A 72089-nucleotide genomic window follows, 5' to 3' on the forward strand; every position below is an offset into this window, starting at 1 on the left:
TATTGCCTTCACTTGCATATTGCATGCATGGACATTAAATGGATGTGGTTATCAGTTGTATATCTACATATTAGATACCAATGGTGTTGGCCCATTCAACATCTTGTTGATCTATGATATTTTGGTTTGGGTTGTAATTATTACAACTCTAGAACATATATTTTGACATTTCAAATTTAAGGCAGAAATATAAACAAACCATCCATTCTCCCTCCAGCATTGTGAGTCACATATCAAACACAACTTTATTAGATCTGGAAAAAAGTTCACCGTATAAACGCATACGAGAAACATGTGTTCCCAAAGCCTTTGATACTCATATCTAAGTATGAACTTCTTGACAAAGTTAAGGGAAAACTTTGACAGATTTGTTAATGTTTAGTTTATGAACAAAATATACACATTAAGGGCACACACACATCCACACATAAACCTCCAACAACAGCAAGTAGACATCCAGCAGTCAACCAGCCAAGTCAACTAAATAAATAAAAATTGGAAACATTCAAAAGCGGTATCAAATGACTGACATTGCAACTGGTAAATTTGTTTGTTTGTTGTTTTGAACTTTTGCCCTGTCTTTAAGTTTCTGACTTTGCGGAGAGTGAGTTTTCTATTTGCATGTGGGAGTTTGCGTATGTGTGTCTGTACTTGGCAATAATAACACAAATATCATAGAACAAATAAATAAAGAAACTACTTGAAGAAGGGATGAAGGAAGAACATAAAGCCAACACCGTTAAGAATAACAAATGTAAAAGTTTTCTTCTACTGAACAGTAGAAATGTAAAACTAATGTTAAAACTTTGTCGTCCTGTTTATATAGTCTGGGAATCCGAGTGTGTGTGTATTTGGAAAGGGGATAAACGCACTAAACACTCAACTATTACCCAGTTGAAGATGTTGATTTCCGTTAAAAGTTATATAAAGATGACTAGCAAATGCCCGCTACTTCGTATGCGGAAAGGAAACGAAGTATATATAAACAATATTTAATACGGAAATGGTGAATACTGGAGATTCTGTTGTACTAAGACCTATTTTATTACCAATATTTTTTCGATTGTAGTCAGAATAAAAAAAAATCTGCCGTATCGCATCCCTACACATCTACCATATTTTTATTACGAATTTCCAAAACTATTGCAAATTTCAGTGAAGAATTCTGGTCTTTCCTCAGAATTCTGATTTTGGGTTTCCCAGAAAAGCGAAACAAATATCCAGTTTTCTAGGACAATTCAAATTAAAAGCTCCTGCTTTATTGAGATCTTCTTAAGAACTAATTACAAAATTGAAAGTTTTAAACTAAGAAGGCGCTCCTAGCGCTATGTACGAAAATATGTAATGGTATTTGTATATGTATATTATAAAATGAGTGAGTGAAAATTGAGTATTGAAGGTAATGTACAAAGAGTAAGTAGATACAAAATAAACTGGTATTTGAGTGATGATTTGTGATAATGAAAAAAGAACAAAAAACATGAGTGAGAATGGAATGGGTCGCAAATATTAGTATTTATAATATAGATGGAATTTAAATGTTGGTGTTACTAATGTGATGAGTCAGGGGGACGTCTTTGTTGTTGAACGTGGCTTCAACATACTCCCGGCAACAAGATGATGATTAGGCAGGGAAGTGGTCGTGAGGCACCAATGGGCTGAGCGACTTCAAAAATGGTATGTTGCTGCGGGCACATGAGCCGCCGAATATAACGCCAAAAACGGAGTTTCGCATTAGTACGTTTGGGTTACGCTTAGATTTCTCCCATGGACCTCTGGCAATTTGCTCCTCAAGATCTTTGCCAATGACTCCGTCAACTTGGCCGTAGGAGAAGGGCTGACCGTGAGCTATTGGTCGTCCTGAAGCATGGATAGTGAACTGAGGACGATTTATGGGAGGTGCTATGTAGAACGGGGCGCTGTCTAGTAGCACGAATCGCTCCTTTAAGGTGCCTTCAGGCGTGTACACCTCAAATTTCCCGTATGACACCACACCACTCAGTGGTTTATGTGGAACTAATTCCTTTACGCTATCGTAGAGAACCCATGACTTCGGAACCTCTGGCCAAAACAATAACGTCACCAACTTTTTCTTGCCACTCGCTCCCAATGTACATTGTAATACTGGCTCTATCTCTGTAGGCATTGCATTTGGAGAAACGTAGTTTGGTGGCCTAGCTCCTTTGTAAGTGGTGAGCTGCTGGTAGAAGGGTACCACTTCGCAAACGACGTCGTCTGTCAGGGTGACATCCTCTTCGTGGCCACTGGGTTCGACCACGTTTTCAAGGCTGGAGTCATGGAGAGTTATGTCATGGTGGATCATGGAGTGATGTTTTGCTTTGCACCTTTCACATCGATGTGGAGATTGACATACTGACCGGTGGTGTCCATGGCCGAGGCAATTAACGCAGATGTCTTGTCCTTCTAGAGCTTGGCGGCGCTCTGAGAATAATTTTTTACGGAAAGTCAAGCAATATTTGAGCGGATGGTTCCGGCCACACAGGAAGCACCGTGGTTTCGGGTTGTTGGAAGCCATATTGTATCTGTGAATAAAAAGAAAGGAAAAGACAAACATATACAATGAGAAACTTGCATTTTTTGATTTGATCATTGGTTTAGTAGTTTTTGGACAATTCTTCGTCAGGCTTTAGATCTGGAACTGATTGAGGAGCAGTAGTGGGAAGAAGGCACACCTTAACGATTGGGCGAACAATGAGGCCGTTTTTCGTTTTTATCTCCACTACACGAACGTTATTATCTTTTCCGGTGAAAGCTTGAGTGATTCGTCCTAGACACCACTCAGTAGGGGGTAGTAAATCGTCTTTAACGATGACCAGATCACCTTCTTTCAAATTATTTTTGCAAGTTTTCCACTTGTATCTCCTTTGCAATTCAGTGACGTATTCTGCTTTCCATCTCTGACTAAATATGTGATGAAGTGTTTTTAATCGCTGCCATCTGTTAATGTATGAGAGAGACTTCATGGGTATGGTTGGGCAAGACTCAGGGGGAGCTGTTAGAGGCGCTCCTCGCAAAAAGTGACCAGGGGTCAGGGGGACCAATTCATTTGGATCTTCCGACACTGAGCACAATGGTCTTGAGTTGAGTACAGCTTCAATACGTATAAGGAGCGTCGTAAACTCTTCAAATGTAAAATTCCAGTTTACAGTGACTTTTTTTAAGTGAGACTTCATACTCTTCACGCCCGCCTCCCATAGGCCACCCATGTGGGGTGCATAAGGGGGAATGAAGGTCCAAGTAAATCCTTGCTCGCTGTATTTTTCGATGAGTTTTTCTCCAAGAGATTTTAAAAAGGCTGCATGTTCTTCAAGGAGTTTTCTGTGAGCACCGACGAAGTTACGCCCATTGTCCGAGAAGAGCGTCTTCGGCAAACCACGCCTTCCAACAAATCTAGAGAAAGTAGCCAGGAAGGCATCTGCGGAGAGGTCGGAGCAAGCCTCAAGATGGACGGCTCGAGTACAAAAACACACAAACACTGCGGCATATCCTTTCAGTAATTTTGCGTTTTTGAGGGGCGACGACTTAATGCTGAAAGGGCCGGCGAAGTCCACTCCCGTATAAGTGAAAGGGAGGGAAAATGTGACTCGTTCTCGCGGAAGAGCTCCCATGAGCTGATTCTGGAACTTCTGCTTGTAGATGGTACATTTCGTACATTCTCTTATGCACTTTCTTATGACATTTCGAAGCCTCGGAATGTAATACGCCTGTCTTATGGCTCTGAGCATAATGTTGTGTTCTGCATGAAGCAAAGTATCGTGAGTATATTGGATCAAAAGTTTTGTTAAACCGCATTTTGTGGGCAAAAGGACAGGATGTCGCTCATTATAACTCAATCCAGAGTTATTTAATCTTCCTCCAACTCGAATGAGTCCTTCTTCGTCTAAGAAGGGGCTCAAGCTCATTATTGCGCTCTTTTTGTTAAGTGGTTTCTTTTGGATTAGCTGTTCATAATCAAGAGGATAAAATGTCTTCTGAGCCGATACTATCATTCTTCGTTTAGCGTCTATAATTTCTGCCGTCGTAATTGGATCTTCGGTGGTAAGGCATTTCCCAGGGTGGAGTCGACATCGACGTCTTTGAAAAAGTCGAATAATTTGCACTAGTGCTCTGATAGTTCTATTGAAAGATGTAACCCGTTGGAAAATGTCTTTATCTTTAAAAAGAAGAGTGAAGGTTGATGTCTTTTTTGTTTCTATAGTTGGCGGATCAAAAGTTCTTGGTTTTGGCCATTCTTCTAATGGTTTTTGAAGCCAGGTTGGCCCATGCCACCATAGATCGTTTTGCTTGAGTTCGTATGGTGTGCAACCACGAGAACCAATATCTGCGGGATTTTCATCCGTACTTACATGACGCCAGTCTTCAATGTTACAGATTTCTTTAAGTGCCAAAATACGATTTGCTACAAATGTTTTAAGTGACTGTGGATCTTTTTGAAGCCATCCAAGCACGATCGACGAGTCAGTCCAATAAAACTTCTTATAATCGTATCGAATATCCAAGCAATTCATCAATTTCGCCAACATTACCGCTCCGCAAAGTTCTAACTTAGGAATTGTTAAACTCTTTAGTGGTGCTACTTTTGTTTTCGCTACCAGCAGGTGGCTGGTTGTTTCCCTCGTTGGGTGCTCAATTCTTATGTACACTACGGCACAGTATGCTTTCTCAGAGGCATCTGAGAATCCATGTGCTTGTATTGTAGCATCAGGAGAATAACCTATCCACCTCGGAATTTTTAGTTCACCTATGTTTGGCAAGTTTTCAAGGAATTTTCTCCAGAATACCATAATACTGGGACGAACTGCTTCATTCCAATCAACTTTTTCTTGCCAAAGACTTTGCATAAGTATCTTTGCGACTACTATGATGGGCCCTATCCATCCAAGTGGATCGTATAACCTCGCAATCACTGATAGAATATCTCTTTTAGTAGCCACCAGATTGTTATTCACCTCTTGAACCTTGTAGAAAAAAGTATCATTCTTCGCATTCCAGCGAATTCCTAAGGTTTTAGTAGTACTTGTCTCATCAAATTTCAAAAATTCTTCATCAAGAAGATCCTCCCGGGCCAAATTTTCTAAAAGGGCGCTGCAGTTGGATGCCATTTTCTTCAGGGGGAAGGCTGCTCCCCTTAAAGTTTCAATCAGTTGACTTTGTTTATTACGGGCTTCATCTAAACTATGCCCTCCTGACAACACATCATCGACATACGTTTCATATCTTAATATTTCTGACGACGAACTATCTCTCAATTTGCAATCTTCTCCAAGTTGAACTAAAGTCCTTAAGGCCAAAAAAGGCGCGCAGTTAATTCCAAAAGTAACTGTCTTCAATTGGTATGTTTTTATTGGTTGTTCGCTGCTCGGTCGATGAAATATTAGCTGGTATTTTCTGTCTTTTGGATGTACCAATATCTGCCGGTACATTTTTTGTATGTCACCGGTGAAGACAAATTCATAAAATCTCCAAGAGATTATAATTTGCATCAAATCTGCGATTAAAGTTGGTCCAGGCAGGAGAACATTATTCAAAGAAAAGCCACTTGTAGTTTTCTTTGACCCATTAAAAACAACTCTTACTTTAGTTGACCTGCTGTCTGGCCTTACGACCGCATGGTGCGGCAAGTAGAACGATGTCTGCTTATCGTCCAGCTTTTCACGATGTGACACAGGCTCCATATGATCCAAATCAATATATTCCTGTAGAACACGGTTATATTCAGCTTTCAGCTCCGGAGACTTCTCCAAAGTCTTCTCCATACGAAAGTATTGAGCACTGGCACTATTCTTTGATGATCCTAAATAAACATCATTTGGGTACTCTCGGCGAAACGGAAGGCGAACTACATACCGGCCATTATCTTCTCGATATGTAGTTTTCTTATAAAACTCTTCGCAGTATGAATCGTCATCATTTGTGTTAGGAATCCTTTCAAAATTTTCAACTTCCCAAAACATTTTCATTTGCTCATGGAGAGCCATATCTTCACTGTCATATACAGTGGTCTTAAACGCATTTACATTGTTAACAGGCATGGGGCCAGATAAATACCACCCAAATCTAGATTCTCTTGCTTCCAAGTCTTTAGAGATGTCATGTCGAACTCCTTCCATATTAATCTGCGGCAAATAATCACTTCCAATAATCATATCAATCGGTGACGGTTTATAAAAATAAGGATCAGCTAGTTTTAATTCCGAAACACCACTTAAATGATCAATATTAACCTTCTTTGCTGGTAGAAAATGCGATAACCTTGAAACTATTATTAAATTCATCTTCAGGGAGAAGTCCGAGTCCCTTGCTTTTACCACAACACTACTCATTCCATGTGAACTACCAACTATGGTTCCACCTAACCCACATATTTGCGTATCATGTCTTACTTTAGGAATATTGAGTTGTTGTTGTATCCTTTTTGACAAAAAACTTCGCTCGGAACCTCCATCCAATAAAGCTCGAACCAAAAACTTCTCACCAGCATGAAATACTTCGACAAGAGCAGTCGGCAGCACCGTCGTACTATTATTATGAGAAAAATAAAGTTGAACTGAATCATTCGCAGCGCTATTTCTTCCAGGAGGGGAGTTTGATGACCTTGGATCTTGATCTGAACTTCCATTGCCTTTCTTTTCGTTGTAATTATCATTGTTCCTTTCCAAATGAAGCATTGTGTGATGCTTTTGTTTGCACTTTGCACACGAATTTTGACTAGGACATTTTCCTTTGTAATGATTCGGCGATAGACAGTTCACACAATATTTATTTGCATACACGAACTTCATTCTTCTGTAGGACGACAATGATTTAAATTGGCTGCAATGCCTAAGAGCGTGATTCTGCTTACATTTTTTACACACAACTTTATCTTCGTTTGATTGGGAGTGAAATGTTTGAGATCTTGAAAAATGTTGAGTTTCTTTCTGATTCGGTTTCTTTAAATCTGTTAGTGTTTCCAAAATTTCAATCCTTTTGCTCAAAAACGTATTAAATTGTAACCAGGTTGGTAACTCCTTATGGTCACTAAGCGAATCCTCCCATGACCTCAGTGTATCCTCTGGTAATTTTGTTGAGCACAAATGAACGATTACTGGATCCCAATTGTCTGTATTAATTTTATAAGATTTAAAAATCGCTAAACTCTCATTAATACAGTTTTGGATTTGTCGAATTGACTTAGAAGTTTCGCAGGAGGCGACTTGAATTCCAAAAAGTTTCTTCATCTGCTGGTGAACAAGTATTCGAGTATTTTCAAACCTGTTTTTCAACGCTTCCCAAGCTAATTTGAAATTGGCGTCACATAATTCGAAACGCTGAACGATCTGCAAAGCTTCACCTCTCGTTTTACTCCTCAAATGGTAAAGTCTTTGAGCATCAGACAGTCCATGGTGGCTTATAATCACTGCTTGAAAAATATCCCTAAAGGCAGGCCAATTTGAATAACCTCCTTCAAAGGGTTGTATGTCACAAGGCGGAAGTTTAAGGTTTGACGCTCCCTGATGACCCATGGTGGATTCTACTCGAGTGCTCTCATGTATCTTTGGCTGCAATTTAGTTTGTGTTGCTTCAATAAGTTTCACTTTGCACTCTTGATATAGCTCCGAAGCTTCTTCAAACGTAACTGTCATTTCACCTGAGTCTACCGCTACATCACTATCACCATCTTCCGTCATACAATTCTCAAAACTTTCCACCAAATTATTCCAACGTCGCTCCAGCTCTTCATGCTGTACCTCCAACGCTGCTGCGCTATCAAATTTTTCAATATTCGCGTTAAATTTCTTGCAAAACGCTTGTAATTGAGTGTTATCAAACGCAAATTTACGTCGAATTGCTTTTTCCTTCTTTTTCGTCATGTTGACTTTCCAAAAAATTCACAAAATTTGTACTACCGCTTATATTTTTTTTATTTATAGTGCCTATCAAGTCGATATTGATCGTATTAATTCCTTTTTAAATTATTTTCAGGGAGAAACTCACCATCCCACTTTACTGTTAAAAACGAACAATCTGGCAACTATCTTTTCTATTTAATTTGTTTTCATTTTATGTGCTTCAATTCTCCTTATTTATTTATGTACATATGTACTTAGAAACCGCTATGCATTTACTGATAATTTCTCAAAAATTCCACAAAACAACTTTTTTCTTCTTCTTCCTTATGGCCTTGAACCTAATTTTGCCATTAAAAAATTTTTTTGTACAACAACAAATATATTTTTTTACAAGCGATGGTCAATGTTTTTTCGTTATTTTTACACGACGCGAATATTTGTTCGTTTTATTGTTTTCTTTTTATTTCAAAATAAAAAACTATCACGTTTTTTAAAACACCCTTTAATATTTTGCAGCAAAATGTTGACGTAGGTTATGTATGAAGATCAATGTTGTTGTTGTTATTTACCGCTTCCAAAACCAGCACTCTCCAACGATGAAAATCAGCAAAATATTTGCGAAGAATTTTGTCCAAAAAATATAAAAAAAAACGTAAAAAAACACCATAGACTCACCTAGAATCTTCCTTGTTTGCTATTTTCTTGTTGTTGTTGCGCCAATCAGGAGGATTGTTGGTTGCCGGCTTGTTGTTGTTGGGAACTGTTCGTGGGCACTTCAATTTTTTTTGTTATTTTTTAATAGTTTTTATACTTTTTTCACTTGTGCCGTATTTATTTTATTCCTTTTAATTTTATTTATTGTTTTTATTAGTTTCCTGCACGATTTAATTAGATTTTTCACTGTTTTTTAACAATTTTATTTACTCGTTAATGTCCGTCCGCACTGCTGTTTGACAATTTTTTTATGTTTTCTTTTCTCTCTTTCATCAGTGTTGGCACTCATGTATATCAGTGTTGGCACTTGCGATATCGATATGTCAGTGTTGGCACTTGTGATATCAACATGCCAGGGTTGGCAAATTGTCGACTATCGATAGTGGCGATATTCATTAATTTAAAATGATGAAAATTTAATATTTTTATTAATTTTTAAAGAAATTATGGCGAATTAAATTGTTTTTAATTATTTTAAACGGTTTTTTGCGATTTTTTCGTAGTTTTAATTAGTGGAGATTATTTTTTGGGGGTTTTTACATATTATTATTTTTCGATGTTTTCGATTAAATTTTAATTTGTCGATGGTACCAAATGATCAAAATCGGGACAATGCAAGTTTTCATTGTACATACCTGAATTTCCTCCTTTTTTCGTACCTCTTTAAATGGCTAACTCTCAGTTTTCTCTCGATGAAATATTCTCAGCAACCAGACTGACTCTTCTTCAGGATGAATTTTTTTTCCGTTTTGGGATGATTTTTTTTTCTTAGTGGTTGGAAAACAATGATGACTCGATGAATTCTTTTTGTTGTTGATGACAGGTTGTCGTCGTTTTTAGGCTTCTCCTTTGTAACAACGGCAGACCACAATATGTTGAGTTAGGGAAACTCCTTTTTCTGGATTGATGCCAGCAATTTTAAAACTTCTTTTTATTGGAATGACGATGAGATACGTCCACTGGATCACTCCAAAACCTAGTCTTTACTAGGAACGCTCGAAGGACCATGAAGAATTCTGGTCTTTCCTCAGAATTCTGATTTTGGGTTTCCCAGAAAAGCGAAACAAATATCCAGTTTTCTAGGACAATTCAAATTAAAAGCTCCTGCTTTATTGAGATCTTCTTAAGAACTAATTACAAAATTGAAAGTTTTAAACTAAGAAGGCGCTCCTAGCGCTATGTACGAAAATATGTAATGGTATTTGTATATGTATATTATAAAATGAGTGAGTGAAAATTGAGTATTGAAGGTAATGTACAAAGAGTAAGTAGATACAAAATAAACTGGTATTTGAGTGATGATTTGTGATAATGAAAAAAGAACAAAAAACATGAGTGAGAATGGAATGAGTCGCAAATATTAGTATTTATAATATAGATGGAATTTAAATGTTGGTGTTACTAATGTGATGAGTCAGGGGGACGTCTTTGTTGTTGAACGTGGCTTCAACATTCAGATTTGACTCCTGGTTTTACCTCTTCACTAACACAGCATTCCCTTCCAGTACGAATTTCCAAACACTTAACTTTATCTCACCCCTTCACAACAACAATCACGCACATTCACAATTCAAGGTTCTAGCTTTAGCGGTTTCGCCCAGAACCCGAATAGGTCCGTTAAATTTTCGGCGTTCAAAATGGCCATAAAAATCCACGTTTTCGGATATCCCCATATAACGGTACCTCTCGACCAAGTGTATTTAAAAAGAAGAACAAATGTATATTGTCCAATTTTCTTTAAATTTGGACCTTGAATACTCAGAGGATATAAAAGTTTAATTTAAAAAATCTCCACTTCAGTCCACGTTTATTAGAAGAGATATTTTGAAGATTTAGAGTATTTTGAAAATCTTCTGCACATTTTCCAACCGAAATTCGGAATTTGTGGCATGAAAGGTTAGAAAACTTCTTTACAAAAAATTGTACTTAATGTGCACGGGTATGTCAACCGTATATAACGGAAAATTGTTTGAAGGCATTTCAATTTAGGATTTTTTAATATCAGGGGGGTAAATACTTTCTAGTTAACAAAATTGTCGCATTGGACCACGTTTTCAAATTTACATACCAAAGCGGTCAGAACAAAAAAAAAAACATTTTTTGAAAAGATACTTCACGTTTGACTACTTAATTTCAGTACATTTTTTACAAACTCCTTGGCGTTAACATCAAATCAATGGAACAATATGCAGTACAATTTTTCAAACTCACCAAATATATTCAACAAATATTTTTCCATTTCGTATTTTTTGTACAAATAGCGTATTTCCAAATTATATAATCCCAGTTTTGTTCCTACACCCAACACCAAATTTAGTACCTTAACTATTTAAAATGGTTTTGGTACCAACATGTTACCCAACTTATCGTACACATAGGTAAACGTTTTCAAAATGACTTCCTTATATTCAACATATATCCTAACCCCAATTCACTTTTCCAGTTTTACCAGTTCACCTGAAACCCATTTGGGGACTATTTAGTAGTTTTTGTATAAATAAGTACGAATTTTCAAAACCTCCTCCCTACTTCCACTCTAAACACCAATTGCTAATCTAATACCGAATTTCAAAATTCCAGTTCTACCCTTTACAAAATCAAAATTGTACAAAATTCTATACCATATAGCAAATACCAAGAGGTACCAAATTTTGTACCATTTAGCACTTTTCGTACACGATTTCCAATGTAGTTCCATTTAGCACTTTCCCATAAGTACGAATTTCCAAAACTACCTCAATCCTACACTCGAACAATAATCTGTTCACGCAAATACAAATTATAGCGAATGTCGTACCATTTAGTGCACATTAGTACGATTTTCCAAAGCTACCTCCATATCTCAATTCTATATTCCAACAGTAATCTTAATTCCAAATTTCAGGATTCCAGCTCTTCAAATCCATATCATACTAAACTCACTACCATTTAGGACTTTTCGACCTTTGGTACATCTTTCTTACCCCCATTCCAAATTTCAAGATTCCGGCCCTATTCGTTAACCCATATCCAAATTGTACTATATTTAGTACCATTTAGTATTTTTCGTATAATTTTAATTCGAATTTCCAAAAACCTTTCATTTTTACTCTCCATCAGTGACCTTCATTCAAATTTCAGGATTCCAGCTCTATTCGTTCACCCAAATCCAAATTGTACTAAATTTAGTACCATTTAGTACTTTTCGTACCCTTGTAATTCGAATTTCCAAAAACCTTTCTTTTTTACTCTCCATCAGTGACCTTCATTCCAAATTTCAGGATTCCAGCTCTATTCGTTCATCCAAACCCAAATTGTACTAAATTTAGTACCATTTATTACTTTTCGTATATTATAGTTCGAATTTCAAAAACCTTTAATTTTTACTCTTCATCAGTGATCCTCATTCCAAATTTCAGGATTCCAGCTCTATCCGTTCACCCAAATCCGAATTGTACTAAATTTAGTACCATTTAGTACTTCTCGTGCACTTATGGTTCGAATTTCTAAAAACCTTTCATTGCTACTCTCCATCAGTGACCCTCATTACAAATTTCAGGATTCCAGCTCAATCTGTTCACCCAAATCCAAATTGTACTAAATTTAGTACCATTTAGAACTTTCTCTGCACTTATAGTTCAAGTTTCCAAAAACCTTTCATTGTTAGTCTCCACCAGTGACCCTAATTTCAAATTTCAGGATTCTAGTGCCATCCGTTCACCCAAATCCAAATTGTACTAAATTTAGTACCATTTAGTACTTTTCTTACCCTTATAGTTCGAATTTACAATCCCACGGCAGCGGATTCTTTCGTACCGGATTGACCCGAAACCATTGTGTTTCGGCCAGCGGCTGCCAACCCAGCAAAAAACCTATGCTTATACGTAGGTTTCTAGCTGCTACAACAACAACAACAAATTTACAAAAACCTTTCATTGTTACTCTTCATCAGTGACCCTCATTCCAAATTTCTGCATTCCAGCTCAATCCGTTCACCCAAATCAAAATTGTACTAAATTTAGTACCATTTAATACTTTTCGTACCCTTACAGTTCGAATTTCCAAAAAAATTTCATTGTTACTCTTCATCAGTGACCCTCATTCCAAATGCCTGTATTCCAGCTCTATCCGTTCACCCAAATCCAAATTGTACTAAATTTAGTACTTTTCGTACCCTTATAGTTCGAATTTACAAAAACCTTTCATTGTTACTCTTCATCAGTGACCCTCATTCCAAATGTCTGTATTCCAGCTCAATCCGTTCACCCAAATCAAAATTGTACTAAATTTAGTACCATTTAGTACTTTTCGTACCCTTACAGTTCGAATTTCCAAAAACCTTTCATTGTTACTCTTCATCAGTGACCCTCATTCCAAATGCCTGTATTCCAGCTCTATCCGTTCACCCAAATCCGAATTGTACTAAATTTAGTACCATTTAGTACTTTTCGTGCACTTATGGTTCGAATTTCTAAAAACCTTTCTTTGCTACTCTCCATCAGTGACCCTCATTACAAATTTCAGGATTCCAGTTCAATCCCTTCACCCAAATCCAAATTGTACTAAATTTAGTACCATTTAGCACTTTTCGTACCCTTGTAATTCGAATTTCCAAAAACCTTCCTTTTTTACTCTCCATCAGTGACCTTCATTCCAAATTTCAGGATTCCAGCTCTATTCGTTCACCCAAACCCAAATTGTACTAAATTTAGTACCATTTATTACTTTTCGTGCACTTATGGTTCGAATTTCTAAAAACCTTTCCTTGCTACTCTCCATCAGTGACCCTCATTACAAATTTCAGGATTCCAGCTCAATCCGTTCACCCAAATCCAAATTGTACTAAATTTAGTACCATTTAGTACTTTTCGTACCCTTGTAATTCGAATTTCCAAAAACCTTTCATTTTTACTCTTCATCAGAGATCCTCATTCCAAATTTCAGGATTCCAGCTCTATCCGTTCACCCTAATCCAAATTGTACTAAATTTAGTAGCATTTAGTACTTTTCGTACCCTTATAGTTCGAATTTACAAAAATCTTTCATTGTTACTCTTCATCAGTGACCCTCATTCCAAATGTCTGTATTCCAGCTCTATCCGTTCACCCAAATCCGAATTGTACTAAATTTAGTACCATTTAGTACTTTTCGTGCACTTATGGTTCGAATTTCTAAAAACCTTTCTTTGCTACTCTCCATCAGTGACCCTCATTACAAATTTCAGGATTCCAGTTCAATCCCTTCACCCAAATCCATATTGTACTAAATTTAGTACCATTTAGCACTTTTCGTACCCTTGTAATTCGAATTTCCAAAAACCTTTCTTTTTTACTCTCCATCATGACCTTCATTCCAAATTTCAGGATTCCAGCTCTATTCGTTCACCCAAACCCAAATTGTACTAAATTTAGTACCATTTATTACTTTTCGTGCACTTATGGTTCGAATTTCTAAAAACCTTTCTTTGCTACTCTCCATCAGTGACCCTCATTACAAATTTCAGGATTCCAGCTCAATCCGTTCACCCAAATCCAAATTGTACTAAATTTAGTACCATTTAGTACTTTTCGTACCCTTGTAATTCGAATTTCCAAAAACCTTTCATTTTTACTCTTCATCAGAGATCCTCATTCCAAATTTCAGGATTCCAGCTCTATCCGTTCACCCAAATCCGAATTGTACTAAATTTAGTACCATTTATTACTTTTCGTGCACTTATGGTTCGAATTTCCAAAAACCTTTCTTTGTTACTCTCCACCAGTGACCCTAATTTGAAATTTCAGGATTCTAGCTCCATCCGTTCACCCAAATCCGAGTTGTACTAAATTTAGTACCATTTAGTACTTTTCGTACCCTTATAGTTCGAATTTACAAAAACCTTTCATTGTTACTCTCCACCAGTGACCCTAATTTGAAATTTCAGGATTCTAGCTCCATCCGTTCACCCAAATCCGAGTTGTACTAAATTTAGTACCATTTAGTACTTTTCGTACCCTTACAGTTCGAATTTCCAAAAACCTTTCTTTTTTACTCTCCATCAGTGACCTTCATTCCAAATTTCAGGATTCCAGCTCTATTCGTTCACCCAAACCCAAATTGTAATAAATTTAGTACCATTTATTACTTTTCGTGCACTTATGGTTCGAATTTCTAAAAACCTTTCTTTGCTACTCTCCTCCAGTGACCCTCATTACAAATTTCAGGATTCCAGCTCAATCCGTTCACCCAAATCCGAGTTGTACTAAATTTAGTACCATTTAGTACTTTTCGTACCCTTACAGTTCGAATTTCCAAAAACCTTTCATTGTTACTCTTCATCAGTGACCCTCATTCCAAATGCCTGTATTCCAGCTCTATCCGTTCACCCAAATCCGAATTGTACTAAATTTAGTACCATTTAGTACTTTTCGTGCACTTATGGTTCGAATTTCTAAAAACCTTTCTTTGCTACTCTCCATCAGTGACCCTCATTACAAATTTCAGGATTCCAGTTCAATCCCTTCACCCAAATCCAAATTGTACTAAATTTAGTACCATTTAGCACTTTTCGTACCCTTGTAATTCGAATTTCCAAAAACCTTCCTTTTTTACTCTCCATCAGTGACCTTCATTCCAAATTTCAGGATTCCAGCTCTATTCGTTCACCCAAATCCAAATTGTACTAAATTTAGTACTTTTCGTACCCTTATAGTTCGAATTTACAAAAACCTTTCATTGTTACTCTTCATCAGTGACCCTCATTCCAAATGTCTGTATTCCAGCTCAATCCGTTCACCCAAATCAAAATTGTACTAAATTTAGTACCATTTAGTACTTTTCGTACCCTTACAGTTCGAATTTCCAAAAACCTTTCATTGTTACTCTTCATCAGTGACCCTCATTCCAAATGCCTGTATTCCAGCTCTATCCGTTCACCCAAATCCGAATTGTACTAAATTTAGTACCATTTAGTACTTTTCGTGCACTTATGGTTCGAATTTCTAAAAACCTTTCTTTGCTACTCTCCATCAGTGACCCTCATTACAAATTTCAGGATTCCAGTTCAATCCCTTCACCCAAATTGTACTAAATTTAGTACCATTTAGCACTTTTCGTACCCTTGTAATTCGAATTTCCAAAAACCTTCCTTTTTTACTCTCCATCAGTGACCTTCATTCCAAATTTCAGGATTCCAGCTCTATTCGTTCACCCAAACCCAAATTGTACTAAATTTAGTACCATTTATTACTTTTCGTGCACTTATGGTTCGAATTTCTAAAAACCTTTCCTTGCTACTCTCCATCAGTGACCCTCATTACAAATTTCAGGATTCCAGCTCAATCCGTTCACCCAAATCCAAATTGTACTAAATTTAGTACCATTTAGTACTTTTCGTACCCTTGTAATTCGAATTTCCAAAAACCTTTCATTTTTACTCTTCATCAGAGATCCTCATTCCAAATTTCAGGATTCCAGCTCTATCCGTTCACCCTAATCCAAATTGTACTAAATTTAGTACCATTTAGTACTTTTCGTACCCTTATAGTTCGAATTTACAAAAATCTTTCATTGTTACTCTTCATCAGTGACCCTTATTCCAAATGTCTGTATTCCAGCTCAATCCGTTCACCCAAATCAAAATTGTACTAAATTTAGTACCATTTAGTACTTTTCGTACCCTTACAGTTCGAATTTCCAAAAACCTTTCATTGTTACTCTTCATCAGTGACCCTCATTCCAAATGTCTGTATTCCAGCTCTATCCGTTCACCCAAATCCGAATTGTACTAAATTTAGTACCATTTAGTACTTTTCGTGCACTTATGGTTCGAATTTCTAAAAACCTTTCTTTGCTACTCTCCATCAGTGACCCTCATTACAAATTTCAGGATTCCAGCTCAATCCGTTCACCCAAATCCAAATTGTACTAAATTTAGTACCATTTAGTACTTTTCGTACCCTTGTAATTCGAATTTCCAAAAACCTTTCTTTTTTACTCTCCATCAGTGACCTTCATTCCAAATTTCAGGATTCCAGCTCTATTCGTTCACCCAAACCCAAATTGTACTAAATTTAGTACCATTTAGTACTTTTCGTACCCTTGTAATTCGAATTTCCAAAAACCTTTCTTTGCTACTCTCCATCAGTGACCCTCATTACAAATTTCAGGATTCCAGCTCAATCCGTTCACCCAAATCCAAATTGTACTAAATTTAGTACCATTTAATACTTTTCGTACCCTTACAGTTCGAATTTCCAAAAAAATTTCATTGTTACTCTTCATCAGTGACGCTCATTCCAAATGCCTGTATTCCAGCTCTATCCGTTCACCCAAATCCAAATTGTACTAAATTTAGTACTTTTCGTACCCTTATAGTTCGAATTTACAAAAACCTTTCATTGTTACTCTTCATCAGTGACCCTCATTCCAAATGTCTGTATTCCAGCTCAATCCGTTCACCCAAATCAAAATTGTACTAAATTTAGTACCATTTAGTACTTTTCGTACCCTTACAGTTCGAATTTCCAAAAACCTTTCATTGTTACTCTTCATCAGTGACCCTCATTCCAAATGCCTGTATTCCAGCTCTATCCGTTCACCCAAATCCGAATTGTACTAAATTTAGTACCATTTAGTACTTTTCGTGCACTTATGGTTCGAATTTCTAAAAACCTTTCTTTGCTACTCTCCATCAGTGACCCTCATTACAAATTTCAGGATTCCAGTTCAATCCCTTCACCCAAATCCAAATTGTACTAAATTTAGTACCATTTAGCACTTTTCGTACCCTTGTAATTCGAATTTCCAAAAACCTTCCTTTTTTACTCTCCATCAGTGACCTTCATTCCAAATTTCAGGATTCCAGCTCTATTCGTTCACCCAAACCCAAATTGTACTAAATTTAGTACCATTTATTACTTTTCGTGCACTTATGGTTCGAATTTCTAAAAACCTTTCCTTGCTACTCTCCATCAGTGACCCTCATTACAAATTTCAGGATTCCAGCTCAATCCGTTCACCCAAATCCAAATTGTACTAAATTTAGTACCATTTAGTACTTTTCGTACCCTTGTAATTCGAATTTCCAAAAACCTTTCATTTTTACTCTTCATCAGAGATCCTCATTCCAAATTTCAGGATTCCAGCTCTATCCGTTCACCCTAATCCAAATTGTACTAAATTTAGTAGCATTTAGTACTTTTCGTACCCTTATAGTTCGAATTTACAAAAATCTTTCATTGTTACTCTTCATCAGTGACCCTCATTCCAAATGTCTGTATTCCAGCTCTATCCGTTCACCCAAATCCGAATTGTACTAAATTTAGTACCATTTAGTACTTTTCGTGCACTTATGGTTCGAATTTCTAAAAACCTTTCTTTGCTACTCTCCATCAGTGACCCTCATTACAAATTTCAGGATTCCAGTTCAATCCCTTCACCCAAATCCATATTGTACTAAATTTAGTACCATTTAGCACTTTTCGTACCCTTGTAATTCGAATTTCCAAAAACCTTTCTTTTTTACTCTCCATCATGACCTTCATTCCAAATTTCAGGATTCCAGCTCTATTCGTTCACCCAAACCCAAATTGTACTAAATTTAGTACCATTTATTACTTTTCGTGCACTTATGGTTCGAATTTCTAAAAACCTTTCTTTGCTACTCTCCATCAGTGACCCTCATTACAAATTTCAGGATTCCAGCTCAATCCGTTCACCCAAATCCAAATTGTACTAAATTTAGTACCATTTAGTACTTTTCGTACCCTTGTAATTCGAATTTCCAAAAACCTTTCATTTTTACTCTTCATCAGAGATCCTCATTCCAAATTTCAGGATTCCAGCTCTATCCGTTCACCCAAATCCGAATTGTACTAAATTTAGTACCATTTATTACTTTTCGTGCACTTATGGTTCGAATTTCCAAAAACCTTTCTTTGTTACTCTCCACCAGTGACCCTAATTTGAAATTTCAGGATTCTAGCTCCATCCGTTCACCCAAATCCGAGTTGTACTAAATTTAGTACCATTTAGTACTTTTCGTACCCTTATAGTTCGAATTTACAAAAACCTTTCATTGTTACTCTCCACCAGTGACCCTAATTTGAAATTTCAGGATTCTAGCTCCATCCGTTCACCCAAATCCGAGTTGTACTAAATTTAGTACCATTTAGTACTTTTCGTACCCTTACAGTTCGAATTTCCAAAAACCTTTCTTTTTTACTCTCCATCAGTGACCTTCATTCCAAATTTCAGGATTCCAGCTCTATTCGTTCACCCAAACCCAAATTGTAATAAATTTAGTACCATTTATTACTTTTCGTGCACTTATGGTTCGAATTTCTAAAAACCTTTCTTTGCTACTCTCCTCCAGTGACCCTCATTACAAATTTCAGGATTCCAGCTCAATCCGTTCACCCAAATCCGAGTTGTACTAAATTTAGTACCATTTAGTACTTTTCGTACCCTTACAGTTCGAATTTCCAAAAACCTTTCATTGTTACTCTTCATCAGTGACCCTCATTCCAAATGCCTGTATTCCAGCTCTATCCGTTCACCCAAATCCGAATTGTACTAAATTTAGTACCATTTAGTACTTTTCGTGCACTTATGGTTCGAATTTCTAAAAACCTTTCTTTGCTACTCTCCATCAGTGACCCTCATTACAAATTTCAGGATTCCAGTTCAATCCCTTCACCCAAATCCAAATTGTACTAAATTTAGTACCATTTAGCACTTTTCGTACCCTTGTAATTCGAATTTCCAAAAACCTTCCTTTTTTACTCTCCATCAGTGACCTTCATTCCAAATTTCAGGATTCCAGCTCTATTCGTTCACCCAAATCCAAATTGTACTAAATTTAGTACTTTTCGTACCCTTATAGTTCGAATTTACAAAAACCTTTCATTGTTACTCTTCATCAGTGACCCTCATTCCAAATGTCTGTATTCCAGCTCAATCCGTTCACCCAAATCAAAATTGTACTAAATTTAGTACCATTTAGTACTTTTCGTACCCTTACAGTTCGAATTTCCAAAAACCTTTCATTGTTACTCTTCATCAGTGACCCTCATTCCAAATGCCTGTATTCCAGCTCTATCCGTTCACCCAAATCCGAATTGTACTAAATTTAGTACCATTTAGTACTTTTCGTGCACTTATGGTTCGAATTTCTAAAAACCTTTCTTTGCTACTCTCCATCAGTGACCCTCATTACAAATTTCAGGATTCCAGTTCAATCCCTTCACCCAAATTGTACTAAATTTAGTACCATTTAGCACTTTTCGTACCCTTGTAATTCGAATTTCCAAAAACCTTCCTTTTTTACTCTCCATCAGTGACCTTCATTCCAAATTTCAGGATTCCAGCTCTATTCGTTCACCCAAACCCAAATTGTACTAAATTTAGTACCATTTATTACTTTTCGTGCACTTATGGTTCGAATTTCTAAAAACCTTTCCTTGCTACTCTCCATCAGTGACCCTCATTACAAATTTCAGGATTCCAGCTCAATCCGTTCACCCAAATCCAAATTGTACTAAATTTAGTACCATTTAGTACTTTTCGTACCCTTGTAATTCGAATTTCCAAAAACCTTTCATTTTTACTCTTCATCAGAGATCCTCATTCCAAATTTCAGGATTCCAGCTCTATCCGTTCACCCTAATCCAAATTGTACTAAATTTAGTACCATTTAGTACTTTTCGTACCCTTATAGTTCGAATTTACAAAAATCTTTCATTGTTACTCTTCATCAGTGACCCTTATTCCAAATGTCTGTATTCCAGCTCAATCCGTTCACCCAAATCAAAATTGTACTAAATTTAGTACCATTTAGTACTTTTCGTACCCTTACAGTTCGAATTTCCAAAAACCTTTCATTGTTACTCTTCATCAGTGACCCTCATTCCAAATGTCTGTATTCCAGCTCTATCCGTTCACCCAAATCCGAATTGTACTAAATTTAGTACCATTTAGTACTTTTCGTGCACTTATGGTTCGAATTTCTAAAAACCTTTCCTTGCTACTCTCCATCAGTGACCCTCATTACAAATTTCAGGATTCCAGCTCAATCCGTTCACCCAAATCCAAATTGTACTAAATTTAGTACCATTTAGTACTTTTCGTACCCTTGTAATTCGAATTTCCAAAAACCTTTCTTTTTTACTCTCCATCAGTGACCTTCATTCCAAATTTCAGGATTCCAGCTCTATTCGTTCACCCAAACCCAAATTGTACTAAATTTAGTACCATTTAGTACTTTTCGTACCCTTGTAATTCGAATTTCCAAAAACCTTTCTTTGCTACTCTCCATCAGTGACCCTCATTACAAATTTCAGGATTCCAGCTCAATCCGTTCACCCAAATCCAAATTGTACTAAATTTAGTACCATTTAGTACTTTTCGTACCCTTGTAATTCGAATTTCCAAAAACCTTTCATTTTTACTCTTCATCAGAGATCCTCATTCCAAATTTCAGGATTCCAGCTCTATCCGTTCACCCAAATCCGAATTGTACTAAATTTAGTACCATTTATTACTTTTCGTGCACTTATGGTTCGAATTTCCAAAAACCTTTCTTTGTTACTCTCCACCAGTGACCCTAATTTGAAATTTCAGGATTCTAGCTCCATCCGTTCACCCAAATCCGAGTTGTACTAAATTTAGTACCATTTAGTACTTTTCGTACCCTTATAGTTCGAATTTACAAAAACCTTTCATTGTTACTCTTCATCAGTGACCCTCGTTCCAAATGTCATTATTCCAGCTCAATCCGTTCACACAAATCCAAATTGTACTAAATTTAGTACCATTTAGTACTTTTCGTACACTTATAGTTCTAATTTCCAAAAACCCTTTGGTACATCTTTTTAGCTCTCCATCAGTTACCCTCATTCCAAATTTCAGAATTCTAGCTCTTACCGTTTGCCTAATACAAAGGGTACCATATTTAGTACCTTTTAGTACTTTTCGTACACTTCTAGGTCGAATTTCCAAAAACCCAGCCTTATCTCACCCCTACACACCAACAGCAACTTACACCCAAAATTTCAACTTTCTAGCTTCAGCGGTTTCGTCTGGGCGCTGATGAATCAGTCAGTCAATCAGTCAGTCAGGCAGTCAGTCAGTCACTCACCTCACTACTCTTTTATATATATAGATGAAAAAGAAGGAGAAGAAAAAGACTAATGGGAAAATAACAAATTTATATATGACAATTTATGCACAAATATAGACGGACAAATGGGCAGATTTACACAGACATATGTAATAACTATGTGGCGTATAACAAACATTAGCATTTTTACAGTTGATTTTAGTGTTGTTGCTGTTAGTTTGTTTTTTGTTGTTGTTATACCTTTTTATACATTTTAGTTTTTTTTAAAGGTGCTGTACGAGGGGTATGTAATTTCAGAAAAAAAGATATAGTGTTTCGCTTAAAAATCCATGTCTGCGGCTCTGTTGTCATATTAAGCAAGTAAACAAAGCTTTAAGAAATTTGTATACCCTTCACCATAAAATATTCTGAGCTAATATGAAATGATTGGGTGCCACCGGGGTGCAATGGTATGCACATCCCCCTTGCACGATGAAGGTCGTGGGTTTGATTCCCCGGTCAGGCAACATCAAACACTTTTCAAGTGTGGCAAAATACCCCTCAGTAATGTTGGCGATATTTCCTGAGTATTTCAGTCATGTAAAACTTCTCTACAAGTAGTGTCTTAGACACGACGTTCGGACTCGGCGATAAACAGTAGGTCCCATATCATTGAGCTAATATGAATCGGGGTGCACTCATTGATATGAGGGAAGTCTCCCTTGTTCCTTCTAGGACGTTTGTGGAAGAATTATGAAATGATTAGATTTCTTTCTGTTGTTTTCTCTTATTTCTTTTCGTTTATGAAGAAGACTAAATACCAAATTTCAGCAATTCCGGTAAAACAATGTGGCTTTCCTTAAAAATACCAACATTCGGGAGGTACCGTTCTATGAGGGCTATATCAAAACGTCTATCTATAACGACAAATTTCTGGCGGAAAGTTTTTAGACTTGAAGAAGACTAAATACCAAATTTCCGATATTTCGGTAAGATAATGTGGCTAAAACTTAAAAAACAAGTAAAAAAGTATCAGTCGGCATTCCCGACTGAGATATACCCTCAGCCCATGTGAACTGAAACACTTTTTGGACATTTGAACTTGCCGACAAAAAATGTGGATTAGGATTAAAGTTCAAAAGTGTTGCGGAGGAGGTACATAATGGAATGGACCGACATATCGAAGTGGATCTTATTTTGGGAGTCATATCTTTTCGATAGATATTGCGGCCACTAGACATTTCAGTGGGTCATCGTACAACTTTTGGACCAGTATGCCAGGAAGCATGGACTTGTCCACGGAAAACATAATATCGCTGTTATCAGGACCAAAACGAACAACATCGGTATACATTTCCAAAGGATCTTCGTACAGTCCCTGAACTGTACTTAGACACAAATGTTGAACTTTTATGAGGGAGGTACCCTAAAGATAGGACCGATAAGGGCCATTTTAGAAGTTGATCTAAATTTTTACAATATATTAGGAGATCCAAAGTTTATACCAAATTGAATGATTTAGTGACATTTTTTAAATATTGGGGGAAGTACAGGAAGCTGTGGACCGGTATTGCCCATCTTCGAACTGAAACTGAAGTTTAGACAATATATGACCAAGGGCAAATTTTTGACCAAATCGGTTGATCAGTTCGAGAGTTATCGTGCTCTCCAGCCACTACATATGGTTCCATAGGGGCTTTTACACCTTTCGACCTGTTTTCTCAAGAAGTATGGACTTGCGCCTAAAAAAACTTTTACCATCGTAATTGAGGCAGCGAATGCAAGTTACTTCAACAAAAATCAAAGCGATTCGGAAGCAGCTCTTAAAGTAAACTTATCCGAAATTTTGTGTGATAGGTATCCGAAGGAGTGGACAAATAAAGTCCATATTCTAACCTGATCTAAATCTGGTATATATATTTGAATGTGTAAAGTATAGACCAAATCGGTCACTCCCTTCAAGAGTTGTTATTGTGCGCACAATTTTTTTCGAAAAATTTTGAACATTTGTGGGGGTGGTACCTGAAGGAGTGGACCAATATGGCTTATCTTTGAACATAAGTTATATTTGGACAAAATATAACGAAGGCCAAATTTTGGACCGAATCGGCAGATCCGTTCGAGATTTATCTTGCCCTCCAACCACTACACACTGCATCATAGGGGTTTTGTGCACTGTTCAGGCTATTTTCTCAGGAAGTATGGACTTGCCCCTGATGAAACATGTACCGTCGTATGGGGGCCAATGAATACAAGTTGCTGCAACAAAAATCAATGCGATTCGAGAGCAGGTCCTAATCTGAACTTATCTAAAATTTTGTGTGGGAGGTACCCGAAGGAGTTGACCGATAGAGTCCATATTGGAACATCATCTAAGCCTGGTAGGACCAAATCGGTTAATTCTTTCAAGAGTTTTTGTGCGCACAAATTTTCCGAGCATTTCCGAACTTTGAACTGAGTTTGGACAAAATATTACGAAAGCCAAATTTTGGACCGAATCGGCTGATCCATTCGAGAGTTATCGTGCGCACCAGCCAGCCAGACAGACAGACATGGCTAAATCAACTCCAAATTGTCTGAAACACATTTCGTTCAAACAAACGCTTCTATGGGAGATATAGGAAGACGTGGACTTATACTGATAATTATTTTCTGGAATATTTTATAACCCCTTGGAACACTAAATAACATATTTCAGTCATTTCGGACGTCACAACCTTTAGAATTACGAAAAGCGGGAGGTACCGTTATATGTGGGCTATATCGAAACATGGACCTCCACCGACGAATTTCAATCTGAAAGGGTTTAACCTCCAACGTAGACTAAATACCAAATTTCAACAAGTTCGGTGGAATATTGATGTCACAAGCTTCAAAACACCGGAAAGCGTCGACCTATACTGACAAATTTCGTATGGAAAGTTGTATACCCCCAACTAAAACTAAATAACATATTGCAGCCATATTGGTGAAATATTGAGGCCACAACATTCAATATAAGGAAAACTAGGTTGTACCCTTCTATGGGGCTATATGAAGGCGTGGACCTATACCGACAAATTTCTGGGGAAAGTTTTATATCCCCAAAGAAGACTAAATTCCAGCCATTTCGATGAATTATTTTGGCCATAACCTTCAAAATACGGAAAATCGGGAGGTACTGTTCAATGGGGGCTATATTAAAGCGCGGACCTGCACCGACAATTTTTTGGGGGAACATTTTATACCCCTAACGAAGACTACATACCAAATTTCAGCCATTTCAGAGGAATATTGAGGCCACAACTTTTAAAATACCGAAATCGGGAGGTATTTTTCTATGAAGGCTATATGAAGGCATGGACCTATACCGACAAATTTCATATAGAACATTTTATACCCCAAGTGAAGACTAAATACCAAATTTCAACAATTTCGGTAGAGTATTGAGGCCACAACCTTCAAAATACCGCAAATCGGGAGGTACCGTTCTATGCGGTATATATTAAGGCGTGGACCTATGCCGACAAAATTCTGGGAAAAAATTTATACCCTCAGCGGAGACTAAGTACCAAATTTAAATCATTTCGGTGTGATAATGAAGCTTTAATCTTCAAAATACCGAAAATCGGATGGTACCGTTCTATGGGGGCTATATCAAAACCGATATAGCCCATTTGCAATCAGAGTACGTAAAAATACTTTAAATAAAATTTCCAATCGTTTCGTTTCGTATTTTCCATAGGAACAATACAAAACGAAACATAACCTTCGTTGGCCGAACTCGCTGTTTAGTTTCGTTTTGTTTACATTCGTGAGTACGAACAAAACGAAAAGCGAAAAGTACTCAACTCCACAAGAGCAGATAGAAAACGGAATAGTACTAAACACATATGAATAAATTAAAAACGTTTGGTGGTTGATAAAATTCACAGTGGTATGCTGATGCTAACTTATAGGGTTATTAAGCAATCACATGTGTGTGTGTGTCTGAGTGTGTCATTGACAATACGCACGGCAAACGTTTCCCAAAAATACTTGTCGTTTCGGTGGTGAATGAAACAACTCGGCAAAGCATAGCCGAAGTTACATTTCAGCAATCGTACTGTTTCCATCTTTTTACGTTGAAAAGTTTGTGTTTTTGTTTTCGTTGTGAGAATGAAACGATTCAGAGAAGCTGAAAAGTTTGTGGCTTTGTGTGATTGGTACGGGAATCGTTTTGTTTCTTTCCGTTCATTGTTTGCAATACCAAACATCCTAGGAGTAATAAAAACTTCAGTACCAAATTGGAAAGCTCTATCTTAAAAATTGCGAGCTGTATCTTGATTTCAACAGACGGACGGACAAACGGGCGTGGTTATATCGACATAGAATTTTTCCCTGATCAAGAATATACATTGTAGGGTCTCCGATGAATATTTCCATGTGTTGCAAACGGAATGACTAATTTAATTATACCCTCTATATTATGGTGGAGGGTATAAAAACAAATAAAAATGCACTTAGTTCGTCCGGACAGAAGAAATATTCTGAACTTATATGGAATAATTAATTTTCACAATTTTATGTGGAGATTTTTTGTAGCATTGAGAACCCCAAATACCTTATTGTACCTAATTCGGTCAGCTAAAAACGGGCTGTAGCTTTATATTTTTGACTACTGGGAACCAAAGGACATCCAAGCCATACCAAAATTTTGACCTATGTTGAAAATTTTTGTTGGAAATTTTTTGTGACCACTGATGTTTCCCAGTGGTCAAATTACAGATAGTTCGTTTATCAAATGTGGTTAAAATACACAAAGAACCGCAAATCGGGAAGTACCGTTATATGGGACTACACCAAAACATGGACCGATGTTGACAATTTTTGGTGGAGAAGTTTCAAGACCCTCACATGTCAATCACATGAACTTATGTTGACAAATTTTGGTGGAGAAGTTTCGTAACTGCAGGGAACCTCAAATGTCAAATTACGAGTAGTTCGTTGTTAACCGTTAGTTAAAATACTCAAAATACCGCAAATCGGCAGCTACCGTTATATGGGGGCTATAGCAAAACAAGGACCTTTGCTTACAATTTGGTGAAGAAGTGTTTTGACCGCTAAGAACCCTAAATGTCAAATTACAGCTAGCAAAAGCCCTCGATATACCGCAAATCTGAGGTGCAGTTATATGGGGGATATACCAAAACATTTGCTTTTGTTGACAATTTTTGGTGAAGAAGTGTTGGGACCCTTAAAACCTAAAATGTAAAATTATATAAATCGGTTTAAATCATAGATGAACCCCTCAAAACACCGAATATATGGAGGTACGAGGGTTATACCTAAACATGGACGTATGTTGACAATTCTGGGTCGAGAAGTTTCGAGACTGCAGGGAATCTCTATTTTCAAATTACGTTTAGTTCAGTCAAAAAGTGTAGCTTACTTACTTACTTAGCTGGCCCATTACAGAACATTTGTTCCATAGGCCGAACTAGGAAAAGATCTCCAATTCTCTCTATTTGTTGCTTCGCACTCTGGAATACCGCGCCTTTTCATCTCATCATCCACTTGTTTGCGCCATCTATTCCTTGGCCTGACAATTTTGCGTGCACCGCCATGCGGTCCGTGTTTATACGCCTTTTTAGCGGGTTCATCATCGCTCATTCTTATGATATGGCCTAGTCAACGCAATCGCTGCATCTCAATACGTTTAACTATATTGATGTCGTTGTATAGTAGATACAGCTCGTGGTTCATGCAACGTCGATATTCACCGTCAACGCAGATTGGTCCGTAGATCTTTCGAAGAATTTTTCTCTCAAACACACCAAGCACTGCCATGTCTGCTTGTGCAAGTACCCAGGCTTCGGAGCCATACATCAGCACGGGTAGCATCAGTGTTTTGTAGAGCGTTATTTTTGTTTAACGAGATGTGGCTTTGTTTTTAAACTGCTTACTTAAACCAAAGTAGCATCTGTTGGCCAATACAATTCTTCTTTTTATTTCACAACTGATGTCGTTTGTTGTGTTTACGGAGGTGCCGAGGTAGACGAAGTCTTTTACTACCTCAATATTATAGGAACCAACTTCCATAGTTGGTCCGAGCTCAATGGACGCATTGCGCGTCGACACAATCAACTTGGTCTTTTCACCGTTTACCGCCAGACCCACTTTAGCAGATTCTCCTTCGACCTTCATAAAGGTATCGGTTACTTCTTTTACTGATCGTCCCATGATGTCTATATCATCAGCATAAGCAAGTAACATGTGACTATTGGTGCAGATTGTGCCACTTCTTTTGACGTTTGCCTCTCGTATAACCTTTTCCAGCAGGATGTTGAAGAGATCACACGAAAGGCTGTCTCCTTGTCTGAAACCTTTTTTGGTACCAAACTCTTCGGAAAGGTTCTTTCCTATTTTAACTGGGGACCTCGTGTCAGTTAAAGTCATTTTACAAAGCCGGATGAGCTTTGCGGGGATACCAAATTCAGACATGGCTTGGAATACTTTTGAACGCAGCGGGCTGTCGAAGGCTGCTTTATAATCGACAAAAAGGTGGTAGGTGTCGATCTGCATCTCTTGGGTCTTCTCCAGGATTTGCCGAAGGGTAAATATCTGGTCAATGGTGGACTTGCCAGGTCTAAAGCCGCATTTGTATGGTCCAATTATCTCGTTGACCATAGGCTTTAGACGTTCGCACAATATCCCTGACACGATCTTGTAGGCAATAGGGAGTAGATTTATGCCCCTATAGTTATAGCATACAGTCTTATCTCCCTTCTTGTGGACGGGGCACAGGATACTCAGGTTCCAATCGTCGGTTTGAAGAGATCACACGAAAAGCTGTCTCCTTGTCTGAAACCTCTTTTGGTACCAAACTCTTCGGAGAGGTTCTTTCCTATTTTAACTGAGGACCTCGTGTCAGTTAAAGTCATTTTACAAAGCCGGATGAATTTTGCGGAGATACCAAATTCAGACATGGCTTGGAATACATTTGAACGCAGCGGGTTGTCGAAGGCTGCTTTATAATCGACAAAAAGGTGGTAGGTGTCGATCTGCATCTCTTGGGTCTTCTCAAGGATTTGCCGCAGGGTAAATATCTGGTCAATGGTGGACTTGCCAGGTCTAAAGCCGCATTGGTATGGTCCAATTATCTCGTTGACCATAGGCTTTAGACGTTCGCACAATATCCCTGACACGATCTTGTAGGCAATAGGGAGTAGACTTATGCCCCTATAGTTAGAGCATACAGTCTTATCTCCCTTCTTGTGGACGGGGCATAGGATACTCAGGTTCCAATCGTCGGGTACTCGTTCTTTCTGCCAGATGGTGCTAACTAGCTGATAAATACACCTTATCAGCGTGTCGCCTCCGGTTTTGAACAGCTCGGCTGGTAAGCCATCGGCTCCTGCTGCCTTATTATTCTTCAGCCGATTTATTGCTGTCTTTACCTCATCATGCATGGGCGGTATACATTCAATACCATCTTCTGGGATTGGGACTGTGGTATCTTCGTCGTCTTCGCTGCTATTGGATACCAACAGTTTTGAAAAATGTTCTTTCCATATCCTGAGTACACTATCTGTATCAGTTACCAAATTACCTTGCTGGTCTCTACAGGAGGATGTGCCTGTACCAAAGCCATCAGTTTGATGCTTGACTCTTTGGTAGAATTTTCGGACTTCATTCTGGCTCCTGTACATTTCGATTTTTTCACACTCCCGCTTTTCCATCTCTCTCTTTTTCCTGCGGAAAAGACGTTTCTCCTCTCTCCTTTTCTCCCTGTATCCCTCTCGTGCGCTACGCGTTGCTACGGATTGTAAAGTAGCCCTATATGCCGCATTTTTTTCTTCGGTGGCAGCACGATACTCCTGATCATACCATGGCTTCCTTGGTGGAGGTCCCTGGTATCCAAGTATGGATTTTGCGGCTGTTTGCATGGAGTGGGCAATGATTTGCCATTGCGCTGATATGTTATCGGGATGAGGAGTGCTTTGATTAAGCAATTGGGCTAGTTGAGTGGAATATGCTGTGGCTATCTGTTGTGATTGCAGCTTACCGATGTCTAACTTTCGTGTTGTGTCTGTTCGTACTTTGTTTGCTACGTTTAAGCGGGTGTGTACCTTTGCTGCAACAAGGTAGTGGTCCAATCAATGTTTGCGCCTCGGAACGATCGTACATCCAACACGCTCGATGAATGTCTTCCATTTATCACAACATGATCAATTTGATTTCTTGTTTTCTGATCTGGAGACAGCGAGGTACCCTTATGAATATCGAGATGATTAAATCTGGTACTGCTAACTACCATGTTTTTTGCAGCTGTAAAGTCTTTCAGCCTCATACCATTGTCAGATGTTTCACTGTGGAGACTGAATTTCCCGACTGTTGGGCCAAAGATATTCTCCTAGCTAAAACCCTTAAAATACCGAAAATCGGGAGGTACCGTTCTATGAGGGCTGTACCTAAAGATCGACCTATGTTAGCAATTGTTGGTGGAGAAGTTTTGTGGATGCAGGGTACATTAAACGTCAAATTGCGGGTAGTTCAGTCAAAAAATGTAGCAAAAACTCTCAAAATACCGAAAATCGTGAGGTACCGTTACATGGACCTATGTTGACAATGTTTGGTGAAGCAGAGTTGTGACCCCTAAGAACCTCAAATGTCAAATTACAGCTAGTTCGGTTAAAAATTGTCGGCTTTGCTGACAGAGATATACCCATCAGCCTATGTGAATTGAAACTTTAATCTAGGGACAGATCGAATGTATTTAGGGTCTTTTCAGAATTGTGTGGCCTTTTTTGGACATTTGAACTTGCAGATAAAAATGTGGATTAGAATTAAATTTCAAAAGTGTTGTGGAGGAGGTACTTATAGGAATGAACCGACATAATCCATTATGGAAGTGGATCTTATTTTGAGGGTCATATCTTTTCGATCAATATCGCACCCACTAGTCATTTCAGTCGGTCATCGTATAACACGGAAAACATAATAAACAGGACCACAACGAACAGCATTGGTATACATTTACAAAGGATCTTCGATTAGACCCTAAACTGCACTTAGACACAACTGTTGAACTTTTGTGGGGGAGGTACCGATATGGACCATTTTAGAAGTTAAAATAAATTTGGACAAAGTTTGGACCGAATTGGTTGCCCCGTTCAAGAGATATCGTGCATACCGGATGTTGTGGATTGGTATTGTACATCTTCGAACTGAAACAACAAAATATGACGAAGGCAAAATTTTGGACCAAATCGGTTTATCAGTTCGAGAGTTATTGTGCTCTCCAGCCACTACATATGGTGCCATAGGGGATTTTTACACCTTTCAGGCTGTTTTCTCAAGAAGTGTGGAGTTGCCCCTGAAAAAATGTTTACGGTCGTAATTGAGACAGCGAATTCAAGTTGCTTTAACGAAAACAAAAGTGATTCCAGAGCATGCGAACTTATCCGAAATTTTGTGTGGGAGGTACCCGAAGGAGTAGACCGATTGAGTCCATTTTGGAACCTCATTTAAGTCAGGTAGAAATTTCACGATGTGCAATGTATGGACCAATTCGGTTACTCCATTCATGAGTTAGCGTGCGCACAAATTTTCCGAACATTTTGTGGGGGAGGTATCGAAAGGAGTGGACCAATTTAATCCATCTTCGAACTTAAATTAAGTTTGGACAAAATACTACGAAAGCCAAATTGTGCGCTCCAGGCAGCCAGACAGACATACGGACGGACATGGCTAAATCATCTCCAAATTTTCTGAAACAGATTTCGTTTAGGCATATTTTGCCCGTATGAAAGTGTATATACGCTCGTTAGCATAAATGTTGAGGGTATACAAATCCTCAAAATACCGAAAATCGGGAGATATACCAAAACATGGGCCGATATAGGCAGGCTTCAAACTTGACCTGCCTATGGCAAAAAGATACTCGGGTGCAAAAATAATGTGCTCTATTTCTGTACACGCTAGATTGATTACAACAGTCGGATAGACGAAAGTGGCTAGATGGAGCGAGATTTTTATTCTGATCAAGAATAATTATACTTTATAGTGTCGCAAATGATTATTTCAATGTGTTACGAACTGAAAAAAACCCTTCATACTATGGTGGAGGGTATAAAAATCCAAACCTATGGGTTGTGTATCCAATCCTGACCCCTCGCACCCTTCTAGTTTATTTGTGTGTGCCGACAAAACTCTTCAACTGTTTACTCTATTATGAAATGTTGCCTTCTAATGATGTTGTTGATTCTTTTAGACATAACAATGTTTTATTTTTGTTTGGTAAGAGACTTGGTTCGTCTGTCGTAGTAGTGACAGCAGCATCTCTATATTGCGATGAGTCTGTGTGGGTTAGTATTTGTGTCTTGTTAGCAAAACTAAAGGCAAAACGGAAAAGTCAATTGAAAAGTTTCTCGTTCATTTCCGCCATTGTGTTAGGTGGTGGTGATGGTGTGGTTGCCAAGAAAAACACCAGCTACAAATGTTATTCCCTCATCAATTTGTATCTGACTGGGTAACACTGTGTGTGTGTGGTAAGGGATGTGGGTGGTATTAGGGGAAATGTATTTTGGGCCGTACGTAATGAACAGGATACAATAAACTTCATTACTATTTAAATGCTTTGATTGGAATGATTTTGCTGTAGTTTTTTCTTTTTGTTGCTTTTCTTTTTGCTAAGTTTGTGATTTAGTCAATTTTCTCTTTATAGGATCCAGTAATTGTTGTTTTAGTTGTTATTGTGTTCGATAAACTTTTGTTTCTCAAGAAAATGAGATTTCTTATTTTGTGTTCATGTTAATAGAAATCGGCTGTGGCGATGGGGATGGTTCTTTAATGGTGTCTTATTGTTTGAGAAAGCATTTTATAGCTTTTGTTCAAATATTTTTTTCAATTATCCTCTAGAATTGCAAAGGTGTGTATATATACAAAATATTGATGGAATTCGAGAGCAACATATTAAAATAAATATAGCGAAAAAGGTATTACTGGTACCCTGACTATGAACTAAATTATTTTTGGCGACTTTAAAGCCAAAATTTGAAAGGAGAAAATTTTTGACGATAAATTCAGCCTCTACTGTGAAACGTACGACAATGGAATGAGATGTGGTTGTTGTTGTAGCAGCTTCTACAAGTACATGTAAATCTTTATTTTATTGATTCGGCTCTGCATCCCGCCACCTGAATAGGATTCGTCCAAAGAGAGAGTGGAGTTAAGTTAGTCGGGTTGGCTGGGCAGTTAAACAGGTGCTGCGTAGTATGCGAACTGGTGCCACATGCTGGGCAGATATTCCGCGTGCCATCAATCTTGGCCCAGTAAGAATTGAGGCGGCTGCACCAACCAGATCTAAGTTGTGCCAACACGACTCTCGTTTGTCTTGGCAACTGTTGTTCTTCTGCTGCCACGGGTGGTGGATGATCCTCGAGGACGATGTTCGCACTGTAGGCTGCCAGAGCCTCTGCAACCGCATCAGTGTGAATGTCCCTTAAACCTGCCTGGTATGCACGTTGATCTAGAGGTTCTCTTTTATATCTTTGGACCTCTCTCTAGATCTCGATAATCCTCGCTAACTTGCCTGGGGGGTTCAAGCATATCCACCAGATGGTGATTTGGGTTGTCTTGCCTATAGCATCCAAGCAAGTACTGCATCGTCAACATCCTGTTGTGTCGACGCACAGGAAAGATCTTGGTCTCCTCATGTAAATGGTCCACTCAGACATGAGGTGGCTGTTCTCAGGGCAGCATTCTGGCAGATTTGTAGTTTATCCCATTGCGTATCACTTACATATGTTAGCAAACCAGACCGACCTATCGCGTTGTATGTGGTTAACAATGTTTCTTTATCCTGATATGCCTTGGTGTGTCGGGCTTAGACAGCAGATGGTGATTGGGATGGCTCTCACGGTAACACCCGAGCAAGTACTGCAACGAAAGTATCTCATTGGCGACTTCAATATCCCGAGCGTAGTTGAGCCAAAACTACTCTTGTTTGTCGTGGAAGCTAACGCTCCTCAGCTGCTATAGATGTAGGATGTACTCCGAGGACTTTATTCACTCTGTAATTGCGTATGACCTTAGCAAGTGCGTCCGATCTAGGTATTCTCTCCTATATTGTTGGACCCCCCTCTATAGAGCATGAATATCCTTGCGGACATGCCTGGGTGTGTAGGGCCTAGCCAGCAGATGGTGATTCTGATGGCTCTCACCCGAGCAAGTACTGCAACGAAAGCATCTCATTAGCGACTTCAATATCCCGAGCGTAGTTGAGCCAAAACTACTTTGAATTGTCGTGGAAGCTGACGCTCCTCAGCTACGATAGATGGGGATTTACACCGAGGACTTTATTCGCACAGTAGTTGCTTAACACCCGAGCAAGTACTGCAACGAAAACATCTCATTGTGTTGCTGTACTGGAAGAAACTTTGCCTCCTCATGTGGAGAATCCACTGAAGACTTGCGCGCACGATGTGAACGTAATGTCGAATGTGACCCCTAGAATTTTGGGCCAGTTTGTGGTCGATTTTTGTCGTCACCGATTGTTAATATCTATATGGGATTCGATAGTAAACATATTGTGGGCGTTGGGTGCTCCTAAAAACGAAAATGTTTACCCCATTTTGGAAAAAAGAATTACGAAATCAAAAGTTACAGAATTTTGAACAGGAAAAACGATTCTGTACCGCTGTGCGGCGGTACAATTTTTTGGGCAAGTCCATACTTCCTGATATAATGACCTTGAAGCTCCAAGAAACCTTGACGGCACCAACTAAAATGGCAAACCCACAAGATACGAGTAACTCTCGGAGTTTGATTGGTCCAAACTTTGCACATCTTATTATTTCATCTAGTCAAGTATCAGGTTGGAAAATTTGGGAAAAGTGCAGTTTAACAGCTCGTCTCGGAACGTTTTGTAATTTTTCCGCAATTTTTTTCAGTGGTAGGTCCATACTTCCTGAAATAAAAACAATAAGTAAAAAAGCGTTAAGTTTGGGCCGAACTTTTTATACCCTCCACCATAAAATATTCTGAACTAAAACGGAATAATTATTTTCTTTCCTGTCCACAATTTTAGGCGAAGATATTTTATGATCACTGATACCTTAATAAGGTAAAAAACATAAAAAATGTATTCAATCGGTCGGAACCTTATATGGGGCTGTAACAAAGTGTGGACCTATGTTTTTAGTGGAGCAGTTTTGCAGACACTTGGGTCAAAAATTGTAGCTAGAAACCAAAAAACCGAAAATCGGGAGGTACCGTTATATGGGGGTTCTACAAAAACATGGACCTATGTTGACAGTTTTTCGAATTACATATAGTTCGGCCAAAAATACCGAAAATGGGAGGCACCGTTATATGGGGGCTATACCAAAACATGGACCTACATATGTTGACAATTTATATAGGAGGGCTATACAACAAGTAAAAAAGTATCAGTCGGCTTTGCCGACAGAGATATACCCTCAGCCTGTGTATATTGAAATTAGGATCTGTACAGAATTTTGTGACCCTTTTTGGAGATTTGAACTTGCCGACAAATATGTGGATTAGGTTTTAAGTTCAAAAGTTTTGCGTATGTGGAACTTATTTTGGAAGTGATGTCTGACCAAATTGGTTGCCCCGTTCAAGAGATATCGTACATACCATTTTAGTGACATTTCTTCAAATATTGGGGGGAAGTACCGGAAGTTGTAGACATGTATTGCCCATCTTCGAAGTGAAACTTCGAAAGTTTGGACAAAATATGACAAATTTTAGACTAAATCGGTTGATCAGTTCGAGAGTTATCGTTCTCTCCACCCATCACATATGATGCCATAGGGGTTTTTTTACACCTATGGGACTGTGTTCTCAAGAAGTATTGACTTGCACCTAAAAAAACTTTTTCCGTCGTAATTGAGGGAGCGAACGCAAGTAGCTTCAACAAAAATCAAAGTGATTCGAGAGCAGGCCTTAAAATGAACGTATCCGAACTTTTGTGTATGAGGTACCCGAAGGTGAGTGAGTGAGTGGACAAATTTAGCCCATATTCGAACCTGATCTATATCTGGTAGATATATTAGGATGTATAAAGTATGGACCAAATCGGTCACTCCCTTCAAGAGTTATCGTGCGCACATTTTTCCCGAACATTTTTTGTGGGGGAGGTACCTGAAGGAGAGGACAGATATGGGTTATCTTCGAACTTAAATTTAGTTTGAACAAAATATTACGAAGGCCAAATTTTGGACCGAATCGGCAGATCTTGCGCTCCAACCACTACACACGGTGTTATAGGGGTTTTTGCAACTTTCAGGGCATTTTCTTAGCAAGTATGGACTTACCCCTGATGGAACTTGTACCGTCGTACGGGGCAGCGAATACAAGTTGCTGCAACAAAAATCAAAGCGATTCGAGAGCTGGTCCTAAACCGAACTTTTCCGAAATTTTGTGTGGTAGGTACCCGAACGAGTAGACCGATTGAGTCCATATTGGAACCTCATCTAAGTCTGGTAGAAATTTCACGATGTGCAAATTATGTAATAAATCGGTTACTCCCTTTATGTGTGTACTAAATCGGTTACTCCTCAAAATACCGAAAATCGGGAGGAACAGTTATATGGGGGGTATACCAAAACATGGACCTATGTTGACAGCTATTAGTGGAAATGTTTTGTGATCACTAGGAACCTCAACTGTCAAATTACGGGTAGTTCGGTGAAAATTGTAGTTAAAATCCTCAAAATACCAAAAATCGGGAGGTACCGTTATATGGGGGGTATACCAAAACATGGACCTATGTTGACAGTTTTTGGTGGAGATGTTTTTATTTATTTATTTATTTATTTCAAAATTCATACATGATACAAAGCCTCAATGGCCAAATAAACGTATCTCAAGACAAAAAACCTGAGTTATAAAATAATAAATTCAATTTAATGTACTTAAATATATTAATATATAACAATTAATTATTATTTAAATGCAGATATATTTTTTATTCGGCTCCCCAGCCATAAAATGTTAAAGAAAAACAAAAAAAAAAAAAAAAAATAAAAAATATATGTCCAAAGAGTAGTAACTCAACATATGCTGATTTTTAAAGAGTGGCATATATATATATATATATATATATATATATATATATATATATATACATATATATCGATATACATATATATACAGTGGTGTGAAAAATAATAAGGACAGTGATATTCACAATTTATGGTCGCTCCTAAAATGTGTAAAATGGAAGAATTTGCGATGGAAATTTGTTTTTGAAAATGTACATGTATTGCAATAAGAAATCCAGTTACGATTTTGGTTTCTTTCTGTTTGATTTTTATACAAAACAAATATTTTTCGTAAAATCCGTGATTTCTGCTGTGAAAAATAATAAGGACAGTTTTTCGTTTTAGTAGAAATAAATTGATATTATTTTTTTGTGATTCTTTCCTGTAAGTAAAAGTTTAAAATGAATTAATTTCTATTCATTAAATGTTAAATCTACCGGTATTTTTTAGTTTTTCTTTCCAAATATGGGTACAAATACGCGTTGTTATCACGCTACTCGAGAAATCATTAAATGTTTACATAAAGAAGGAAATTCATACAGAAAAATTACAGAAAAAGCTTAGATTCTTTAAAAACAATGGTGGAGGATGCACCTAAGTGAACTTCAAAGATAAAAGTAGTAGCAGAAATTCAAAAATTGCACCTGTAATAATAAATGCGTTATTCGATGATTAAAAAAGATCCTTTTACCACATCTTTACAAATAAAAAAACTACTTAAAAATGAATTTTGACGCATCAAAAACTGCTAAAACACTCTTTGGTGGCCACATTAGAGCTCACAGTGCCAGAAAAGTCTAAAAATTATACACTTTCCACGTAGCGGTGTAGGGTATAAAAATATTCAAGTAATAATACTGTTTGCTAGAAATCACATCGCTTGGTCTAAGAAAAATTGCGTACCATTCTTTGGTCTGATGAAACCAAATATATTTTCTTGTTCCGATAGAGGAGTTTATCAGGGTTGAAGACCTAAAAATCAATAATATAACCCAAAATATACTCTGAAGGCGGCTAAATATGGCAGAGGTAACAGCATGGTGTGGGGCTCATTTTCTCACTATGCTGTGGGGTCTCTATACAGTATTCAAAGTGTTTTTGAAATCACCAGATTACATTGAAATTTTGAAAAATATAATTCTTCCGTATGTTGAAGGGGGTGTGCCTCTCTATGCTGAAGGGGGTGTGCCTCTCAAATGAGTCTTCAGCAAGGTTAATGACCCAAAAATAACGGCAAAATGAAAAAAGGTGTTCCAGGATAATTAAGTTTAGTTGTTAGAATGGCCCATACAATCCCTTGATTTGAACCTGATTGAAAAATGTTGTGGAATGAAGTTATAAAATCAAGCAGGGGAAAGTGTCCATCAAATTATGGCGACCTTTGGCAACTTATACAGGTTGCGTAGGACGCGATACCAGTAGAGAAGTGCCAAAATTTGGTCGACTCGATGCCCAGACGATGCGCTTCCGTTTCAGAAAACAAAGGATCGTCTACAGAGTATTAATGACACTGAAACACTTTATCTACCATTATTTAGTAAAAACCTGCATTAATTTCTCTCAAGTTTGGTCCTTATTAAAAGATGTCATGAAGTGTCCTTATTATTTTTCACACACCAAACTACGACAATTCGCATAAAATATAAAAGACAAATAAAATATGGTTACAAGCAATCAAAATATTTTTATAATACTTTTCTTAACATTTTAAGAAAACAATACATTTTATAAACTAATGTAATTTTCACTTTTTTAGTCAGTTTTCAATGTAATCTTGGTTATGGATTGAAGTGTCCTTATTATTTTTCACACCACTGTATGTATAATATTATTGTTCAGGTAGCCCCTGAATGTATCTAAGGATTTTCAAACGAAAAGAATTATTGGTGTGAGAAAAAATACGTAGTTCTAGTGGTAAAAAGTTCCAAAACCGTGCAACTCTGATTAAGAAAGACCTAGAATACACATCCTTCCAAATCAAAGGAATAAAAATTTGGGGATTTCTATTAAAATGTAAAAAAGTAAATCTTCTCCTTAGGGCACTAGGTATACCATTCTTTATAAGATTATAAAAAAGCAACGTACAACGGTAATTTATGAACATATCGAAGGAGCAACCTAGAAACCGAATGACATGACCTGATACATGACTACTTCGAGGAAGATTAAACAAAAAACGTGTAATAGTATTGACAATACACCTCAATTTGTCAATATTGGCGCCAATAGTACCAGAATACACCTCAAGTCCATACAATACTTGGGACATCAAAAGAGAATTAGCCAGTAATAACTTTATTCGGTGAGAAAGATATAAATTAGAACCATAAATCCTACGCAATATGCCCCAAACTTTACCAGACAAAGAATCAATGTGGCTTTTGAATGAAAGATCAGAATCGATAATTACTCCCAAGCATTTATGTTGCTGTACGAAGTCAATTTTAGTGTGACCCAAGAAGATATCAATGGGTGGTAAAGAACAGTTATTATTGCAAAAAGCTAAAGCCTTGGTCTTAGAAGGATTGACTTTCAATAAGTTCCTTGTAGCCCAACGAACAAAACAATCTAAGTTTGAATTAATATTACATTCAAGCATGTTGGAAGCATCACGTGTACCACTAAAAAGCAAGAATATATCATCTGCAAAAATAAAAGTTGAACAACATGACGAATTCGTGTGAAGAGGAAGGTCATTCATGTATAAAATAAATAGAAGTGGGCCTAGAACAGACCCTTGCGGCACTCCAGAGGACAGGGGAAGGCAACTAGACTCACAACCATCCACTACAACAAACTGACTTCTACCATACAAGTAAGAAAAAATAAGTTTGCAGGCAGATTTAGAGAAGTTAAACTCATCCCTTAATTTTATTACAAGAGAGGAGAAATCAATAGAATTGAAGGCTTTGGACAAATCCAAAGATATAAGAACACTTAACATACCATCATTGATGGATTCACGAATAGAGTCGGTTAGCTGAAGCAACAAGTGGGTAGTGTTATGTCCCTGGCGAAAAGCAAATTGACAGTCATTTATCCGACTTGAACAGACTTCCAGCATTTGATTCTTAATGATATGTTCCATAATCTTAGATATGGCTGGTAAAATTGAAATGGGCCTTAAGTCATCCAAATCCCTAACAGATCTGGATTTGGGAATTGGCACTACTCGAGCTATCTTCCACACAGATGGGAAGACTGAAGAAGTTAATATAGTATTCACAAGATTCAAAATAAGATCCGAGATATACGGAAAAACCAGTTTAATGAAATATATCGGTATGCCATCAATACCAACAGATTTAGATCTAACCTTACTCATTGCTTCAATGAGCTCATCTTCATTAATACATCGAAATGAAAATGAGGAATCAAAATCAATGAAGTCATTAACATTAACTAATGCACCATTAGACTCATCAGTAGCATTAGCAAAGAACTCATTAATGGTATTTACATCGATATTGATACACTCGCTCTCATTTCCCGCACAACCATGAGTCTTGAGAATCCTCCAAGTCCTAGTAGAATCCATACTACCGTAAAGCTTTGTATAATGAAGTCTCCTCCCTTTGCGAATTACAGATTTAGCCTTATTCCTATATTTGCAATAGATTCGCCAGTTTTGCTGAGTTGGGTCTCTTTGGAATGATAAGAAGGACAAATCCCTCATCGAAGTAGCAAACCTGACTTCTCTAGACCCCATCCAAGGATCACCAGAATACCTTATTTCCTTCCTCACTACAGGAACAAAGGAAAAAAGGCGATCAAAGAGTGAGCCAACGTAGGAACATTTAACATCCACATCAGCATTCCCAATAATTAAGTTTTTATCAAAAGACACAAGGAAAGAAAGTAACCCATTCCAATCAATGTTCCTATAATCACGGAGTTCAATAAAATCTGGTAAAGGATTATAATTAAAAGAGAGGGAAGCAAATATAAGCGCATGGTCGGAAATCGCAGGACACTGAACTTGATTTGTGTAGTCTAAAAGAGCGCAGTCACTAACTAACATGAAGTCAATCAGAGATGTTGTCCGATTAGCTAAATCAAAGTGTGTAGGACTCGAGTTATGAGCGATACTCAGATTCATTCTAGTGCATAGTGACCGAAACATATTCGCCCTCGAAGGATTATACAAATTGCAATTAAAGTCACCAACAGTCAATATATTAGTATATTCAGAAAAAATGTCACAATGACGGCTCTCAAAAACATCTATATTACCCGAAGGCAAATATACAACACCAAAAAGAAGTTTTGTACTAGAAAATTGCAACTCTATGAAAAGAGACTCACAATGTTGAACTGAGGTTTTAAAAACACACTTGTATTGAAGACCCTTAGAAACATATATTGCAACACCACCACCTCTAGCAGATATCTGACGGTCATTACGACACATGTTAAAGCCTGGAATAGAAACAGCAGAATTTAATATATCAGATGAAAGCCATGTCTCAGAAATCGCAAAAATATCAAAGGTATTGTCCTTTAAAATACATTTTATCTCATCCAATTTAGTAGTTGGTTTTATGCTTCTACAATTCAAGTGAGCAATTTTAAAATTATTTTTATATGGATGCAATAAACTGTTTATGTAGGAGTTACCACATACTATTGGACCGAGATTATCGTTAAAAGACATCAAAAACATAGCAGATAGGGAGCCAAGTAAAGAAATATAAATGCGAGAAATTTTTGCAAACACGATTCATTATAAACAAAAATTCAATCAATAATACAGCTCATCGCATAAATTAAAAAAAAAAAGAGATCCAACAATAAAATATCAACATATGCAAATGTATACAACTGTGAAAGAAATAATTGAACCCGGATCCAACTGAAAAAGAAAAAAAAAAAAACCTCATAGGGGTAAAATCGAAATTGCAAACTAGCTACAGTTGTATCCAGGTTTCACAATATGGAAAAAATACATATAGAAAAAATAGTTCAATCAATCAATTATGACTTGTGAGTAATAAAGAACAACCAGAAGCATCACGTTCAATTTGTTTACCATCAGGCAGTGTAATTTTCGCTCTAGCTTTATCTCCATTAACGATTCTGTACTTCGAAATAACATTCTGTCGACGAAGCTTATTACAGACTGCATTCAAGCTACTAGCCTCAGGAGAAAAGTGGTCATTCAAGTACACCCTTCTCGTAATATCTCCACCATCAGCTGGCAGAATGTCAGAGACCTTTAAGGATCGACTCTTAAAATATTGTCGCATGATTTCATCCCGAAGTTCTGCACAGTTAAGCTTCACTAAAATATGCTTCCTGTTATTAATGTAACAAGCTAAACCGACATCACGACGTTCCAAATTCACATTAAAAAAAGCAGCAATAGAAATCACAATTTCAACCAAATCATTTAAACCGTCAGGAAGTCCACTGATGAGAAAATCTGCCCGATTCAATCTACGATGCAAGGCATTATTCTCGGCTTTTAGGAGTTTATTCTCATCCTCCAGTGCTTTAACCGACGCTTCAACAGCAGCAACTTTCTCATTGCACCTTGCAATATCATTCTTAATTTCATTAAGGCAGGACGTCATTTGCGCACTCATGTTTTCAATCGCTTTCTTAATTGAGCCCAGCTCTCCCTGATGCACAGCAGTGAATGAATCCAGTTTCTTGTTGATATTTTGTAAGTCATCGGACGTTGCAACATGGCTATTACGGTTTTTATCGAGGTTAGATTCACAAGTGGTGCAGATAAAGGCACTGACTCTAATTGCCTTAAGTGCAGCAAGTTCCTTTTCACTTAAGTTTGCACAGGGTCCATGCACCCATTTACCACAAATGTTGCATTGAATAGAGCCTGGGGAGCCTGGGGTTCTTGTCACAGGTTCATTACATTTACCACACAATGTTTGTTTCTTTGTTGCAGGCATAATGTTTAACAACACAAACGAGAATGACAGGAAAAAAACAGCAACAACAGCAAGGCACTTCCAGTCAAAGGAAAGAGAAACAGCAGAATAGCAAAGAATGAAATAATTGCGTAACGCAGTAAAAATTAGTATTTTGAAACCAAAGTATTTGACTGAGATATTCTTTGAATTTCAATTTGCCGGTACAAAATAATCTTTCCACAAAAGTATTCGATTGTTTACAAAAGGCACAGTTGATATTTAAGATAAAAACAATTAAGCGATCAGCTGCAAACCGAACAGACGTTTACTCAGGCATAGGGTTGCCAACGTTTTGTAAATAAATAATAGGAACCTCAACTGTCGAATTACTGGTAGTTCGGTTCAAAATTGTAGCTAAAATCTTCAAAATACCGAAAATCGGGAGGTACCCTTATATGGGGGCTATACCAAAACATGGAACTATGTTGACTGATTTTAGTAGAGATATTTTGTGACCATTGGGAACCCCAAACGTGAAATTACAGGTAGTCCGGGCGAAAAATGTAGCTAAAATCCCCAAAATGCCGAAAATGGGGAGGTACCGTTATATGGTACCATCTTCGAACTTGACCTGCCTATGAAAAAAGGATACTCGGGTGCAAAAATATATTGCTCTAGCTCAATTATTGCGAACGCTGGAGTGGTTACAACAGACGGACAGACGGACATGGCTAGATCGTCTTAGAATTTTATCCTGATCAAGAATATATATAATTTATATGGTTGTAAAGTGATTAGTTCGATGTGTTACAAACAGAAAAACAAAGTTAATATACCCTCCATACTATGGTGGAGGGTATAAAATAATTGTTCCACAAACATCCCGGAAGCGACAAGGGAGACTTCTCTCATATCAATGAGTACATCCCGATTCATATTAGCTCAATGATATGGGACCTACTGTTTATTGCCGAGTCCGAACGGCGTGTCATACGACATCACTTGTAGATAAGTTTTACATGGCTGAAATACTCAGATAATGACGCCAACATTATTGAGAGAATGTCCCAAAATCTCGAAAAAAGCCTGGTGGCACCAACTAAACTGGGTAGTATGTAGGATAACCCTCGAAGAGGGAAATCGATTTGATCCAAACGTTGTACATCGTATTATTTCTTATAGCCTCGATTAATGTCAGAATATTGACTACATCGAACCACTCTTTCGGATACCTCCCACACAAAGTTTGGAAAGAGTGTAGCTAAAGGACTCGTCTGGGATCGCTTTTAAATCTTTGGCAACATGTTGTGTATGTGGTCCTAGTTACGACGGTACACATTTTTTCGGTGGCAGATCCATACTTCTTTAGAATTTGGCCCAAAAACTCAAAAAAGCTCTATAGTCTTTAGAATTATTGTGTTTGCTTCGTTTCTTTAGGTCCGAGGCTGAGGGCATATATCTGTCGGCACAACTGATCGATGCTTTCATACTTTTTTAATCAATGAATCCCAGCGGTCAAAAAAAAATCCTATTTATTTAATTTTAGTTCATAATATTTCATAATATTTAGTTCATAAAAACTTCGGCCCGGCCGAACTTAGCGCCGTTCTTACTTGTTTATGTTTCAGAAATAGTTTGTATATGATCATCATTTAAGTTTTCTAAACTGAATTAACTTTGCATTCGATTTCAAAGAATTATCAACGTACAACGCATGAAAACTTCGAATTATTTGTTTTCTTTTTCATCCAACATCATTGCTATATGGAAATTCTATTTTCTTTGGAAATTTATTTGCATCAATTTCTTCGTTATTGTTTTCCATAGTTTTGTCTGAATACAAAAAGAGGTACGTGTTTCTATTCCATCTCAATATATTTTCAGATTTCTTTTTTTTTTGCTAGGAACAGAAAAATGAGATTCTCAGAAGAAATGTTTTCCATTTTCTGTGAAGAAACAAAAAATGAAAAGGAATAATCAAAACGTAATACATTTTGCTGCAATCATTCACATTGGATGTTCTGCATGCTTTATTGCATTCATTATTTGATGTTACGTGTGTGTAACCTGTATGTTTTTCCAATTTATTACTATTGAAAATAGTTTAGAGGAAATTTATACGATAATTTGTAATGTGTCCAGCACATACATATAATAAATGTTACTTTTCTTAAAAAATATATAGCACCGCAATTGAATATGTGGTGAAAAATTATTATTTTCAATTAAAATAACAAAAAACTAAAAAAAAACAGTAAGGAAAGGATCAAAGTCAGGTGGGGCCGGCTATATGATACCCCACACCACCACGCCTTCAATATAAATTGGCGAAATTTTTTCTAGACCAAATTGAGCCACATTTTCCAAATTTCATCAGAATGTATATGGTAAAAAGCAAATTTCCTTCACAATTTCATTTGAAAAAAATTAAAAACATTTTTTGCGACCACATCTACGACTTTTGGTATACAGGTTAGGAATAAAATTTTGGTTTCAAATCTGCTCACGTTCACAAAATTGGCCGATGCGCGCAAAAGTTATAGCGGTTTTTATTCTCTTATAAAAAAAATATTTTAAAATTTCTTATTTGTTGTATTGAGAAAATGTTTGCATATATCAGTAACAGCATTTGATATCCAACCGTAGATGCACCATACGAGGGCGGTTCGGAAACTTCTTAGCCTATCAATGAAAGAGAATAGTTAGTTTTTCAAAAATATTTTTATTTTTCAATATAATCTCCTGAAACTTCAATACACTTAGTCCAACGCTTTTCTAGCAATTCCATCCCTTGATTAAAATAGTTTTCCTCAAGGTCTTTAAAATAGTGGTTTACAACTGTAATTGCATCTTCATTTGAGGTAAAACGCTTGCCAGCAAGGATTTTTTTAGATTTGGGAACAAGTAAAAGTCACTGGGAGCTAAATCAGGAGAATAAGGTGGGTGGTCAAGCAACTCGTACTTTAATTCGTTAATTTTAGCCATTGTTAAAACACTCTTGTGCGCTGTTGCGTTGTCTTGATGAACAAAAATTTTTTTTTGTGTTGTAAGCCAGGAATTTTTTCTCGAATTTGTACATTTAATTGATCCAAAAGATTGTGATAGTACTCTGAATTTATTGTTTTACCCTTTTGCAGATAGTCAATCAATAAAATACCTTTGAAGTCCCAAAAAAACCGTTGCCATAACCTTACCAGCCGATTGAATTGTTTTTGCCTTCTTTGGAGCATTTCCTCCAGCTTCAGTCCATTGTTTGGATTGTTCTTTTGTCTCTGGAGTATAGTGGTGGATCCATGTCTCATCAACAGTTATGAAACGACGCTTAAAATCCATTTTATTTCGCTTAAAACGATCCAAACAAGCTTGAGAAATGTTCATTCTTATGCGTTTTTGATCGACTGTTAGCAAATGCGGCACCCATCTTGCAGAAAGCTTTTTCATCTGTAGCTCTTCATGCAAAATTAAATGGAATCGATCATTTGAGCAATTAGCAATTTCACGCACATTTATTCGTCGATCATTTAATACCATATCATGCACTTTGGCTACAATTTCTGTTGTTGTTGCCGTTTTTGGACGTCCACTACGTGGTTCATCTTCAATGCTTGTACGACCACGTTTAAATTCAGCAACCCAATTTTTTACTATTGCATATGAAGGAGCACTTTCACCTAACACATTCACCATATCATTATGAATTTCTTGTCCCGATAAAATTTTTTTATGTAAATATTTAATGACAGCAAGCATTTCTAATTTTTCCATTGTAAAAAAAAATGCGGATGCGTCTTTTTTGAACACCTGTTTCTATATGAAGGAGATGCCAGATCGAAACAAAATTTAACATGTGTTCATAACAGAGATGGAAGTTTCCAAAACACTTAACTTTTTCTGTTTATACCGCGCTTTTTGTGCTAGGCTAAGAAGTAGGCTAAGAAGATTGGGTATATAAATTGCTTTTATAGCAACAACAAAAGAGAAAAAAATATTGTTAAAATATTATTCCAAATATATATTTTTTTTAGGTTCGATTAGAAAAATTAGAAAAAAATATTTGGGAGTTCTCCAACTAATTCGAATCCCATATAATAATTAATGTGTACTGCTAAAACTTCATCAAGAAATATGGATTACCATCGTGAAAGCTTATTTGCTTACTGTGATAACTTATAAGGATAGGAACTAAAGAGTAATATTGAAATTACAATCATTCAAAAAATGTGGAAATTAAAAAGCCTATTATTCGCGAATTAGTTAAAGTCAGTTGATGCGCATCCGATTTTGGATACAGCGAATCAATCTCTTTCAATATCTTTGCATATTTTGAAGTTTCACTCAGCTCATTAGATCCGTCGCGTAAAAAAACTAAATTCACGCGGCGTTCAAAGGAAATTGAGTCACACTTGTAAAGTTTACACGCAAAAAATAGTTTTTTTTTAAGAAAATTCGCGCATCAAATTTTGGCCTTTAGACTCCAATTACTAGGATGCTCTAAGGAGCACACTCATGAGATATGTACCAAACGACGTAAAATCACGAGTTCTATAACACTGTGTGTAATTTTTTGAGTCATGTTTTATAAACCATATTCTGACTCCACAGTGTGATAGAACACAAAAAACGAGAAGACACGTGTCTCGCCGTTTTCCCTATCTCATCAACTTTCGCGGTTATAGGCCTCCAAAGGTTTGAGGCTTTGATGTAAAAAGGGTCATTTTGTCTGGACTATATTTTCCAAACCGTTAGGAAATTTGAATTCATCTCAGAGGCAAAGTTGTAGCTCTTGCCTTAAAGAACAAAAATTGTGAACACATATAATCCATCAAACTTCATCTGCAAGGTCAAAATCGCCATTGGCAAATGTATTTTAAAAATTTTCTCAAGTTTTGTTATACAGCATCAAACCGATCAAATTTGAAGCAAACAACCAACTTCAAAAATCTACCTCAGATCTCAATAAACATCTTTCTAGAATATACGAACCCTGAAGGAACAGGTGTTAATGTTCAAAATAGCAAAACTATTGCGATTTTTTTTTCTCTTTTCTCGGATTCTGCTCCATATATATTAAGCCGTTCAAAATTCAAGAAAACAATCAACCACAATAGTTTAGCAAAGACATCAATAAACAACTTTCTGGAACATGCGAAATGTCTATGAAGGGTTTTAATGGTAAAAATAGCAAAAATCTTTTGAAAATATCCAATTTTTATACTTTTTTCTCCGACTATGGTCCAAAGATACGCAACCGCCCAAAAATTAAGGATACAGTCAACTACAAAAATGTACCTTAGATTTCAACAAACAAGTTTCTAGAACAAATGAGATTCTCGGAACAATTCTTCAAGCCCAAAGTTCGATTATTTTAGATCATTCTTTCCTGTCCAGGTCCGTTAATAACAAACCTTTCAAATTTCCTTGAGTTGTTAACAGTTTGTTATTTCCAAACCTGAGCAGGGGAAATGTTAAAAAAATTTAATTGTTCGTGAATTTCAGCCCTAAGAATCAATCCTAGAATCTTCATATGTTCTAAAAAGTTGTTTATTGAAATCTTAGGTACATTTTTGTGGTTGACGGTATCCTTAATTTTTGGGCTGTTGCGTATCTTTAGACCAGAGTCGGAGAAAAAAGTATAAAAATTGGATATTTTCAAAAGATTTTTGCTATTTTTACCATTAAGAACCCTTCATGGACATTTCGCATGTTGTTTATTGATGCCTTTGCTAATCTATTGTGGTTAATTGTTTTCTTGAAATTTGAATTGTTTTCTTGAATTTTGAAAGGTTTAATATCTATGGAGCAGAATCCTAGAAAAGAGGATTAAAATCGCAATTGTTTTGCTATTTTGACCTTTAAGATCCGTTTTTACAGAGTTCGTGTGTTCTAGAAAGTTGTTTACTAAGATCTAAATTCCAATTTCCTAGCGGTTTGGAAGATATAGTCCTGACTAAATGACCCTTTCTACATCAAAGCCTCAGAACTTTGGAGGCCTAAAACCGCGAAAGTTGATGAGATAGAGAAAAACGGCGAGACACGTGTCTTCTCATTTTTGGTGTCCTATCACACTACGGTGTCAGAATATGGTTGATAATTTTCGTGTTGCACAGTGTAATCCTATTACGAGTATGGAATATTATCTTGTTGCGAGTCCGGATTATTAAACAAATCAAAAAACCCCGAAATTCCGGCTTCAAAATGTCAGCATCAATTTTAGGTGGATGCAGTGGATATATCGAAAAATCATACACTAGTATCATGTTGCCCATGGAGTATTCTGTGATTCATTCTTTGGGCATAGGTCTATAAAATGTAAAGTTAAGCCAGAAATCGGAAGGGAACATAAAAAAAACTTGTTGGCTTCAACCCATTTTTACCCATTTTTCTACCCTGATGCCAACACAGCTTCCACCGTTTTCAAAATACTTTGGCGAACTTATTTCTAGTCCAAATTCAGTCACATATATACAATTTCATCCAAATTGGACATACATGGCGAGATTGGTGCACCAAATTCCTCAAATCGGGCGAAAATACATATGGGAACAATCTGAACCGATTTTAATAAAATTTGGCACACTTTGGCAAATTTCGTCATATATCCCAAATTTCATCATAATTGGATACACGTAGTCTGATTGGTGCACCAAACACCTCAAATCGGCCGAAAATGTATGTATATGGAGACTAGTGTTGGGCAATCTCGTTCACTGAGCGGATCGTTCCCTTTCATTCCGTTCACCAAAAAGATCCGGGTCGTTCACTTCGTTCGTTGGCTCTTTTTCTTTCAATAAAACATTTCAGTCTATCATTTTCTTGTGAATATCGTTCGTTCTCTGCATAAATAGTCAATAGTCGTTTATCAGTCTCAATAGTCGTTTATCAGTCTTAGGGCCATTATTACATGTGTTATTTTAATATCTGATGGATTTGAAAATGCAAAATAAACTAACTTGGAGGCATTAAAAATATAATTTTCACATTGAAAGTTAATGACAAGAAGCTCCTCCCTGAAATTCCATCATCACTTTTAACTTTAAGTTAACCGGAACACTATAAATCTGTTCGGTAAATCCAAACTATAACAAAAGAAAACTTATAATAATGGGGGTTAGAGATAACAAACAATTTTCGTATATCCTCTTTCCATATAGAAAAACTAATGTTTATTTGAATTTCAAATTTTGAAAACAATATCAATATATTTTACACTACATTCTACTTTGTCGAATATTTGTTTTTTTTTAATTCACCAACGCGAAATAACCTCATTACAAGGAAAAAACTAAATGCTTTTATCGTAAAGGGAGATTGAGCGAAAGTTAACACTTGTTCAACTTAATAAACTAGAAAAACAAGAGCTATAAGAACGTGAGAAGCAAAAAGAACGAGAGGAACCAACTGAACGAGATGAGATGAATAACATAATCTAAACGAACGATGTAAATGAATGTGCTGAGTAGGGCTCCGTTCGTTCTTTTGAAAAGATCGTTCATGAACGACACAACTCAGCAACCTTATGCATTTGTGTTGCTTGCTTGTCCGTGTGCAAAGCTAATGGGGGTGATTTTGTGTCTGCTGCAGCAGCATGACAATGTCTTGGCAATCAGTGATCTAAATGAACGAATCATTTGAGCCGATTCGTTCATGAACGACACAACTCTAATGGAGACTATACCCAAAGCTGAACCAATTTCAATACAATTTGGCTAACTTATTTCTAGTCCGAATTCAGTGATATTTTCCAAATTGCATCACCATTGCATGACCTCAAATAGGCCGCAAATATATACGGGGGAACTATGGGTCAATCTCGTTTCCTTTTGAATTTTACAAACTAATGTACAAATACATAATTTTACACAGTGTGGTGTAGGGTATAAAAAACACGTAAGAAAGTATCAGTCAGCTGTGCTGACGGTGATATACCCTCAGTCTCTGACCAAAAAAAAACAAAATATATTGAATTTGTATCAAAATATTTTAGAGAGCAAATTTCTGATTCATAGAGAACTCGAAATATTAAATTACGTTAAACTAAGTTTGGAAGTTTAAAGAAAATTTGAGACTTATCTTCCTCACATTCCATTTTAATATTTGCCAATAGGGGTTTATTGAGCTTTTGGGCCATTATCTCAGGCAGTATAAACTAACTCCGGCAAAAAATTGTACCATTGTAAAAGGGACCACTAGGACAACCTACTACAATAATTTCAAAACGATCCCAGACAAGCTCTTAAACTTCACTCTTTTTGTGTGGATGCCACTCTAAGAAGTGGACCGATATTGTAAATATTTCATGACCGAATGAAATATTATAATGTTCAAAGTTTGGATCAATCAGAAACTCCATGTGAAAGTTATCTTCCGGATTTTCTATTTTAGTTGGTGCCTTCAGGGTTCTCTTGAAGTTTTTAGGACATTATCTTAAGAAGTTAAAGGTTTGGACCAATCAGAAACTCTCTGCGTATGTTATTGTCCGGATTTTCCATTTTAGTTGGTACCGTCAGGGTTTCTTGGAGCTTTTAGGACATTACTCAGGAAGTATAGACTCGGGCCAGAAAAATGCTGATCCGTCTTAAAGGAAGCCGCAAGGAAACCAGCTGCAAGAAATTTCAAAACGATCCGAGAGGAGCTCTTAAAATTCACTTTTTTCCGAATTTTGTGTGGTAGGTATCCGAAGGAGTGGACCGATATAGTCCGTATTTGAACCTGATCTATGTCTGGAAGAAGTTATACGATGAGCAAAGTTTGGACCAAGTCGATTCCTACCTTCGATAGTTACCGTTCACAACATTTCACAGAAAAAAACTTTTGTGTGGGAGGTACCCGAAGGAGTGGAACGATATGGCTCATCTTGGAACTTAAAATTTGGTTTGAATCGGTTGATCCGTTCGAGAGTTATCGTGCCCACCAGCCAGACAGACAGACGGACAGATAGACGGACATGGGTAAACCGACTCCAAATTGCCTGAAACGGATTTCGTCCAAACATACTTGGGGCCTAAAACCATTATTTTAATGAGGTACATTATTGGTCGTATCAAAGTATTTATACCCTCGTTAGCATAAATGTTGAGGGTATAAAGAGAAGTAAAAAAGCGTTAAGTTGCAGGCCTCCATCATAAAATATTCTGAACTAAAATTGAATAATTAGTTTTCATTTCTGTCAACAACTTTAGGTGGACAATGCTCATAGGTGAAACTACAATGCTCATAGATGAGAAATATCAAGAAACAAAAAAATCGCCGAAGGGATTTTCAAATAAATCACGATTTAAGTTCACAGTTTTAGAGGTTATTTAGGTTTTCACAATTTTGCTTGGAAACCGCGAGTCCTATATAAATGGGCCTAAGGAAATTGTTGTACCTGTAAATATTCTCCACAAGATTGATTTTTATGATATTTTCGTAGGTTTTACCATTTTTGAGATATAGAAGTTCAAATTGGGACAATGCACTGACTGTATCGCCTCCTTATAAAACAATGTCATTACTGCAATTTCCCAAACTAAACTTATTTATCTTGAAAATGGTACAACTTAGGAAAAAATAATCCAATAATCCAATCTTGTAGAGAATTTTCACAGCTTTATCACTTTCTTTAGTCCCATTTTGATATGACTTGCGGTTTTCAAGCTAAATCTTGAAGACTTAAGATAAAACCGTAAAAATTTGAACTGAACCTCTATATCTCAAAAATGGTAAAACCTACGAAAAACCCTAAAGGTCAGTCTTGTAGAGAATTTTCACAGCTACAACATTTTCTTTAGACTCAGACTAGACTAGACTTGCGGTTTGCAAGCGTGAAAACCTAAAAAAAACCTAAAATTGTGAATTATGATCGCGTTTTATTTAAAAATCGCTCCGGCGATTTTTACTGTTTTTTTATTTTTCTTATCTATGAACATTGCTGTTTCAGAATCCGCGAAATCTTCCCATGTGTAAGCAGTTTTCATCAAAAGTTAGTTAAGACGCATTGAGCATGATATTGTTTTATAAGGAGGCGATACAGTCAGTGCATTGTCTCAATTTGAACTTCTATATCTCAAAAACGGTAAAACCTACGAAAATATCATATAGGACAATCTTGTGGAGAATTTTCATAGCTATAATATTTTCTTTAGACCTATTTACATAGGACTCGTAGTTTCCAAGCAAAATAGTGAAAACCTAAAGAACTCCTAAAAATGTGAACTTAAATCGCGATTTATTTGAAAATCCCTCCGGCGATTTTTTTTGTTTCTTGATATTTCTCATCTATGAGCATTGTAGTTTCAGAATCTGCAAAAACTTCCCAGGTGTAAGCACCTTCCATTTAAATTTGGTTAAGGCACACCGTGATACCCCAAACGCTTAAAAATAGGTTAGAAAATGTACCTAAATATGTACCGGCTCATACGTTCGAGAGTTATCGTGCGCTCTAATCACTACACATTTTCTATTTTCTCAGGAAGTATGGGCTTGCCCCTGATAAAACTTGTACCGTCGTAATGGAGGTAGCGAATCCAAGTCAAAGCGATTCGAGAGCAGGTCCTAATTTGAACTTCCCGAAATTTTGTGTGGGAGATACCCGAAGAAGTGGACCGATAGAGTCAATATTGAAACCTCATCTATATCTGGTAGAAATTTCATCTATATCTGGGAGGTACCTGAAGGAGTGGACCGATATTGCTCATCTTCGAACTTAAACTAAGTTTGGACAAAATATTACGACCAAATGGGCTCATCCGTTCGACAGTAATCGTTCGCATCAGCCTGCCAGACAGACAGAGCTAAATCGATTCCCCATTTTATGAAACGAATTTCGTCCAAACGTACTTAGGGTCTAAAGCCGTTATTTCGATGAGGCACATTTTTGGTCGGATCAAAGTGTATATACTACCCCCGTTAGCATAAATGTAAAATAAATTGGGAGGTACCGTTATATATGGGTTATACCAAAACATATGTTGACAATTTTTGGTGGAGAAGGAAGTCTAACATGTCAAATGACAGGTAGTAGGTAGGTCAAAAATGTACCCTAAATCCTGAAAGTACCGAAAATCGGGAGTTGCCGCCATTTGGTGGCTATACCAAAACATGGACTTACGTTGATAATTCTTGGTGTGGACCTATGTAAATATATCGCTCATTTACTCAAAGAGTGGCATAACTCAAAAATGCATTTTCTACTTTATCTTGTATCAAATTTTCAAGTCGATATCTCTAAAACTCAAGAAGTTACAGCTCAGTTACTACAAGTTTGACATAATTCAACAAAAAAGGTTTTCGAGTTTATGAAGTACTAAAACACTTCAAATCATGTTTGATCTTGCACAGAAATTTTGAACTGATGTTGAAAGTTATTTTATTTTTTGGGTAATAATTTTTTTAACTTGTGAAGTCAAATTTCAATCGGCAACTTAAAACTCGTTTTTCTCGAAACTCGATTTTTTGAGATGTGTCACTCTGTTGGGAGGTACCATTATATGGGGCTATAGCAAACCATGGACTTATTTTAACATTTATCGATAGAGAAATTTCGTAACTGCAGGGAACGTAAAATGTCAAACTACGGGTAGTCAACAAATTTAGCTAAAACTGTCAAAATACCGAAAATCGGGAGGGGCCGTTATTAGGAGGCTATACCTAACCATGGACCCATGTTGACAATTTTCGGTGAAGAAGTGCTGTGAACCCTAAGAACATCAAATGTCAAATTACACATAGTTCGGTTAAAAATTGTAGTTAACATCCTCAAAATACCGAAAATCGGGAGGTACCGTTATATGGGGGCTATACCTAAACATGGACCTATGTAGACAATATCCGGTGAAGAAGTGTTGTGGCCTCTAAAAACCTCAAAATGTCGGATTACAGTTAGTTCGGTTAAAAATTGTAACTAAAACTGTCAAAATACCGAAAATCGGGAGGTACCGTTATAAGGGAGCTATACCTATATATGGACCTGTGTTGACAATTTATGGCGAAGAAGTGTTTACAGTTAGTTAGGTTAAAAATCGTGGAAACAATCCTCAAAATACCGAAAATACGGAAGTATCGTGTTAATGCGGGGTATACTTAAACATGTCCCTATGTTGATAGCTCTTGGTGGAGTAGTGTTGTGAACCCTAAGCGCAATTTTTGCGGATGCTAGAATGATTGCAACATACGGAATATAATTTATATTCAATGTTCTTCATGCCAGTTATATATATATATTTATTTTATATCTCATCAATCAATAGTGACAGGGTTATTCGCAATTTAATTGAAAATCTTATTCATGAATTGAAATTTACTGTTATTCCAATATTGCATACAAAATTGGGACCATTAAACTAAAAACTACACAAAAACAAAGTCATTAAACCAACCGCCTTCCTTACCTCCCAAAACACAAATTAACAAAATGAAGATTAAGCGAACATTAACATCAGTAGCAGCAACAACAAATAGAACCTCAACTATTGCTTTGTTGATATGTAATTTCCATGTGAATCCATCCACCAGCACCAACAACACCACCTCCAACCACATGCTTATAATCGCATTGTAAGCGTAACTCGTGTAAACCATAAAAAGTCATTGTCAAACAAAAATTTACGACATGACATTTGGTTGTAATAAATTACAGAACCCATTCTCATCTCTATCTCTGACGCTCTCTCCCTGGTGTATATGTATATACGGACACCCACACATTGCTCGCTCAGCGCCAGCATTAAAAACAGGAACAGTCATTCACATTCATGGTGGACAATAGACTAAGGAGACTCATTCAGGCCAGTCTAACCGAGATTTGGGTATAATATCAATGTAAACATATCAACAAACACCCATATATCACCACATATGTATGTATGTACGTCCACATATGTCCATTATGGTTGCAATCAACAGCTAAAGTCAAAATCCACTACTTTAACAAAGTCAATAAAAATGAACATTCACAACAAAGATATGACAATCAAAAATATTTGGTTAAATAAAGAGATTTTGGCATTTGGTTGGATATTTCAGAAATCATTAAGTTAAACTGATTACATGAGCAATATTTTTGAAAATTTAACATAGTTGATGCCAAGGTTTACCCTTTTATAACTTGTGTCTTTTTTGTTTTCTCTCGATTTGTGATTAAACCACACTTCGTACTTATGGGTAGGAAGGGTACTAAATGGTGCTAAATTTGTTACAATTTGGATTTGGGAGAACGGGTAGAGATGGAATCCTGAAATTTGGAATTAAGATTACTGCTAAAGTGAATGATTGAGGTAGTTTTGGAAAATCGTATTTATGGATACGAAGAGTACTAAATGGTTCTAAGTTTGGTGCAATTTGGTATAAGATGAACGCATACAGCTGCAATCCTGAGATTTGGAATTAAGAGGTTAATTAAGGTTGAGATATGTGGTTGTCGAAATACATACCATTATTAACGAAAATTACTAAATGGTACTAAATTTGTTGTTAGGTGTAGGGACAGAGCTAGAATCTGTATGTTTTGAAGTTAGAGTGATTATTGGTGTGTAACGTTGGTATTTGGGCGTGTTTTAAAAATACGTACCATAAATTTCACTGTGCAACAAAATGGAGCTCAAAGTCTGGGGGGTGGAAAATTCCTATTGGAGATGAAAGCCCTTGGTGAATATATACAGAACACCGAAGGACAGATACGCAGTGAGTCGAACTTTCGCGATATGACGTGATGAATATTTTGCTGGAGACCCTAAAAGCCATCTGGAATCAGCGTTATATCTTTGTTCGCTGTTATTTAAGCTTATATTTAAGATGACATGTCTTCAGTCAAATCAATTGAGGATTTTTTTCGTAGAACATTTCGACCTTCTAACTCGCTTCTTTCAATGTCTTTTTCGCCCTTTATTTCAAGAACCGTAATAAAAGTGGTACAAGATGACATTTTTCCGCTTCGAAATATTCTACAAAAATGTGGCTCGGAAGATTTAAGGTACGGTTCCCAAAGACATAAAATCGATAAAATCTTGTTTAAGCGGTCGTTTTTCACTTTAACCCGAATCTTGCTCAGACAGCCCTATATCTATTTATTTCAATATATGTATTATTGTTAACCTATTGATGACCGAAAATTCTCGGAGTCATTAAAACTGTTGCATCTCGTTTTGCTAAGCACGTTAATTTAATATTTTTTCGGAATAAAGATCTGGATATCCGAATGATGGAACCGGTTATTCTGATATAAAAACCGAATTTTTATCCGGTTTTTATGAACCGATTAACTGTATATGTATATCATTAGAAAGCTATTAAAATTGTCAGTCAGATATGATTAATATGCATTAGACATTCTAAGCGGCTTTGGTGCCGGAACAAAAAAAAAAAACCGTATTTTCGAACCGTTTCTTAACGTTTGTGAGGATACATTTCTGTGCGTGAAAAAAAGTATGATCATGACCTGGGGGGTGGAAAATTGTTTTTGGAGGTGAAAGCTCTTGGTGAGGACATACAGAACCCTGAAGGGCAGATCCGCCGTGAGTCCAACCTTTGAGTTATGGGCTGGTGACCCATTATTGCAAGTGTAAAAAGTTACGTAACTGAATTTCAAGTGGGTTTAGGGTTCTACTGGGACAGTATGTGCTAAGTCAAATCGATTTAAGACGATTTCTGTAGAACATTTAGTATCTTACTCTTATCCTGCCTTGTTGTTTATGTCCTTGTTGTTGAAAAAGGTATAAAAATATACTTTAAAGAAAAGGAAAGATGCAATTTCGGGGTTAAAATATCAAAAAAAAAAAAAAAATCCGACTTGGCTAGGGCATATCACAAAAATAATCTTAGTAGAACCCTAAACCCACTTGAAATTCAGTTACGTAACTTTTTACATTTGCAATAATGGGTCACCAGCCCAGAATTCAACCCGCCATAACTCAAAGGTTGGACTCACGGCGGATCTGCCCTTCAGAGTTCTGTATGTCCTCACCAAGAGCTTTCACCTCCAAAAACAATTTTCCACTCCCCAGGTCATGATCATACTTTTTTTCACGCACAAAAATGTATCCTCACAAACGTTAAGAAACGGTTCGAAAATACGGGTTTTTTGTTCCAGCACCAAAGCCGCTTAAAATGTCTAATGCATATTAATCATATCTGACTGACAATTTTAATAGCTTTCTAATGATATACATATAGGTTAATCGGTTTATAAAAACCGGATAAAAATTCGGTTTTTATATAAGAATAACCGGTTCCATAATTCGGATATCCGGATCTTTATTCCAAAAAATTATTAAATTAACGTGCTTAGCAAAACGAGATGCAACAGTTTTAATGACTCCGAGAATTATCGGTCATCAATAGGTTAACAATAATATACTGAAATAAATAGATATAGGGCTGTCTGAGCAAGATTCGGGTAAAAGTGAAAAACGACCGGTTAAACAAGATTTTATCGATTTTATGTCTTTGGGAACCGTACCTAAAATCTTCCTAGCCACATTTTTGTAGAATATTTCGAAGCGGAAAAATGTCATCTTGTACCACTTTTATTACGGTTCTTGAAATAAAGGATGAAAAGGACATTGAAGGAAGCGAGTTAGAATGTCGAAATGTTCTACGAAAAAAATCGTCATTTGATTTGACTGAAGACATGCCATCTTAAATATAAGCTTGAACGACAGCGAACAAAGATATAACGCTGATTCCAGATGGCTTTTAGGGTCTCCAGCAAAATATTCATCGCGCCATATCGCGAAAGTTCGACTCACGGCGAAGCTGTCCTTCGGGGTTCTGTATATACTCAACAAGGGCTTTCATCTCCAATAGGAATTTTCCAACCCCCAAAATTTCGGTTCACAGTGTTTACGAAAAGCACTCAAGCGGTCCAAATATGGTATCGTATGTAGGAGCAGAGTTGGAATTCTAAAATATGTTCTTAGAGTAACTATTGGTATGTGGGGTTAAGATATGGAGATGGTGCTGGAAATGCATACTGTGAAAAGTACTAAATTGTATGGAATTTGATATAATTTGTTATTGTGTAAAGGGGTTAGCAGGATTTTTGAAATTTTAGGAGAAGGTTTCGGAAATTCCTACTTATGTATTTATATGTAATTTACTATTATTGGGCTTGAAAGAACCGATAGAGCTGGAAATGAGCTTTGCGGTTGGTATAAATGGTTGATATAAGAAGGTATTTATTTAAGTTTACACCCAGGTGTACGAAAAGTACTAAATTTGGTACCATTTTGTTATTGCATGAATGGTAATATACGTTTTTATACCCTCAGCATTTATGCTAACGAGGGTATATACACTTTCATACGGTCAAAATGTGCCTCATCGAAATAATGGTTTTAGACCCCAATATTCAATATTTTGTCCAAACTTAGTTTAAATTCGAAGATAGACCATATCGGTCCACTCCTTCCGGTACCTCCCCCACAAAGATTCAAAATTTTTCGCCAAGATTGTGGACATGATAACTCTAGGAGGGAATAACCGAATTGAGCCAAACTTTGCTATTGGTAATATTACTTTCAGGCATAGATCGAGTTCTAATATGGACTATATCGGTCCACTCCTTTGAAAAAAGTATAGTTTAAGAACTCCTCTCTGATCTTATTAATTTGTGACGCAGCAGGTTGCACTTGCGGCCCCTGTTACGACGTTGTAATTTTTTTTCGCGGGAAAGTCCATACTTCCTGAGATAATGACCCAAAAAGGTCCAGAAAATCCTACCTAAACTGGCTAATGTGTAAAATAACCCTTTAAGAGAGAAATCGATTTAGCTCAAACGTTGTAAATTGAAAAGAAAAATTGTAATATATTTAAATTCAGAAAATTAAGTACAACATATTTAATTATATAATCTGTAAGGAAAATATCCATAGACTAATGAAGAAAAAAAAATCTTTCCTACAGATTTGCATTGGTCCGAATATGTACTACATCGGATCACTCCTATGGGTACACCCTACCCAAGGTTCGGAAAAAATGCACTCATCTTGGATCATTCTGAATTTTGTTGCAACCTGTAGTTTTTTGCGGCCGTTTCCATCCTGGAAAATTTTCCCAACAGCTAAAAAACCTACAGAAGTATTGTGTTAACTTTTTTTCTTCGGGTACGTGGCTGAGGGTATATCTCTGTCGGCTCAGCTGACTGATACACTCTTACTTGTTTTATACCCTTTAGGCTAAAGAGGGTATTTACACTTTGATACGACCAAAAATGTGCCTCATCGAAATAATGGTTTTAGACCCCAAGTATGTTTGTACGATATCCGTTTCAGACAATTTTGCGTAGATCTAGCAATGTCCGTCCGTCCGTCTGTCTGTCTGGCAGGCTGGTGCGCACGATAACTCTCGAACGGATCACTAGATTCGGTTCAAATTTTGGGTATCGAAATATTTTATCCAGATTCGATTTAAGTTCGAAGATGGGCCATATAGGCCCAATCCTTCCGGTACCTCCCCCACAAATGTTCAAAAATTGTCGCAAAACATGTGCGCACGATAACTCTTGAATTGAGTAACAGATTTGTTCCATACTTTGCACATTATGAAATTTCTACCAGACTTAGATGAGGTTCCAATATGGACTCAATCGGTGCACTCCTTCGGGTACCTCCCACACAAAATTTCGGAAAAGTTCAGTTTAGGACCTGGTGTCGAATCGTTTTGATTTTTGTTTACGCAAGTTGTATTCGCTGTCCTCTATACGACGCTGTAAGTTTTATTAGGGGCAAGCCCATACTTCCTGAGAAAATAGCCTGAAAGTTACAAAAAACCCTATGACACCGGGTGTAGTGGTTGGAGCGCAAGATAACTCTCGAACGGATCTGCCGATTCGGTCCAAAATTTGGCTTTCGTAATATTTTGTCCAAACTTAGTTCATATCGGCCTACTCCTTCCGGTACCTCTCCCACAAAAGTTCGAAAATGTTCGGAAAATTTGTGCGTACGATAACTCTTGAAGTGAGTAACCGATTTAGTCCATACTTTGCGCATTATGAAATTTCTACCAGACTTACATGAGGTTCCAATATGGACTCAATCGGTAAACTCCTTCGAGTACCTCCCACACAAAATTTCGAAAAAGTTCAGTTTATGACCTGCTCTCAAATCGCCTTGGTTTTTGTTGTTACATCTTGTATTCACTGTCCCCTATACGAAGTATCAAGTTTCCTGAGGGGCAAGTCCATACTTCCTGAACAAATAGGCTGAAAGTTGAAAAATAACCCTATGACACCATGTTTATGGGTGGAAGCGCAAGATAATTCTCGAACGGAAGTGCCGATTCCGGCCAAAATTTAGCCTTCGTAATATTGTTTCCATCCCGTACCTCCCACACAAAATTTTGGATAAGTTCACTTTAAGACCTGGTATTGAATCACTTTGATTTTTGTTGAAGCAACTTACATTCGCTGCCTCAATTACGATGGTAAAAGTTGTTTCAGGAGCAAGTCCATACTTCTTGAGAAAACAGCCCGAAGGGTGTAAAAACCCCCTGTGGCACCCCCATGGTCTATGTCGGTCCATTCCTTTAAGTACCTTTTCCGCAAAATTTTTGAACTTTAATCCTAATCAATATTTTTGTCGGTTCATATGACCAACATTTTGAAACCCCCTAAATACATAAGTTTTTTGTGAAAAAAGTGTTTCAATTTCCACAGGCTGAGGGTATATCTCTGTCGGCAAAGCCGACTGATACTTTTTTACTTGTTGTCTCTAAGTTCAAATGTTCAAAAAGGGCCACAAAATGCTGAAAAGACCCTAAATACATTCGATCTGTCCGTAGATGAAAGTTTCAATTCACATAGGCTGAGGGTATATCTCCGTCGGCAAAGCCGACTGATACTTTTTTACTTTTTATAATAATGTTTTCTTCAAAGCAGAAGTAAAACCGCGATAAATTTTGTCCGCAAGAACCAAAAATTTGCTCGGGAGCAGATTTGTACTGGGGATTTTTTTAGCCTACGTACCAAAAATCGTTGAAGTAGCGCGAAAAGAAAAACTTAATTTTTTTTTTTTGAAATGGAATATGAAAGAATTAGCAACATTTCCCATATACCATTATAAATTCCTTTTAAAGTGAATGTTTTATTACTATTTTCAATTTCTTTTATATAATAAAACATTCTGTGTGAGCTGTCTAAGAAGTGATGCTAAGTTGTTCTCCTACGTAATCGTATGTACATATTTGATACCATGTTTATAATAAATCTTTTATACTCCACTAGGATATTGTTATCCTTCTGCCAATACTTATTGAGTGGAGCCACTACAAAAGACAAGAATTCTGCCAGTTATCAATGTCACAGTATTGCTTAAAAAATATATATCGTAAATAATGCTCTCCTATAAAATATTATCACAATATTTATTTTACAGTAGGTCCTGTGATTTTTAACCGATGGTATTTGAGAGGACATTAAACATGATTAACATTTAAGTGATTAGTAAATAAATAATTTCCAAATAACCTACTTAGCTAAGTAGTCGAATTTGTGGGTTTTCTCACAAAAGAGATGTCGGGTTTCACCATTATCATTATTTGATGTCCATTGTTGATGGTTCTTCACATTTACACATACATACATACATAAATATAAAAGTGTTTTCTTTCCATACACGCACAATAATGGCACTTATCTTTTGTTGGAAAATGTGAATTGAGAAAGTAGCAGCAGCAGTTTTAAGGTTTTCAATTACAATAGCAAGTATGTACGTGTGTATGTATGTATGCATGCTTGATGCACTCGTTCTTCTTTGCAACCCACAATACCGAAGGATACATATCCTTTGTAGAATTTATGAATTTACATAAAATATTTGTTTGCATAGATGTGTTTTTGTATTTGTTGTTACCCAGTGAAGAAAGGAGGGAAATTAGCATTACGTTCGGTCAGTCCCAACTTTTTATACCCTCCATCATGAAATATTCTAAACTAATATAAAATAATTAATTTTCACAATTTTATGAGGAGATTTTTTTGAGTCCCGGGAACCCCAAATACCTATTTTCTAGCTAATTCGATCAGGTAAAAATGGACGGCACCGTTATATGGAAATTATACCACAATCTAAGCCAATGTCCATAATTTCTGACAGATTTTTTTTATTCGGTGCTACCGTTATATGCGACCATACCAAAATGTTGAAAAAAATTTTTTTTGAGAAATTTTTTAACCTCTGGGATCCTCAAATTTAAAATTGCAGGTAGTTGAGTAAACCCAAAACGTCCATGTTTAGCTAATTCGGTCAGGTAAAACCGGACGGCATCGTTATACGGGGGCCCATACCACAACGTGGGTCAATGTCCACAATTTCTGATAGAAATTTTTTAACCAATAGAAACCATAAATGTCAAAGGACTTCCAATCTTGCTCGAAAATGTTGATACAACCTTAAAAAACATGAAGTCGGTGCTACGGTTTTGTGGGCCATACAAAAGTTTAACCTCTGTTGACAATTTTTGTTGGAGAACTTTTGTGACCACTGGGAACCTCGAATGTAATATTACAGGAAGTTCAGTTAAAAATTTACCAACAAATATTCAAAATACGTAAGATTGACACAATTTTGTGCAAAACCTTAATTTTTTTAAATTAAACTACCGTGTTTTCGGTAAAACATATAGATAAAGTTCTCAAAAATCAGAAAATCGGAGGTACCGTTATAGGGGACTTTGTCAAAACATGGACCTTTCCAAAATTCTTTAAGTGTAAAAGTTTCGTGACAAATGGCAAATAACAGCTAGTTCGGTTTAAAATTATAGCTGATATTCTCAGAATACCGAAAATCGGGAGGTATCGGAAACTTCTTAGCCTATCAATGAAAGAGAATAGTTAGTTTTTCAAAAATATTTTTATTTTTCAATATAATCTCCTGAAACTTCAATACACTTAGTCCAACGCTTTTCTAGCAATTCTATCCCTTGATTAAAATAGTTTTCCTCAAGGTCTTCAAAATAGTGGTTTACAACTGTAATTGCATCTTCATTTGAGGTAAAACGCTTGCCAGCAAGGAAAATTTTAGATTTGGGAACAAGTAAAAGTCTCTGGGAGCTAAATCAGGAGAATAAGGTGGGTGGTCAAGCAAATCGTACTTTAATTCGTTGATTTTAGCCATTGTTAAAACACTCTTGTGCGCTGTTGCGTTGTCTTGATGAAAAATTATTTTTTTGTGTTTTAAGGCAGGACGTTTTTCTCGAATTTGTACATTTAATTGATCCAAAAGGTTGCAATAGTACTCTGAGTTTATTGTTTTACCCTTTTGCAGATAGTCAATCAATAAAATACCTTTGAAGTCCCAAAAACCGTTGCCATAACCTTACCAGCCGATTGAATTGTTTTTGCCTTCTTTGGGGCACTTCCTCCAGCTTCAGTCTATTGTTTGGATTGTTCTTTTGTCTCTGGAGTATAGTGGTGGATCCATGTCTCATCAACAGTTATGAAACGACGCTTAAAATCCATTTTATTTCGCTTTAAACGATCCAAACAAGCTTGAGAAATGTTCATTCTTATGCGTTTTTGATCGACTTTTAACAAATGCGGCACCCATCTTGCAGAAAGCTTTTTCATCTGTAGTTCTTCATGCAAAATTAAATGGACTCGATGATTTGAGATGTTCATGATATTAGCAATTTCACGCATTTTTATTCGTCGATCATTTAATACCATATCATGCACTTTGGGTACAATTTCTGTTGTTGTTGCTGTTTTGGAACGTCCACTACGTGGTTCATCTTCAATGCTTGTACGACCACGTTTAAATTCAGCAACCCAAATTACGGCTAGTTTATTCAAAAAATGTGGCTAAAACCATAAAAGTAGCGAAAATCGGGAAGTTCCGGTATATAGGGCTATACCAAAACAAGGACCTATGTTTGGTGCAGAAGTGTTGAGACCCCCATGAACTTCAAATGTCAAATTACAACTAGTTCGGTTAAAAAATTGTAGCGAATATCCTTGAAATAACGAGACTCGGGAGGTAACGTTGTATATAGATAAAAAACTCCTTAGATCGTGAGGTACGGTTATATGGTACCATAAGTTCAGTTGATATAAGAAAAATTTGAGCCAAATATTGTCAGGTTCGGCAGTTAAAGAGTTTTTACCCAACATTTGGGTAAATACTCAGGTATATACACCCAAGTACTTACCCACTTGTTTAAGGCAGGGTTTCGGAGTCGAGATATTTTTGGCTCGACTCTGACTCCAGGCGATTTTTTTTCACGACTCCGACTCCGGGTCGACTCCGAGAGAGAATTCCTATACCACTAAAAATGAAAACTATAAGCAATTCGCGACCAAGTTTCAAACTGGATGTAAACCAACATTTTAGTGTGTTTAGCCTCAAAAGGAGACCCCCAGTAAACGAAATAAAGCTCATTCAAAGTTAACATAATGCAAATTTGTAATGAAATTATTTAAATCACTATTGTATATAAAATGATTATTGATTAAAATGATTTAGAAAAATTCAAGCTAAAAATTACAAATCATAGTTAAAACTATGAATATTATAACTATATTCATTTTACTTTTTTATTTATTCCAGTGTATTTCCATTGGATATACGTATAAATTCTCATAACCCGGCAAGTTATAATGTAAACATGGTTTAATATTCGACAAATTTTTCAGAATTTTTGGATGTGGAACGGAGTGAAACGGAAGATGTAGAATTCCAACATTTAACAGGAATATTTAAATTGTGTATACTGATCGGTTATGACCATGGTGATATTCTTCTTTCTTTTAATGTTGATGCTAATCGAAACCACCAATACATTTCTATAGTCCCGGTCCACACGTGAGTGAATTCCATTACAAAATTTCATGAAATGAGGCGTTATTAGATCGAATTCACCACTACAACAATTTTACGATTTTACTCTACTATGGAACTCGATCTAGAAAGGAATAAGTTCATGAATTTTTTCAATGAAATCACTCTGGTGTGGACCGGGACATATGGGTAGCAACTGTTAGTCGAAGGTCACACTAGAGTGGTTTCATTGAAACTTTTAGGGATTCTTAAATCGAGTTCCCCACTACAGCAACTTTATTATTTTACTCTAGTATGGAAATCGACCTAGGAACCCTAGATTTCATGAAATTGTTTCAATGAAACCAGCTAGTGTGACCTTCGACTAGGGAAATCGACCTAGCAACCCTAGATTTCATGAAATTGTTTCAATGAAACCAGCTAGTGTGACCTTCGACTTACGGAATATATCCTTTAAAATATTTCGTTCGTACTTAAAATAGTTATTATTTTCTCAGAGATTTTTCCCGCAATTCTGGAGGTTTCCAAATGACACTTCATCCATTATTTTATAAAATGTATTCATTTCCAATTTGTCATAAGCTTCCTATAACTTAGATTGAAAGGATCCTCCATATGTCGCAGAATTTTCATTTTTATGCATAAAGAAATGTGTCTCAGCTTACCTTTTTATTTGCCATGAAAAATATTCTAAAATTATTACTTAAAAAATTGATTTTCATTGATTTTTTTGTTTAAAATATGAAAATTATTTTATGTCGGTAGACTTAACGACTCCTTTTTTTTCGTCGGTAACTGACCGATGATTTTCGATAATTACCGACATAAAAATCGGTAAAATTTGTATACAGAATAGCACTTACCGACAAAGCATTTTGCGGTGCCAACTCTATCTCGAAAACTAATAAACCAATAGTCATATATTTTTGTGGCCGATTTCGAGAAAAACACAGTTAATATGCTACATACCAAATAAAATAAATTGTTCCCATCCAACTCATACCGAGGCAATATTGTTCCGATCGACTTAAAAATTTGACCACATATTCTATGCTACTTATACTTTCTACTTTTTCTGAAATTAAGTAGGGATCACCCCTTAAACTAAAATTCTGCGCTCACATTTGATGTTTATAGTGAGCATCAAAATATATCTGCAAAATTTGGAAGGAATCGGTTCAGATATAGATATAGCTTTCCTATGTATGTATGTTTAAACCGATTTTATCCGATTTTATATTTAAGCCCCACTAAGGTCACAATTTGCATCCGATGACTTTTAAATTTGATATGGTACATCCTGATCAATTAAGAATCACGTCCAGAAAATTTGGCTCTGATCGGTTCAATTATATATATCTACATATATATAGAAAATTATACAGGTCTGGCATGATGTTCGAAATAAAATCCTCCGAAATGGCTGGACCGAATTTGATAAATACGGATACACATGAACTATATCTGTTCCTGGCGGACAGATTCGGTTATTTGAATGTCTACATATAAAGCCCTCATTGAGTATATAATGAATCCTAGAAGAAAGATTAGCCGTTTGTCAGACTTCTGAGTTATGCTGGGATGAATCTGTCGTTAACCAACAACGAATTTATGATGTCTAATTCAGAAGCGTAACCATCCGAATTTGATATATAGTTAATATATTATGCGAAATTTAACGAAATACATAAACATACGTTTTTTTTTTGAGAAAGTAACGGGTAAAACTGGTAAAGGACAATGAAAACGTGGCAATATCGATTTCTTGGATATGGGTAGAGATGGTATTTACCGGGTATTTATTTGGGTATTTACTATATTGAATGGCAAATACAACATTTTACACCCTATTCTTGGGTTTAGGTTGTAAATTCGTTTCAAAATGGATAGTTTTACAATACTTTAAACTAGTGGGTAAATACATGGGTAAATACCCGAGTATTTACCCAAGTGTTGGGTAAAAACTCATTAACTGCTGAACCACTTGACGTAGGCTGACAAAATTTGGCTTACATCTTTCTTATGTCAACAGAACTTCTAGTACTGAACAAGGGTATTTTCTACATATTGAGAACTCACTATGCCAAATTTCAGCCAATATGATTGTACAATGAGGCTAATAGGTAAAAAATACCTTAAATCGGGTGGTAGGGATATATGGGGGCTATATTAAAACATAGACCTAGAGACCCCATTTTCAATACCAGATGTTCTCTTGATATAAGTACGATTTGAGCCAAATTTCGTGAGGCTACGTCAAGTGGTTCGGCAGTTAAAGAGTTTTTACCCAAGGTTTGGGTAAATACTCGAAATCGGAGAACCCTTATATGGGGGCTATAAGAAAACGTGGACCTACGTTGACAAAATTTTGCAAAGATATTTTTTACATATTGAGAACTCACTATACCAAATTTCAGCCAATATGATTGTACAATGAGGCTAATAGGTAAAAAATACCTTAAATCGGGAGGTACGGATATATGGGGGCTATATCAAAACATGGAACCAGAGACCATGTTCAGTACCAGAAGTTCTTTTGACATAATAAAGATTTATGCCAAATTTTGTCAGCCTACGTCAAATGGTTCGGCAGTTAAAGAGTTTTTACCCAACATTTGGGTAAATACCCGAAATCAGGGTACCTTTATATGAGGGCTACAAGAAAACGTGGAGCTATGTTGACAGATTTTTGCAAGGATATTTTCTCACTGTGCCAAATTTCAGCCAATATGATTGTACAATGAGGCTAATAATTAAAAAATACCTTAAATCGGGTGGTACGGATATATGGGGGCTATATCAAAACATGGACCCAGAGACCCCATGTTCAGTAGAAGAAGTTCTTTCGACATAAGAAAGATTTATGCCTAGTTTTGTCAGCCTACGTCAAGTGGTTCGGCAGTTAAAGAGTTTTTACCCAACATTTGGCTAAATACTCAAAATCGGGGTACCCTTATATGGGGGCTATTAGAAAACGTGAACCTACGTTGACAAATTTTTGCAAGGATATTTTCTACATATTAAAAACTCACTGTGCCAAATTTAAGCCACTATGATTGTAAAATGAGGCAAATAGACAAAAAATACCTTAAATCGGGAGGTACGGTTATATGGGGGCTATATCAAAACATGGACCCAGAGACCCCATTTTCAATGCTAGATATTCTCTTGATATAAATAAGATTAGAGCCAAATTTTGTCAGCCTACGTCAAGTGGTTCGGCAGTTGATGAGTTTTTACCCAACACTCGGGTATTTACCCAAGTATTTACCCACTTGTTTAAAGTATTGTAAAACTATCCATTTTGAATCGATTTCATAACCTAAACCCAGAAATAGGGTCTACCGATTCAATATAGTAAATACCCAAAAAAAACCCACAAATGGGTATTTACCCGGTATTTACCCAATTTACCGGGTATTTACCCATTGGGCATTTACCCACTGTCCATCTCTAGATATGGGAAACCTACATATAATTTATAATTTAATTTATAATAAAAGGACATGGTTCCTGATTCCATTTAACTGAAAACATGTCATCTAAAAATGATGAAACAATATTTTTAAACAGAGATATAAAGCTATTTTCGCAATGATTGATGGGGGTCAATCAAAAAAATCATTATGTCATGACGCAGAAATTTCAGCTATGGGATCCTTTGGGTTTCTCAATTGGGGCTTTCATTCCCAAAAGGGATTTTCCTCCCCCAGATCTTAACTTCCATTTTGTGTCACAGGGTATTCAGTAATATTTCCCATAGAGACCGCAATGTCTTTGATAGAAGACAATGATGACTTCTCATAAAAAGAGAGGATAGTAAATTTCCTGACTCAGGCTCCGACTCCAGCAAAATTGCTCGGCTCCGACTCCGAAACCCTGGTTTAAGGTATTGTAAAACTATCCATTTTGAAACGATTTCACAGCCTAAATCTTGGAATTGCTTGTAAGATGATGTATCGGATTCAAAATAATTAATACCCAAATAAATACACACAAATACCCACCGTGTGGGTATTTACCGGGTTATTAAAATCTCTAGTACTTAATTTATCTAACTGCTACATTGATATAATTTCCATCATATAGGAGGTCAAAGTTTGGTTTTCAAGTTTAGTTTTTGTAAGTGTGCAAATATGCTCCTAGAATTTAAATTGCTGATTAAAAATTAAATTTTTTACTCGCTAAATACTATCCGATCATTATCAACAATTATTGGTACTATCTTTGTCCAAAATTATTATTTGTCAGTATTGAACTATAACTGCGATCTACAGCGTGATTAAGGTTACACTACCCACAATTAAAACTGAGGGATCCCTGCATATACTATGCTGTAACTCTGTTATCTGATCACGTACATCCACATAATTAGCATCAATGGTAAGGTCAAGCGTTCCTCTTCTAAATATAACTTACTTTGGTTTAACAGAGTTTCCAGGAATAATTTCATTTCACTAACAACTTTACCAATTTTCACACAAAAGTTCTGGTCCATCTAACCCGCTAAATAGTATCTGATCATCACGATAAATAGCAAGCTACTTTTCTGTCGTAAACCCAAACGTTACATAAAATTTCGCACCGATCAGACTACAGAGCCTCCACAAAATTGGACAAAGATTTTATTTTTGGCCCATTTTATCCCCTAAATATTTCACGATCATCGCCAAAAACTATAATGTTCTGTTCTGGTCTGAACGCGACATCCAAAATTCCATGATTGGTCCATAATTGCGGACTGTGGCGTACGTACAATTTCTAATGGACCGTCTAATGGTCCGTCTGTCCGGACGGACTGACAGACGGACGTACGGACACTCATTTTTAAATCGCTTTATCTCCTCGAGATATGAATTTTGGCAAGCCGATAGCCATAGTCGCTAGTGCTTTTAGCTATACGTTTATTGTAATTTTTAATTTTAATAAATTTTTAAATAAATAAAAAATAAATAAAATGAATTTTGGTATGCTACATGGGGGCTCTGCGACAAATATTTTGCGGTCTTACAAGAATTTTTCTAAAAACATACTTATAATGCCCTTTCCACATTGTGGTGTAGGATATAATAATCTGAAAATATATTGAAATGTTCTACTGATGTGCAGCAAAAATTAAAGCAAAAAAAAACTTCTTAAAAAATTGTCCGATTTCAGTTAAAAACCCCCATATACCTCAGTAGACAAAAATCGAAAAATGTGTTGTCGACTTTTTATAATTTTAAGGTTTTATTTCATAGAGAACACTTCAAATAGGACAATCGTGAAATAATTTTGTCGATATATATTGTTACTATAAAGTTCCTCAAACATAGAACATTTTTCGTATTTAGCTTATATTGAAATTTATACAAACAAGTAAAAAAATTTCAGTCGGCTTTGCCGACAGAGATATACCCTCAGCCTGTGCAAGGATTAAAGTTCAAAAGTGTTGCGTAGAAGGTACATAAAGAAATGTACCGACGTAGTCCATTATGGGAGTCATATCTTTTCGATAGATATCGAGCCCACTAGTCATTTCAGTTTGGATCAATATGCCAGGAAGCACGGACTTGTCCACGGAAAACATAAACACAATATCGCTGTATACAGGACCACAACAAACAGCATCGGTATACGTTTCAGAAGGTTCTTCGAATAGACCCTAAACTGCACTTAGGCACAAATGTTGAACTTTTGTGGGGAAAGTATCCTAAGGAGAGGACCGATATGGGCCATTTTAGAAGTTAAACTAAATTTGAACAAAATATTAGGAGATCAAAAGTTGGGTCTAAAATGGATGCCCCTTTCAAGAGATATCGTGCATATCATTTTAGTGACTTTTTTAATATTGGGGGAAAGTACCGGTAGTTGGGAACCGGTATTGCTCATCTTCGAACTGAAACTAAGTTTCGACAAAATATGACGAAGGATAAATTTTGGACCAAATCGGTTGATCAGTTTTCGTGCTCTCCAGCCACTACATATGGTGACATAGGGGGTTTCTACACCTTTCGGGCTGTTTTCTCAAAAAGTATGGACTTGCCCCTGAAAAAGACTTTTACCGTTGTATTTGAAACATCGAATGCAAATTGTTTCAACAAACTTCAAAGTGATCCGAGAGCAGGTCTTAAAGTTAACTTATCCGAAAATTTGTGTGGGAGTTACCCGAAGGAGTGGACAAATATAGTCCATATTCGAACATGATCTATATCTGGTAGAAATATTAGGATGTGTAAAGTATGGACCAAATCGGTCACTCCCATCAAGAGTTATCGTGCGCACAATTTTTCCGAACATTTTTGAGCTTTTGTGAGGGAGGTACCTGAAGGAGTGGACCGATATGGCTTATCTTCGAACTTAAACTAAGTGTGCACAAAATATTACGAAGGCCACATTTTGGACCGAATTGGTAGATCCGTTCGAGAGTTATCTTGCGCTCAAACCACGACTCTCGGTGTCATAGGGGTTTTTTATACCTTTCAGCCTATTTTCTCAGGAAGTATGGACTTGCCCCTGATGAAACTTATAGCGTCGTATTGGGGGCAGTGAATACAACTTGCTACAACAAAAATCAAAGCAATTCGTGAACAGGTCCTAAAATGAACTTTTCCGAAATTTTGTGTGGGAGGTACCCGAAGGAGTGGACCGATTGAGTCCATATTGGAACCTCATCTAAGTCTGGTAAAAATTTCACGATGTGCAAAGTATGGTCCAAATTGGTTACTTCCTTTAAGAGTTATCGTGCACACAAATTTTCCGAACATTTTCGAACTTTTGTGGGGGAGGTCCCGGAAGGAGTGGACCGATATAACCAATCCTCGAACTTGCAT

The 72089-nt window shown here is 36.7% G+C and overlaps 1 protein-coding gene across 1 annotated transcript; it reads right to left on the bottom strand.

The window, feature by feature from the left end:
• Positions 1–1224: 1224 nt before the first annotated feature.
• On the bottom strand, positions 1225–8854 carry LOC141391149 (uncharacterized). The gene is made up of 2 exons (XM_073964064.1): positions 8529–8854; positions 1225–2543 (listed from the first exon to the last, which is right to left on the bottom strand). Exon 2 carries the CDS (start codon positions 2534–2536, stop codon positions 1625–1627), a length of 912 nt encoding a protein of 303 aa, XP_073820165.1. The 5' UTR covers positions 2537–2543; positions 8529–8854; the 3' UTR covers positions 1225–1624.
• Positions 8855–72089: the final 63235 nt, after the last annotated feature.

The sequence above is a fragment of the Musca autumnalis genome, unplaced genomic scaffold, assembly GCF_047663935.1.
Source record: "Musca autumnalis isolate F117 unplaced genomic scaffold, ASM4766393v1 scaffold_1, whole genome shotgun sequence".
NCBI classification, from domain to species: Eukaryota; Metazoa; Arthropoda; class Insecta; order Diptera; family Muscidae; genus Musca; species Musca autumnalis.

Excerpts from the sequence above, each read along its gene's own strand:
- LOC141391149 (XM_073964064.1), bottom strand. The coding sequence starts at position 2,536 with ATGGCTTCCAACAACCCGAAACCACGGTGCTTCCTGTGTGGCCGGAAC.